Source organism: Ruditapes philippinarum, unplaced genomic scaffold, assembly GCF_026571515.1.
Source record: "Ruditapes philippinarum isolate M1 unplaced genomic scaffold, ASM2657151v2 ctg1348_1_1_1_1, whole genome shotgun sequence".
Classification (NCBI taxonomy): Eukaryota; Metazoa; Mollusca; class Bivalvia; order Venerida; family Veneridae; genus Ruditapes; species Ruditapes philippinarum.
In genome coordinates, this window is record NW_026863537.1 from 78,019 (window position 1) to 150,107 (window position 72,089).

The 72,089-nt window shown below is 31.9% G+C and overlaps 3 protein-coding genes across 3 annotated transcripts; 2 read left to right on the top strand and 1 right to left on the bottom strand.

Annotated features, from left to right (window-relative positions):
* Window positions 1-20,066: 20,066 nt before the first annotated feature.
* On the top strand, window positions 20,067-21,596 carry LOC132722383 (uncharacterized). The gene has a single exon (XM_060706880.1). It carries the CDS (start codon window positions 20,067-20,069, stop codon window positions 21,594-21,596), a length of 1,530 nt encoding a protein of 509 aa, XP_060562863.1.
* Window positions 21,597-46,444: 24,848 nt separating this feature from the next.
* Window positions 46,445-48,426, top strand: LOC132722385 (BTB/POZ domain-containing protein KCTD16-like). Its single transcript, XM_060706882.1, has one exon. The coding sequence runs from the start codon at window positions 46,888-46,890 to the stop codon at window positions 47,683-47,685; it is 798 nt and encodes a 265-aa protein (XP_060562865.1). The 5' UTR covers window positions 46,445-46,887; the 3' UTR covers window positions 47,686-48,426.
* A 7,152-nt stretch (window positions 48,427-55,578) lies between these two features.
* LOC132722387 (uncharacterized) lies at window positions 55,579-56,657 on the bottom strand. The gene is made up of 2 exons (XM_060706883.1): window positions 56,516-56,657; window positions 55,579-56,326 (listed from the first exon to the last, which is right to left on the bottom strand). Exon 2 carries the CDS (start codon window positions 56,253-56,255, stop codon window positions 55,758-55,760), a length of 498 nt encoding a protein of 165 aa, XP_060562866.1. The 5' UTR covers window positions 56,256-56,326; window positions 56,516-56,657; the 3' UTR covers window positions 55,579-55,757.
* Window positions 56,658-72,089: the final 15,432 nt, after the last annotated feature.

A 72,089-nucleotide genomic window follows, 5' to 3' on the forward strand; every position in this document is an offset into this window, starting at 1 on the left:
ATCAACGAACATAAAAACGATATTATTAAAAATAATATCCACCACAATTCGGAAAAAAACGTAAAAGGAATGATATGCTGAACAAAAGTTGTACGAGTACCTTTTTGTTTTCCTGTAAATCAAATTTTTCATGTTTTAAATTATTATTAATTGGTGAGTTAATCTTATTACCAACTGCACTGTCTGAAAAGTAATTAAACCAATGCAATTGTGAAATAAAGTTCAACAACAGCTTAACATCTTGTTAATTTTGACACGAGCGTATGTTTAATAGTTTCAATATAACGACAATATATTTTAAGAGAAATCCTGATTTTTATAGATTGTATTTAACATTATGTACGAAACTGGAACTAATGATCTTAAATTTAATGTCTGTATTTATAATGAAATAATATAATGTTATGGTGCTTGCACTTATTTGAATTTACTTTGATCGACATGTCAGCTCTTTCAATAACTCACTTTGTAAACAATAATTATGTTATTTAAATTATTTATCAGATTATGACTTTTCACATAATTCAAACATCAGCTGAAAATCTAAACATAAATGTCTAGATCGGATTACAGGCAGTGTTCAACAGATGGTACTAAGAAAGTAGATCCTATATCAATAATGTAAGGTTGTTTAACTGCTATATATTTGTGGTTTTGTCTATAACTTTATCAAATATGAACTGGACCATAATCTCAACGAATTATATAAGACCTTGACAAAGCTGCCTCGGTATTGATTGAAAGAGTATTCAAAGATAATTCTTTTTATTGCATCTTCAGCTGAATCCGTTAAACATAAAAGCCAATTTGAAAAACGGATTTTTGCTAGTTGAATATTATCTTCGGCATTATTGACAGGCTGTTTACATTGATTCAAACATTATACTAGGTTTATGGTCTCTATTGTTCTTATACTATAAAATATTTTGATTTTATGTGCATAACTCTAGAGAACTTGTTTTAGTATTCATTGATACACGATAATGAATAAACACACACTAAACAATCACAAAAGGGTTTGGGTAACAATTGTAAAAACATAATCGAAAGACCTGAATGAATGAAGTTTTGTTCATGTGCATATTTTTCCTTTTCCATTGCATTTTTATATTGAAATACCTTTGTATGAACCGGCTCTATGACAGTTGAACGATCGATTGCTTGCAACACCACGGCAATATCCTTTAGATGCCTTATGAATCAAAGCTGTTTAATCCCACCAGCAGTATAAAATGATGACGGTGCTCTATCTAAAATGTCACATCAATCCTTCTTTATTGGCAATACCATTAACATGTTGTTACATTGTACTAAGCAATAAGCAATTAAAGCTCAAAGATAATTAATACGATTAAAAATCATAAAGTACTTCCTTGCCATTTTGTTCAATTTGTATATGTTTTAATATTTATCGAATGTGAATGAGAATATGAAATGCAAAAATGTATATTTTAGATTCTTAAATATAATAGGGAAAATTTCTTAAAAATATATAGTTTTTGAATAATTTTTCTTCATGCTGTAAAGGTATTTAATATAAAAAAGCAGTTATCTATTCTTGCTAGACGAAGTTATCATAATTAATATATTTGATTTCTGTATTAAGTTACAGAAAACCACAAAACAAGTTTCATTTTAATAGCCGCAAAATATTCACGACAGATGCTCCCATTCAAACAAAAACAAATGTGTTAAAATGTGATTTTCAGAACATCAAATAGTACGATGGCGTTGACATAAGAAATGAGTCCTGTCACAACACTAATCAAAAATGCAAGCAAATAATGCAATTTGTTTTAGTTCTTCAAATACCGTTTGCATGAAAAAGTTTTTCTATAACACATGCAGTTCGCGTCTTCTTTACAATATCTACATAATATATTATTTGCATAAATGACTTGTTCATGGTAAGATAAATCATATGAGTTATTGACCTGTTTGAAAAAAATCTTTCCAAAATTGATATTTAATAGTTGAAGTTGAGTCAGCGTTAGAAGTAGTTGTTGTGTTTTGTATAGAGTAACTAATATTAAACTTTTTTTTCAATCACCGTCTTGAGCAGACACCATTCTAAAGGTCGTGATCATTTGTTGTAAACCTTCTAATTGGCAACAATGATGTCACTGATAGAAGTGTATTTCGTAATGTTTTAAAACAGGAATGTCATGAACACATCTCCACACATTCGGGCCATTCACAAACATGGCATACGCAAATTGGTGACTTTTGGTGACTATTGTCGAGTAGTCAGGATAAAATAGCATCAGTTAAAAAAACTCCAGTACCAGTTCCTAATTAGGTGCATATTATGTTTTCTTCATAATCTTGACATCTTCTGCAATATATCAGATTACATATTTGCTCTATTGTCTTAGAGTTTAGAAAAAAAATTGAGACAAGAATGGATAAAATGTATCTTTTTTTTGGTCTCTGATATCATTTGTGAGCTTCTTGTAAAATATATTAATCAGGCAAAACAAATTTGTTTCTCTCCTTTGATGTCTTGATACCGAAATTCTGTCAGAGACACTTTGACCCTCAGAGACAGTATCTATCACACGTCCATGGTACGAAATCACATTATTGACCCAAAATATTTCTTTTTCATGGTAAATTCAGTATTACCCTTTGGCCCGTTTCTCCCGTTAATCGGTCGCTATTTAACCTCAATAATATACACAAATGTATATACAACATGGCAACGAGTATTTTTATATTTCTGTTACAACGTGGATATTACTCACTCATAAAATTTGGATTATACATTTTTTTAATGAATGATTAAAAATACCCATATTTAAAAAAAAGTAACTACAAAACTTACCAGGTTATCATTTTAATGTTACGTCATGTAGTACTCATCTATTTGAGACATTATGTGACAGAACATGTCACTTGATTTTCGACTTGAAAATTCTACAGTTTCAATAAAGAACAATAAATGAAGGTAGTTTATTTTGTGACAAACATGCTAACATTTCAATTGTGTAAATTAAAGAAATCTTGGCCTTTATCTTATATTGGTGTCGTTTTTAATATAATATTTAGAATATCCTTGAACTTCAAACATAATGTGTAAAAATATCCTGGCGCGCGTATCACGTTTTCTTACAATCATGCTCATCTGAAAGCACACGAATGTTAAAATGAGTAAAGGAAGGGTTTGACAAGTTGCAAAGAGTATATTATTCTCCCATAAACCTTTTTTAATTTTAATTTGTTTTAACCAATATGGCTAAAACAACAGCTATCATATTTCACTTGTAAGAGACTAGGAACGTATGCATGACGAAAATTCATTTTTAGACTGTATATTTGTGCGACAGAACCATCATAGATGGCATATTGCTGGTATGTTTGCTGTTATTATTTTTAGCTGCGGCGAGAAAAAACACATATTCATTACACTAGTCTGCTGGAATATTTACCGCAATATCGCTGCTTATACCACATATCACTCCTACGTGATATGCTAATTAAGCATGCTATTGCAATAACTACAAAGACGTGGGATTTATATTAGAATAGAGACAACATTAATGTGATACGGTGATTAATTCATTGGTCCACTGAAAAGGCTTGCGCGACAAAAACAAATGTTGACAGAAAACGAGTTTGTTTGAAGTGGAACTTCATGGTGACAATGATATATCTTGGATATAGAGCAGCCAATTGCATTAACACCGACAACCCTTACTTTAAGATGCTCATCTGTAATGTACAGAGTGCTCGGCATTTATAAGTTTCTTATCAAAGCTTAGTTATCTTCTATGACAGTTGTTAAACTTCTTTTGGCTCCATTCAATTTCAATATTTAATCATTTAACCATATCATAAATTAAAAAAAAAATATTTAACAAACTCAATAAGCAATATTATAGTTAACGTTGGCGTAATAATATAAATTATCTAATATCTAGTTACATGATATTCAGATTGCATTATCCTACACAGGCATTTATTAACATTTTGCCAGTCCCAAGATTCCAATAATTGGCTTTATTAAATTAACGATGTAAATTCATTCCATTGAGTGTGTTAATTTCAGATTGGCTTAAAGCCTATGTGAATAATTAGTAAGTAATATAGCTTGATATTTGCATTCATTTCTTTAATTGTTTATCCAGTAGCAATTTCAACACTTGTAATGAATGACAAATCAAATACTTACTTCGTTATCAAGGGAATGGCAACAAAATTAATACGTAAATAAATAAATCAATCAATCAATGAAAAGGTTTCTTTCTTTTTTCCGTGTCTGTACATATATGCAACAAACAAAAGGCACATTTATTACAAAAAGAATAATTATGCTCATAATTTCAAAAAGGAGTTATAGAATCTTTATCAAATCTAAAATGTTTATGTCAAATATTAATACGTGCTTCGTGTCATATTGAAAAAGCAAGGTTACATGCATTCGGTCGTCAAACCTTTTTTGAGGCGAAACGTTCTTCCAGTTTATTCAAAATTGCACATCTATAAATTGTATGTTTAACATCTCTACCTTTCAAGACTATTTTTATCTCAAGGCTGATATGGAAGTGCGAATTTTTGTATCATATATATATTGTCATTGTACTTTTAAAAAAATGAACAGTTAAATTTTGTTATCAAATATGTAACCTGAGCTTCCTTTGGCACAGACACTTAAGGGGTGAAACTTCAAACGGCTTTAAATCCAAATCAAATTAAATTTTAAATTTATCAATCCCAGCATTTAAACTAAACATATACATGTATATCAATAAAACTTATACACGGTTTTGTAAATAATAATTTACAAGATAAAACTGTTCGCTGGAAACAATCCGCACACGTACCCACAAAATCAACTTATATTTTGTTCGATGCATTTTCACATAATTGTTTCATCCATCGACGCAGTACATATTTATCCTCCACGATCGTGGTCAATTTTAAACTTCATTTTCAATATAAACAATATGATATGCGAACTAAACATAAAAACTATCGCCGTTTTACTCAATTCACAAAATATTTCGACAAATTCAACCCTAGCTCTGGGCTTTATCGGGTATCACTACATGTCTATGAAATGAATGTCCTTAAACATCAAAACTATCTCCGTTTTACTCCACTCACAAAATCTTTCGACAAATTCAACCCTAAATCTGGGCTTTATCGCGTGTTATTATATGAAATGAATGTCCTCGAGCTGAAGCCTCGGGGTCATTATTTATTTTGCGAGCCGATTATCACTTTCCGTGAATTAATCGCCTGCAAGTCAAAAAAAAAACAGTACATCGTTTTTTTCTGGGGCAAATACCTTGTTTACTATGTTAGTTAGTGAAACATGTATGTATTTAGAGCCTATATTGAAGAAAGTATCGTTGTACGCGAAAAAATCAGTTTTTGATTCTAATCATTTTACTTCATGTAAAAAATTGAAATATGTTTTAAAATCTACTTGTATCCTTTGTTCAATTAAAAAACCCACAAAATTTGATAATATACTAGTCACTTTACTATTATCTAAGGTTATACTGCATGTATGTTCATCTTTGGTTAAACGCTTTTTATAGCAGAAAGGCATAAGTTGACATTGAAAACAATTATGTAATTCATCACGTATAGCTTCAAGCGATATATTCAAAGTATGAACGTAACAGATACAGCGTTGCACAAGAAAGCACCATCTGTTACGTGCCCACGCACTCGCGCGATACCCATATTTGCGCTTGCGATAGCTACGTACGTTTGGGATAGCTGTCTGTTGACCATATCGACAAGAACTTGCCATTCCTATTATGGAAACGAAAATGCTAATTTGTGATTTGTTTTAAAATTTGTTGAATTATCCGGACATTCAGCTTCAGTTACGACTTAAGATTAGTATTTTCTTGTTAGATAGAATTTTGAGAAAAAATACTAGGATTGAATAGATTCAGGAAACATTTAAGACAAAGACATATAAAACGTAGTTATAATTACACAGAGTATGCTTCGTAAATCCTGTCGACTGAATGGTGTCTTAGTTTACATAGCCGGTAGCTGCTATAATATGAATGAATGTTTTTTTCACATTACATCGGTTCAATTCGCTGCCGTTATTGTTTAATGTTTCAAATTTTTATTTATGTCAATTCTCCCGAAAGAAATTGGCATGGCAGTTATTTTACTACCTTATTTATTTTTCAATCTGTAATAGAGAGAAAGTTGGTAAATGATAAAATAAAATTCAGCAAATGATTTTTTCCATTACGAATATATGAACTTTTAATGAAACTTAAGCTCCCGGCTTTTATTAATGAGTTTCCATTCATTTGATGTCATTACAGCATTAAAGGTTCCTGAGTAGTACTAATAACATAGTGTTGTGAAATGATCAGGCACAGTATCAAATTGAATGTTATCATGAGTTTTGACTACCTTATTATTACAGAATGCTTATAGCACTGTTACCAGTCTGAATTGACTATTTTGTTATTAAATTTTATTTTATAGGACACATACTTGTTAAATTAATTACCAGAAATATTGTGTTACTATCGACATGACCAGTAATAACTCAAAGTTGAACAATCTCAGCACTTACATGTAATTAAAACATGGAACGGAAACAATTTTATAGCATACAAGTAATGCTGTTGCCATAAAAGTGAATCAATGGCTATCAATATCGATAATGTTGTAACAAAAATATAATGAAATTTTGTTTCCGATGTAAAATGTTTTACTTTTTTATTGCTTTTCATACCTTTGTTCATTTAATTGTCAAAGCAATTGTGCGTGATTAATTGTGTAAAGCATGACTACCAGTTTGAAAGTTGAAATATGATTTTATAAGAAGTTTGAATTGTTCATTTATAATATGATATATCATTGTGTTTATAAGAAAATTGATATCTCCGTTGCGCTATTTTATCTGGGAATTGAAATAAATGATTTATTTGGATATTCTATTTCAACACATTTTAGGATATGTTGATATATTTTCCACATAAAGTAGGAATTTAGTTGATGATTCTTTTTCGTCACTGTGATTTATGATCCTTGGCACCAGTAGATTTTATGAATTGTATTTCTCGAGCTGAGTGTTGCAGTATATGTTATTACTGTAATATTATATCATTCTCTAGACACTGGCATTTACGTGAATATACTTAAGAGGTTTCAAATTAGACTTGGATATGCTTTAATTAAGAAATCTATATACTTTATATCAAAATATGCACCTTCTATATCAATGTGTATTTCACAGAGTGAGTAAACATTACAAATTAGCAAATTACCTTCGTATGGTCTGAATACTTCAATGCCCCTTCATTTCCTTATATTTTCTTCCATTTCATTAAATATTCATCGATTCTTTTGTACTACTTGATTTGAATCACCAAAGCACAATTTGAAGTACTTCATTTACTTTGATATTGTAGAGATACAATCTTGTCTTTGTTTCTTGTTCAATACTCTTTCCTTGGTCACTGAAATGTTTCAATGTTAAATGAACCAATTTAGGATAAACTTTGTATTAGAATGGAACCATAAGTAATGTGTTAGATATTGGTTAAAATATAATGTTTAAAATTCTCCTTTCATATGTAGAGAAACGTCAAAAACGTTGTCACTTTTTTAACTTTACGTCATATAACATTTTATATTTGTTATTTCAATTTTCTTTCTATTTATTTTGTTATATTGTTGAAATTTGTCTTTAAAGAATTGTGAAAGGAAAGTTTTAAAATGTAATGCTAATAATTCTCACTTTTTTGAGACTATCAATCTTGACATATTTTTTTAATTTATTTTGGTCGAATCCATATACACATCATGAAATATTCAGTCATGCAACATTCAATCATACACTAGTATAGTAAGAATTATAAGAGATTATTTTCATATAACTATGCAATATAAGTAAACTATACATTAAACCCCAATCACCGGTGGGATCTACAAAGACTTTTAGGTCGAGTTCAACAGCCAGAGGCCGCAAAAGTTTTACCTCAAGTATATACCTCTATATTATACGTCTAGAACAACCCCGAGAACCAGTCGATATTTATGTATTTGTCTAGATTCTAGTAACTCAAATATTTATGTCAATGACTAAATACTAAGTTCTAATTTTCTACAATGATGAACCATGAAGTATAAACAAAAAATCACAAATGGACGAGTTTCTAAAAATAGAACTGCGCTTGTCAGATTGTCATCTCTCATTCTCTTATTCTTGTCACGCAATTTGATCGATTGAAGCAGAATAAAGAAACGGAAATATATTCTCCGCTGTTGAACAGAGACCAACGTGTAGCCACAAATGCACTATTCAATAAGCCAGAATAATTTGTTTCCAACATGAAAATATGAAAAAAAGAACGCAAACAAACAAACTTGCCCACTTGTATAAATTTTGTCAAAGGGAAATATTCTTTATTTAACAATCATATAAAGTTCTTCTATAAAACAATTGTGGTTGTGTAAATCTGAAAAAAGTATGCATAATTTTTACCTCAACAGAAAAGTATAAATTATTAAACAGTCATTTATTATAACCAAATTTGGCGTTAAAGAAATTATTTTATGAGTTATATAATATAAAAAATGTTGTTATTTTGGTAATTTAAATTTTAGATAGCCATTCTTTTATTAACTTAGTCAATGTAATAATTTTGATGAAAACTTGCGGGAGAATTTATTATCGTAATACTTCTTCTATTTTAACATAGATTATCAATCTGGTTTCGAATCCTACAGTTAATCCAAAACTTTTGAAAGCTTGTTCATCTGTCCATTCATATTTCAGAAGCGAAATCTTAGATATCGTTTTGGTCACTCAATTCCGTTATAAATGACTTCGTTTTGCAAGGGTATTTTTAAATGTTCATGCGAAAGTCAGTAATATTTTTTCATGTAAAATGCTGGCTTCAAACCCACTTGCCCACACCGCTGTGCTTTACAATCCCGTCACGATCTCGTGTCTGAAATAATGCCCGAAGGGAAACTTCACCAATAAAGCCTAAAAATTACTATGTCGGTGGGACTAAAAAACGAAAATTGTTAAATTGTACATTAAAAAAACACAAGACTCGGTTGAAATTTAATGAGTTAAAATTCGTCATTTGTGGGAACATCTTTTAAATGAAGAAAAATACGTATTTCTGTGACTGCGGCTATTCGCTATAATTCTAGTTGAAAAATTTATGATGTCTGTAGGGTAGGGTATTTCGCCTCCTTTCTCAGAGATTTTCGAAGCAAACGTTATCCTTTCCAAGGCTTCCGCATGAATGATTATAATTAGGGAATTGATTTCTTGTCAAAGTCCAGACAAAATTTACATAATTTCTAGGAGATCTGTTCCTTGTCAATTTCCATTCCTTGCATTTCTGAATGCGTACTGATTTCGCTCATGAACAGGTTTTAAGGAAAATGATATTTTCTCAACATTTCAAATAAAACATTTAACAGATAAACATATTTTTTTTATATCATATTGTGTTTTCCTCATCGCCGCTGCTTTGTTTCATGAATACAGTCATATATCAATATGGGGTGGAATAGATGAGTGTTAAATGCTGTATATTGTGCTTATTGCTATGATGTTCTGTACTATACAGTTTTGTCAAGAAAATTGAAACCTTGTTTGTTTGTCTTGCAACCATGCAACCTTCTATTGTTGTATTTATTGCAAATTCGGATAAATCATGTTCTGATTGGTTTATGCAATAAATTCCGTCAAACACCGCCAAGAATGTATACAATTCTGAATAAAAAATAAGTCCATTTTAAGAAATACTTATTCGACATGACATTGATGCGTAGGTACTGAAGGAAATAAGGAAATAATCAAGTCCTTTTTTAGTTTGATGTAGACGCGGCTATATATTAATATATACCACATCTGAAATTCACAGAGTTGTCTTTGAGACGCAAGTCAATACTGTCTTTGATATATTAAATACGTAACAAAAAAGAGACATTGACAGTATTCAAGATAGATTTTATTAATTACATGCTGCACAGTAAAACACATTTTTTCATTGCGTTCTTTGATGTTTTATCCAATGTTCTTTTTCTTGTGTCCTTTATGTTGAATAGAAATTTAGATAAAAAGTAAAAAAAAATCAATAGCAGATTGTTATATATGTCGACAAAAACCTTTCTCCAAAGGCATATCACACTTTAAAATGTTGTGTCATTTGGTGAAGTAATATTGTCAGAGTGAGTGATTGAGAAAAACAGATTAGGAAACAATTTAACTTCTTTTTGTAGATAATGGAAAACATGATTACAAATTCAAGGTAATAATTTTTATGACATATCATGTTCCCCTAATGTCCAGTATTGACCTCATATATAACTTTATCCCATGTATTCGCACTGATCTTTGACCGGCAATTATTTCCAAAATAACTCGTTCGCAAAGAGCAATTGATGTCATCTCCAGAGATGTCCTCGTCTAGGTGGCTGATTGATTGCCTCTGCTTAAAGAAACGGAAAACGTTATCTAAATTGATGGCGGTTAGTCAAATCAACTTGGCAAAATACTCAAATTAGGGCCAATATTTTCTTAAAATAGCTATCTTGGACTAAGACAATTGAATTTCTCAAAGTAAAGAAATGATAGATTATATTGATGTCATCGTAGAAAAAAACACGTCTTTTGGTGAATAAATAAAAAAACAACAAATAAGCACATGAAAATGAAAAGAAAAAAAAAGAACGAAAGTAATAGGGTAACAAACAAATTATAAATAAAACGTTACCCCCATCCAAAATAGAAAGGTTTTCAAGTATAAAGGATCCAACAATTCCATATTTAAATTTATTAAATTTTTTTAAAATTTGAATATATCCGATTTGAATCAATTCAAGTAAACAATAAAGGTATTGTTTTGTTCGCTTTTTGATACACTTTTATACATTATTTATTATTTATTTACTAGTATACGTGAAATATCAGATACATTTAAATAGTTTACTGTTTGGTTCGTTTCATTACGATTGCTAATATAAGTAATCATATTGTTTAATTGGCTATCGAGCTTTGGGGAGATTGAGTTATTTGTACGAAAACGAAAATCACCATGCTTATAATTTGCAGATATTGCAAAACTTTGTAGTTAATTTAAAAAAAAGGTATTTCGAAAAATACTTATCTATATTCCGATACAATCGTATGATTTCTTTCTATGGGGTACTTTCAATCTGTAAAAAGCTCTTTTTCTTCTGATTTGATTTGCATTTTCTTCTTAAATTTGTACTTTGAACTATCAATAACATCAGAACAAAAGGCCATGAATCTTTTTTGAGAATTTAAAAAAACAATTGTTTTCATAATATATGCAATATATTTATTCAATTTGATACTTTTTTTTCTTCAAGAACGCGTGATATCGTTTTCATTTCCACTCACGTGTGTTTCGATGCAGTCATAAATATCGACTCGAAAACATCGTTCTTCAAAGAAAGCAATGTTTTGATATTTTCCACGGTAGTTTATGTTCATGTGAATGTAATGTGCTAGTATTATATTTACATAAAGTTCCATTAGATAGATTCATCAAGGATACAAAATATCTATTTTTAGACAGTAAATCTGAAACAAAACAACAAATATGATTTGACAGCAGAAGCAATTACTGACATAAAAATACAATAGTAATTCATAAATATGTCAAAGTCTTAATGACGACACAGAAACATTATATGTCTACAATGATATCATGAAATAATGAGTTACCATTGATTCTCTCTAATTTGACATGTTATCAATAAAAATAACATTAATTAATCATATCAGAAAACATATTCTTCATGAATATTATTTCTTTAAAGCTTCATTTTTGTTTGTTAAATAGCTAATAGAAGTTCAGTATATTGATATTGAGTATCGTTTTGTCTAAGAACTTGTATGTATAAATAATAATCGGAAAATATATAATATATATATCTTGTACTAGCTTTTTGAGGCAATATAGTTTGCTACTTGCATCGTGTGAAAATTTATATTTAGCACGACTGCACCCAGCAAAACATTTATGTATATTAATTTTGAACTAATTATGTGTGCTCTATAAATAGTATGTGCCTGTTTTAAAGCGTCATTCGATGCCTGTAATTGACAGAATAAACATTGATAATGACAGAATTAAGCAATATTCAAGCCTTTCTATCAACCCTTTTCTGTCCTTTTATAGTTTTCTTTCTTAGATCCAGATATTTCCAGTCGATTAAGTAAATGATCTTAAGTTCGAGACATCCCTGATTTCAAAGCAGTTTTCTTAAAAGTAGTGTAATGAACTATAATAATTTTGTCAAGTACAACTACCTAAAGCTATATATTGTTTATTGCTATTCGTAAAGCAATTTGAATTAGAAAATAATTGATAAACTCATGTCATTATTTGGTAAAAACAATATATTAATGTTGAGATGCAAAATATGTTTATATCAACTTTTTGTTTATCTGGAAATAATGAGTATGTGGTTGCACAAGCATTAGGAACATAATTTATTATTTTTGTTTCACATTTACAGACTATTCAGCGTGTAGCTGATTTAGTGTAAAAAAGTCTATTATATATCATTAACGAAGCTAACCACTCGTTAAACATCTGTTTCGATGGAATCTGACAAAATTATTAAGAAGTCTAACTAATGCATTTCCGTCTTGACTAGATGTCAGGACAAAAAAGCACACAGTTTATAAGATGACAAAATGCATCTGTTAAATGAGTATGCTCTCCAAGAAGCCACATAAAATATCCGTGTCAGTCCTGCTTGTCGTAGCAGATCATATAACAGATCATTCTTAATGATGTTTTAATTAAAGATAACTTTCAAATGGCAAGTGTCATACCTCTAAAACGCTAAACACAAATAGCTTAATGCTTTCTGTGATTAACATCCAACTTTAAGAACTGATAATTGATATCACATTGAACAAGTGCATGTATAAAGCATGTTTTCGTAATATATATGTCAGAAGATTTGGTCTTGGAAAATGCTTTTCATTTTTGAAACCAGTATGTTGTTATGCAAATTGATAACTTTCAATGACCAATGTTAAAAAGGAAATATATTCCTGGATTATTCAGGGATATCAGACAAATTGACAACAGCAACGACACTTTTTTTACAGTAATTTAAGTTGACATGACAATGCAAACATTTTACAAATTACCTATAGATTCAACTAATTTTGGTACATAGTTATTCAGAAAGTGCTCAGTTAAACGATCTTATCTTCAGATATGATATAAACGAATAAACTCAAAATAAAAAAAAAGTCATGAGAAACGATTTTATAATCTTTTCAATGCCTCTTAATCTACTTGAAAGGGCCATCCATACTCTTGGAAAGAAGCCTATGCTACAGCCATTTTCAACAAAGGTGATGCATCTCTTGCCAGCAATTATAGGCCTATTTGTTTATTAAACAATTTAGAGAAAGTCTTTGAACGATTGAACTTTATGGGCGTTTTTTAATCACTTGAACATCAATAGAATGTTTACCAAATTGCAGTTTGTTAATAGACCTGTATATATATTATGTGGCGGCGTGGCTGAGTTCTTAAAGCGTCGGACTAGTAATTTATGGATTGCTGATCGCGTGGGTTTAAACCCTGTCAGGAGCAAGCCGTTATTATCTTGAGTCAGAACATTACATTCGTTGCTTAATTAGTTATAGTTTGTTCCAGGAACGAATTTTAGAGTGTTTCAATAAGCCAACACAATCCAACTAAAATAATTGTGTATAAACTAACTTGTATAAATCTATGATAATTTTTGTAAAGCACTGGATAATGGCAATATTTTTTTAGATATGCAAGGCGTTCGATAAAGTAACAAAGGCATTATTTGTAAACTAAATTGCTATAGTATCTGGCACAAGTTTTGTCTGATTAGCTGTACACATCAGCGTGTTGTTTTAACGAATTGCAAATCTTCTTTGGATTCATATTAGTAAGTGTTTCTAAAGGCTCGATCCTGGGTCCTCGTTTTTCTTATATTTATATAAATGAGGAATTCCAAGATCTTCAATCTAATGTCAAGCTTTTTTGTTGATGATACAAGTCTCTACCTCGTTATTGAAACCACAATTTGCAGCCTAACAATTTAATCAGATATCAAAGTAACATAAAGGCAGACAAAAGACTCGTAACGTTGAATCCATCTAAAATAATTTAATATTGTTTATAGAAAATCTCCGTCAGTGATAATGCTATTATATTCAAGCACGGCGTCCTACATATATCCTAGAAACAAAACGGTTTCTTTGACAAGTGTTCAGACACTATATATTTTTTTCTTTTTGCTAATATTTCCCTTTTCCTACTGCCTGGTTTGCTTACCTTTTCTTTGCCCTTTGGCTAGTCTTTATTGATTGTTATTTTGTTTCTTCTTTTTTCCTTATTTCATATTAATATTTTCGTCTCTTCAAAATATTGAAAACTTGACACAAAAAATAGATAAACTAAAGAAGAAGATTTTTTATAAGACTATTCTTCCGTTCAGATATATGATTTGGCTTATGTTATAGTTGTTTTATGTTGGTTTATATATCTCCGGGAAATGAATAAGTTTAAACTCAATCACTTTTCACTATATTTTTAGTAATTTCTAAAGTAAATTAAATGATTTTTTTGAAATACATTATGATTTCTATATAATATATCTTTTTCTAGGAAACAACAAGATCTGCCCTGCTGATTTTTGAACATACTTGTCTATAGACTTGATGCGGTAGCCGCTCAGCAATGCTAAAATATTTAAAGAACACATTACCGATTACGTCAAGCGTGTCAGTAAAAACTTCTAACGATTTTGTTTAAAGGGATCGGCTGTTATGACTGCTATGATTTTGACATTAAAGGATTGATTTCCTGTCAGCACAAAAGGTTAACAAATTAAGATACATATTTGCATTTGCCATCGAGAAACATGTAAGCAGATCATATGAAGTCATATAAAATCCGTATTTAGACAAGATTGATTGATGTTAGAGGGATGAAGAAACAACTCCAGCCTCAAATTACATTATATACATGACTTTGGTTTTCTAAATTGTACATATATGATCGATCCAATGATACCACGGGAACGTAAATCAATTATGTTGTAGGCAAATGTTATCAAAAGGATCAGAAAGCAAAATCTGTTGACAGTTGCCAAACATTATTTGTCTGACAATGTTTTATTCTAGTTCCCTAGTACCCTGAAAGATTATGATCATTTGATACAATAGCAAAGCTACATTTCAGTAGCTAAATGTTATTTATTTAAGAAACACACGAAACCAAGGAAGCGGAGACCGGCGGATAAACTTCCTTTTGGTTAACTTGTCAGGACGTTATTTATCTATATCTTGTTTTCAATTGCTACGCCTAACAACTTAATTAATACGAAATTCAATAATTTGTACTTATTCAAATTATGTCTGCATACAAGAAATGTAGATGGTATTTGCATATTTTATTAAATCGTATGACGACAATATAAACAAAATATATGACATAAACATTTCATCAAAGTATTTTACCAGATATACATGTAAATATATATATATATATATATATTTATATAATTTCACTTTGAATCATCGTTGTGGCGGTTGGCCTAAAGATTAACCTGCAGTCTAGTATTCTTAGGATCGCAAGCCACATCAGGAACAGGTCGTTGTTTCATTTAGCAAGAAATAATACAGCCAATGCTCAGTACTGGTTGGTTCCAGAAAGGGATTCGAGAGTGTTTGTTTATTTGTTTGTTTCATTTTACGCCTTTTTCCAACAGTACAGTCATATAGGCGGGTAATTTCCTAACTATCCTTCCTAAAGAGTTACACCAGTACAAAATACCTTCCTCGGCGCTAAGCTACCAACGCATCTTCTGGGGATCAAATCCACACCAGAGGTAACTGGATTAGAAGTCATCGACTCTAATCCCTCGACCACGGGGGCGGTGATTCGAGAGTGTGTTCTAAAAGCTTATAACTTACTACACAATCGAACTAAAATTAAAACTGTATAAAGTAATCATCATTATCTTTATTTTCAATCTATTTTGTATTTGATAATAAACATTACGCTTTTTACAAATATAACTCGTAATATCATATGTTCAGACTGTTCAAGTCCGAGTCATTATTATCATTTCTCTATAAATAATAAAATAACAAGAAAGACATGACATTTACGGTAACATATTATTAAGATAGAGATAAAGTGGTGTATAAATGTAGATACGCAGAACTTAGTGGTCATACATTGTTTCTCTGACTTGAATATTCTCCTCTAAGCAACTTAAACTGACTTAAGATAAACCCTTGTCTGAGTGACTGATTGAATGAAGCAGAAAAAGAAACAAGATATTTAAGCTTGATAGATTATTGACAACAAATGCTGATTACAAAGTCCCTTACACAGGGTAAAAAAATATTTCTCTAAAGAAAGTACATACTTGATGTCTATGTGAACCTTGTCATCAAGATTTGAATTGGCAATCTCAGTATTTGAGGGTATTTTCAAATACGTGAAGTATAAATTCTTGACATGATAAAAGAGCGATAGAGTCAATACATGTATTTGCAGAAAACACGATGATGATTTGATAGACATACATATACATTATGCATATAAGATACATTATTATCTTAGTGCTTGACTATTAAAATAAAAATGAAATAAAATCTTAAAAGATGCGGAAGGAGTGCAACAGTTAGCAATTTAGGTTGTGTAAAACCTAGCTTTATTTAGTGAAACATATAAAGATGTTTATATTTGTAAACTTATTATCATTGCTTACTCTAAGAGATTGGAGGAGGAAGGGCCAGGATTTTCGGTTATATGAACTTTCCGGAAATTGTTAACCATTTCGGTTTTCAAGATGAGCCTCGCTTTGAAAAGCGTCACTTTCGGACCACAGACTTTGTCATTTCAGAGAAGTTTCATAATTTGTATTTTTGTCTCGCATTTCATAGGTTTTAGCAACCAGTTTTATGCTAATGTTGTTCTGTTCTTTTATAGTATCTGTTATTTTGCTATATTCGCTTCAATTTTGGCATAATTTCTATGTCTTTTGTAAATCAATTTGCGGACATGATTTGACCTACTTTTTGCGCGTGGGTTTCAGAACAAAGAAACACATAATTTACAATTGTTTATTATCCAAACGTGCTATTATTGTGAAGTTTGCCCTTGAGAAGTCACTGTATAGAAAATGGTTCTTAACTTTCTAATTTTGGGGCATTCATTTGCGAAAAGATTGTCGAGGTGGTGTTGCCATAATAGCTTATATAACCTTAATTTAGATAATAAAATGATTCAAATTTTCTGGCATGGTGTTGGTGGTGCTACTGTGTCCAATCCTCACCACCACAAGTCATTGTGGTCCGAAATCCACCTTGTGTCTGATTTGAATGTGAAAGTTACTGTCTTAGACATTGGCTCTAATAATTTATGTAATCATGATGCCAGTGCAGTTTCTGTTGCCAGTCATATACTTTCTTTCGCAGAGGCGATCCTTTTAAAAGGCTGTGATATGGTTGTTATTTTTTAGATATTGCAAAGACAGTTCCAACCTGCATTAAATGCTAAAGTACAAGAAACTAATCAGATTCTTAGTGACAAATGCTCCAATCACCAAAATTTGATATTTTGGTCTCATTCGAGAAATAATTTCAACATCCGTTTCCTTAGGGACTATGTGGACAAAGATGGAATACATGTTGATTATGTGAGAGGCATGCCACGCTATTATAGATCAGTAAGGGGTGCTTACTATGTCTTATTATGTTAGTCAGAAATGCAGTTTCATTGTATATACTTTTCTTCTCTTTACAGGTTTGCTGTCACTTTCAATTGTTGAACAAAAATCAGTGCATAGAGTGACATATTTTGAATTGTATGTGTTGAGTGATATTTTCTACATTGCCGGACGAGCTTCCACTATTTACGTGGGTTTATTTTTGTTTTATATTTTCACAAACTTCATAGCATTTTTGCTATATTTTCTCTATGTTTGTAATACAGTTGCTCAGTTGGAATATACAGTATCTTTTAGCAAACTGTTGTCTGTTATACAGCATAGTCTATATTATAGTCTATATTGCACTTGCAAGATTTACATATGGCTTTGTCTTGGTTCGATTCAAACATTCTTCGATCAACGCATGGGAATACCTTTCCTTTTGCAACGACTTCTGATTAATACTATGTTACATAGGAATTCTGTCCTTTGAATGTGACATTTTTTTATTTTATTTTATTAAAAACTTTTCCTATCAACGCTTAACACAAACTTAAACGATTTTACACAATCGTATATGATTATATCATTATGTATATTTCACTTTTCATCTGTTTATTTGAACAAATTTACTAACTTTTATCATTTGATTTCATTTCCATCTGTGCCAAATACTTTTCCATTGGAATTATAGAAAATACACATGTATGCTTGTTGTTAATCTGTTCTATGATTTTAAAGAGTACAACAGGGAATGTATTTGGTTACTGTGGCAAAGTCTCATATTTTATGGACTTTTCCAGGCCTTTTCCCTGAGTGACGCATAGGAAAACCTTTCCTATTGCAATGTCATAGGGCGTTCTGACTGAGACATCAATAATAGTGGCACATAGGAATTAAAATTTCTCCTTTTGCATTGTCACAATTTTAATTACTTTTCATTTATACTTAAATTTTATCCTAGTGAGGCCCATGGGACATCTGTTCCCTTTTGCACAGTCCCAAAAATTGTTTATCATCTTCATGATGCTATACTCTCAATGTGGCGCATAGGAATAAATTCTATTTGCAATGTCATTTATCTTTAATATATTATTGACCCAAAGGGTTATTTTACCCTTTTGCAATGTCAGTTTTTACGAAGTATCTTGTACTTTTCGGTGTTTGGCATTCACATATGCAAGGAAACTATTTACTATTATGTTTATTCCTTTATCTAATACTTAATTACATGTTTCAGAATGCCAAAAAGAAAACCCTCCGCGTCTACCAGTGGTAAAGGCAAGGCAACAACATCATCCACTAGCGACGACCACAGGTTGGCGAGCATCATCGCCAATGCTTTAGTGCAGAATAAGTCTGCACTGAAGGAAGTAGCCGCCTTATTACCACCAATTACTATAGAACCAGGCATCCGTCCCGACGGTACAGAGGGGGAAATAACAGAACCGGATCATGCCGTTCAAAAGCAGCCGCGGCTGGGTAATACTTGTACTGATAATAGTGACTCTGACATTGATGAAGACAATTTGTCACTTTGTTCACATGGATCTGATCGTCTTTCAAGCTGTCAAGACAGTCCAGACACAGTTAATGAAATTGATTTGGGGACCTTTTCCTCAGTACACCCTGTCGTCAGTAAAAAATTGCGCTCCAAAATCCTTAATTTGTTTGTTTGTTTGTTTGTTTGTTGATCTCGGGGAGATATACTTTTCAGACAACTTACTGTCTGAAACAACTACCATTAAAAAAACACCTGGGGCAACTATAAAATCAGTGCACAAATCAGCGCCAAAACAGATTTCAAATATCATGACTTGGAATCGTGCATTCCAAGTTTATGCTGATATTTATGCCAGCAAATATCAGTCTGAAGGTTACCAAATGTTCAGATACATGACCCTTATCCAGAACTTAGCCAATCATGGCATTGCTTGGTTAACCTACGATCAGAAGTTTAGACAATTGAGAACTTCAGCCAATCTAGCCTGGGGTTCTATACATACAGAAACGTACCTTCATTGCATGATCTTGAAACCTTCCTTTCGTCTCAGTTCACCACAGTCAGGAAGTTCCTACACCCCTAAAGTACCCTTGCACATCCTACAGCGCCGAGGATATTGCTGGGAATACCAGAAATTCTCCTTGTGTTCAAAGCAAATATGTGACAGATCACATAAATGTTCCAATTGTGAAGGCTTCAATCATGGAGCCAGTAAGTGCACCAAACCTTTTAGACGCACACAAACTGCTGATACCTTCTCCAAACCAAAGTCAAACGGCCCTCAAAACCCTCACCCAAGACAGGCTCCCTCTAGCAAATAGATTTAATTTGCCCACACCTATCAAAGTAGATGTTCTTTCCAAGTACTTTATTAGATGGTTTTCGTAATGGGTTTCCCCTTGGTTCAATTGGTTCTATTTCTGTTAAAATACCACCAAACCACCCTTCAGTTGCTAATCACACAAACTTTGTATCTGTTAAAATTTCTTCGGAAATTAGTAAGAACAGAATTAAGGGCCCATACTCCTATCCACCGCTCGATAATTTCATATGCAGCCCTTTAGGTGTGGTACCTAAACGTTCACCTAATTCCTTTCGTCTTATCCATGATCTATCTTACCCTAAATTTGGTACTTCTGTCAATTCATGCATTCCGGAAGAAAAATCCACTGTTCAATTAGAGACATTTGATCATGTTGCAAGTTTGGTTCTACAATCAGGCCAACATTCCCTTATTGCCAAAGCTGATATTGAAGACGCTTTCAGAATCATTCCAATTTCGCCTCTAGATTATCATAAACTAGGTTTTACATTTCAAGGGCATTATTACTTTGACACAGTGTTGCCAATGGGAGCCTCCTCTTCTGTGTATTTCTTTGAATCTTTCTCAAAAGCCATCCAGTGGATCATGCAACATTCACTAAAAGTACGGAGAGTTTCACATATAATAGATGATTTTATATTTGTTGGTTCTCCGGCTTCTAGAGAATGTCATGAGGCACTTACAAAATTTTTTACATTAGCTGCAGACATAGGAATTCCAATTAAAACAGATAAAACAGTGTTTCCTTCAACGTCCGTTGAAGTCCACGGCATAACGATGAACACGGCAACCATGACTGCGTCCCTACCTACTGATAAAATTATTAACCTAAAATCGCTTTTACTTCAGAATATGCACAAAAAGAAAGTGTCCCTTAAAACCTTGCAATCTATTTTGGGTCATCTTAACTTTGCTTGTAAAGTTATCAAACCAGGCAGGTGTTTCCTAAGGCGTCTATATGATCTTACTAAAGGACACACTAAAAGCTGGCATTTCATTAAGATAAGTAAAGACTGTCGAGCAGATCTAAAGCTTTGGTACTCCTTTTTATCAGATTACAATGGAGTCACTCTTCTTACTAATGATAGGTTTATTTCTTCAAAAACCCTCCATTTATATTCAGACGCTGCGGGTTCTAAAGGTTTTGCATGCACCCATCAGTCTTCTTGGACTTATGGAGTTTTTCCTGATAAAATAAAAACATGCCACATTAATATTCTAGAGCTTTACCCAATTGCCCTTGCAGTTTCTCTTTTTGGTAATTGTTGGGAAAACAAAAACATACTATTCATTTGTGACAACCTTGCAGCAGTACATTGCCTGAATAAGCAGACTTCAAAAGACCCCCTTATGATGAAGCTTATTCGCATAATTGTATTAAAAGCTCTTCGTTACAACTTCTGTTTTAATGCCACCCACATTCCTTCAGTAGACAACACTATTTGTGATAAACTGTCTCGATTACAGGTAACAGAGGCTTTGGAACTGGCTCCTCACCTAAACAGGGACCCTGTACCAATTCCACGAGAAATGTCACCATGGATATTGCTCACGTGAAGAAGTCCTTGTTGCATTCTTCTCTGGCTCCGGGAACTCATAAAGAGTACGATCGGTGTTTTAAATAATTATACCATTCTTTGTTTATATCATTAGGCTTATTATACATTATGTTTTGAAACAGATTGAGATAATTGAAGTTATCAAATGAAGGCAACTGAACATTTATATTTCTACTTTCATTACGATATGAATGATTCGATTCTTACAGTACATAAGTTTAATCTTACATATAATGTATATTTAATTATAGAAATAATGATTACATGTATAATGCTATTTTGATAAAATTGTATTGACCCAAACCATTAAATAAATGCAGAAGCATCGAGCACAGTTGAGGTGACGTTTTGCAAATACTAAGTACTTAAATCTCATAATGTTCATTAAATTATAGTTTATTATCATAAAGTAATTTTAAAAAACTTGTATGGAATCAAACTAATTACGCAGAAGCATTGTACACAGTTGATATGTCGCTTTGGAACTTATGCAATGTAAGAAACAACTTCACGTCAGAAATTTACCTGAAGATAGATAATAGTTAAGAAGGCTATTTATTGCCCGTTGGTCGATCACGTTTTGTTTTTCTAAGACTTTTCTAACCAATTATTGTTTACACGATGTCAAACTTATTGTTTATTTTGACCCTTAACAGATTAAACAATTGATGTATCAGATTCTTATTTATTTAAATTTTAGATATTTATTATACTCCTTTTTATCAATATTTACCTTTGTCGAATTGTATTTATCACAATTGTGTACAGTAAAGATTGTATTCATCAAAATTGTTTACAGTAAAGATTGTAATTATCAAAATTGTGTACAGTAAAGAATGAGTTTATCAAAATTGTGTAGAGTTAATATTGTATTTATCAAAATTGTGTACAGTAAAGATTTTATTTATCAAAAGTGTTATCAGTAAAAAATCTCTTTTATCGTTCAAGATATGGCTAACTGACGTTTACATATATTTGTGACACCATATTTAAGTTAGTAAAGGCGTATTCATTTAATTGGACGGTAGTCATCACAATGTTAAACGAATTAGAATGTTACATGAAGTTAATGTCATTAGCAAAAAGTGTAAACGTGTCTCTAGTAATATATTAACATGTTGACACACCGACTTGAATCGGATTGAATTTCTTAAAATGGGTATGTTGATAAGAAAGAAAGGCGAACATATTTCTATTTACTAATAACTTTGAAACTGAAACACTTTCTATCATAGGCACCGTATTACTCTTGTTATATAAAGTTTTTACAATGTTTTCAAGTGTTAAAAGTACAAGAAATGTGATATTCAGTATTGATCATAACCACATCGAAAATGTTTAATTTTCATTGACTTCTTTTATTATTTTTGTTTCAATAAAACGTTGTATTATTGTCATCATGGCAAATGTATTCTTAATTGTTGTTCTCTAGCAAATAAATGTCTTCATTGTCTTATTCCAAATATTTATTCTGCATTGTTATCAATTGTAATTGCTCTTATCGAATTGAATCATTTTTAAAGCTATTTTGTAGTACACGTATCTGACATCCCGCTTCTATCAGTTACAAACATGACAAATCGAACTTGACATGAAGAGTTTGTTAGATGAAGTAATAGAAGTAAATAATGAGAGAAGATAGATTATACTGTTAGTCAGCGAAAGTTGCAAGAGACTATAGGAAATACTGATATAAAGCAGATTCAATTTGTTCGCGCAAGGGCCTCGCGGGGGGGGGGGATTAGTCTGGCCTGTTACATTTGAAAACATTTAGCATATAAGTTCTTATAAGTAAAACTAATTTCGCAGAGAGGAGACCGTTTCAAATGAAAAGGTTCATCACTGCAGAGCATTTTTATTGTTCGTAAATGGTTTTAATTAAACGTGCGTAGACTTATGCCGTCACTCATTGGCAAGGTTGGTTCAGTAGTATCATATTTTATTGCTGTAACAAATTGTTATTCAAATAAAGCAAAGTAAAACATACTGTGCTGTCAGTTACAATTAAGCCTACGATTTGATTTTAAGTTTAAGTTTGGATGCTTGTTTAAAGGCCTATAGTCCAGCATCAAACGGTTTTATGTTTGCGATTTTCAAAAATAAATAAATAAACTAACGAAGATAAAAATAATTTTATTAAAAGAAATATCGGCCACCATTTGGAAAAAAACGTAAAAGGAATTATACGGATTTTCGGTGGCTGAACAACGTTGTACGAGTACCTTTTTTGTTTTCCTGTAAATCAAATAAATTTTTCATGTTTTAAATCATCATTAATTGGTTAGTTAATCTTATTACTGAAAAGTAATTGGACACATGCAATTTTGAATTAAATTTCAACAACAACTTAACTTCTTGTTTATTTTAAAAAGCCATTCTGAAAAACGGATTCTTGCTAGTTGAATATTATCCTCGGCATTATTGACAGGCTTGTTGTTGTTTACATTGAATCAAACATTACATGTTTATAGTCTCTATTGTTCTAATATTAAAAGACTTTTAAAGTTTATGTACATTACGTTTTTTTGCAGTATTTGTTTTAGTATTCAATGATACACAGTTACTGTAATAAATAAAATAACAATTGTAATAACATTATCTAGAGCTCTCAATAAATAAAAAATTGCTTATATGTGATTCTGATAAAAACTTTTCTTGATTATCTCTAACAACAAAATAAAGTCGAGTCTACTGTTAGTTTATATAGTTTATATATGACAGCATATTGTCATTTCATTTTGTACTTGATATTTAAAGCCTACAATCATGGGGAATTATAAAAAATAGCCTCTATGTTATCCAACTTGCGATAAAAAGTAATGTTTAACGGTTACATAACATATTGTAATTAACGTCACCAAATGATCAAAATGGTCATATACAACGTGAATAAAAGAAAAAAAGAAAACCATTGATCCATAACATATTTGACTTTTCCATTGTATTTTTATACATTTGAATGACCCGAATGCTCGCTCTATGACAGTTTGAGGATTGATTGCTTTTAGCACCACGGCAATTACCTTTATATGCTTTGTGAATCAAAGCTGTTTAATCCCACTGGCATCATAAAATGATGACGGTTCTCTATCTATAATGTCACATCAATCACTTTTATTGGCAATACCATTTACATGTTGTTAAATTGCACAAAGCAATAAGCTCCAAGATAATTAATACGAATAAAGAACATAGTGTGCGTCTTGCCAATCTGTGACTACATGTATATGTTGTGATATTTATCGGATGTTTATAACGATATGAAATGCAGTTATGTATATTCCAGTTTCTAAAATAAAACATTATTTTAAAATCTTGATATCTTTAAAGAAAAAAAATTGCTAAATAATTTTACTTCATGCTGCAAAGGTATTTTGATATAAACAACATTTATCTTATTTTCTAGAATTAAAATTATATATTTAAGTTCTGTATCAAGTTACAGAAAACCACAAAACAAGTCGCATTTCAATAGCCGCAAATTATTTACTTCATACGCTCACATTAAAACAAAAACAAATAAGTTAGTCTAAGAACAGGATTTGAAATGTCTAATTAGCAAAAATCTATGGTGGACATAAAAGCATTTAAACGAATTAAACAATATGTATCTTGCGATGTTACACAAATGTACTTGTTTCTTTAATTACTTGATATTTATTCTAACACGACCCACATTTTTTCCCTATTGAACATAGAAGAACCGAAAGTGTGTATTATTATGCAACAAAATCACTGTTGACGTTCTTTTTTTAGACTTGTGACGTAATCATTATATACATGTGACGTAACCATTAAAAATGCGACGCGCTGAAAATAAGTACGGAAACAAATCAGTAGCAATTTAGCTTATTATAAGGTACGACAAGATTTATTGTTAATGTCGTGTTAATATCGAAATAATATATCCAAATCGGTGATTTTATCGATTGATAACATCTCTGTTTGTCGTTCGGATGCGCATCATTATATCACTCGGGCTACGCCCTCGTGATATACTTCCTCGCATCCGAACTCCAAACAGTGATGTTATTGAGCGATAAAATCACTGTTTGGGATATATTATTTCTTAATTAATATACATTATTCTGATCATTTTTCATTCATATTCGTTGTTATCTTAAACGTAAATGATTTCAAAAATGTCACAAGTGTATTGTACTGAACACATCGGACATAAATATATCTTCAAAAACTAATGTCGACCAATGAAATGTAAGTCTTCTGTTCTAATATATATATAAAGGTAATATATATGTTTAAAGGTATCCAAAATATTGACATTTGAAGTCGTCGACCGAAACGTCATGGAATTGTCAGAATAATGATCAATGTATCAGAATTTAAATCAATCCACTGATTAAATCTGATATCGATGTACAGCATTGTCACAGAAACATGTCATAACACACGCTTTTAGCATCTTTATTTGTAAAACAGCATCCGATACATGCTGTACGCTACTTTTACAGTGAAACGGAAGTGGTTTTATTATTATCTGCAACTACATGTATTACGCGTCTGTGATGTCACCCATTTATTATAGTTAAACTGTATGGATATACTATTATCTTAACTGGACAAAGATATGGGGAATAAGACTAAAACAACGTTCTTGTCAAATTGAAATTGCATTTTTTTATAAAATTAAATGCTTTTAAAGGGTATATAGGCTCAGGTTAGGTTCATTTACTCTGCATACTTCTACGTCTGATAATTTTACCATGTATTTTTTCTTTTGAAATAAATCAATAAATTGTTAACCGTATTTGTACGAAACATGTTAAAACAAAGGATTACAAATTTGAGATTATCTTTAATTCCCACTCAGTAGTTTAAGCTGCATTTATTAAATAACTCAGCTGTATTTGCTAAAAAATCTTATTGTAAATAGGCACAATGATCGATGAAAAGATTCTCTGAATCATATTATTGAAAAACAACAACCACAAATAAACATTAAAATACACTAACAACACATACAACAACAAAGGAATAAAACAATCAGACTTAAAGCAGATGCCATCAGTCAAAAGAAATGAACATTTAGTTAATTAGTCCATCATTAGTCAATTTATGCAAAATATAGTGAAGACATAAATATTACCATTTTAAAAGAAAACGGTATATTACCATAGTAATTCGTTGAAACAAGCTAACCGCATTGAAATATTTCTGTATAATTGCCTCCTTTATCGAAATTATAAGAAGACTTTATCTCTTAACAATGGAAACAAGAAGTATCTTTAAAAAGATACTCGGCCGAAGTCAAACTTATTAACTTGCATAGGACAAGCTAGTACTAACCATGCTAACCGCAAACAGAACATTTTATTCGTCCTCAATAGTTTTATTTCAGTTCAATTTTACCCGCAATGATTTTTCCCCATTAATTGTCTTTTTAGATTTAAACAATATTACTAACATTATTTGATTTTAATCTAAATAGAATTTGATTTGAATAGGAATTTATAATAAAACAAACATTTAGTAGATACCGTACACTAATTCCTAATTGCAATTGTAAATTAGTCGAAAGTTCGTTTCAATCGTCTTATGCCCGGTTCGAGAAGAGAATTAAATGACTAGAACAGCTTCGAAGAGAAACCCAATCGAACGCAAAAGTATCAAAAAGGCGATCTGTCATATTTAATTTCATATTTTCATTGAAAAGCTGTTAGAAACATCTAGAAAATATCATTATTATAATTAATATGTTTTTATATTTATTCTGACATATCTTTTTCCAACACTTCTTGCCATCGCGAAATCGAACATACCTCTACCTATAACGAAAGCGCTTCTAAAATATCAATCAAACATACTATAAGTGTTAAAATGACCAATGAAAATTCTGCCTATATTCATTTCTTTAGTGTTAATTTTAGCGGAAGTCAAGGTGAAATCAGACGGCATTCGGCCGAAATATATCTGGGCTAATATTAATCAGCATCAAGTAAATGGAAAGACAACAACGTCAAAGTTTATCTAAAAAAGGAAAGGTAGTCATGTATTTTTGTATTGACGTGTTTTTGTGTTTCTATGACGCATGTATTTCAGGAGAAATCATAAATACGAGCTGTATGTGGAAGGTTTTTTATGCTTTGCACGACAAGATAACCATAAATGACGTTTTAAAATTAATCTGAAAGGAAAGAATGGTGTTATTAATTTGAAGGTGTATATTTCTGTAAAATGAAATATTTGAAAATATCACGTAGGTCTAACATTTCAAGCAGATGGATATAACTTTTTTTATATTTTTACTTTGTACTATAATTGTATATTTGAAAAACATTATTTCAAAAACTGTTGAACTTCTAATGAATACTAAAGAACAATGTATAAACCGCAAACAATCACACTGTTTTCTTTGTTCCCTTTTCGTTTATTTGTCGCTTGATTTATTACTGGTGTTATTTAACAAGATCACCGTATTGTCAATTAATAATGGTTGATATGACATTTGAAACCTTGTCACCACTTCATACTGGAATAAAATACTTTGATTTACTTACATGTAGAATGTAATTGAAACTGCTTTTGTGTTGAAAGCTATTGATAATTCAATTGATTCTGGAAAAGAATATGAAATATATATTAGATAAAGAGGTCAACTTAAAGGGTAAAAACAGAGGTAAATATTTTTAATTATTAAATTGTTGTGTTTATATGTGCATTGTAGGTCCGAGTTACTATAGTCTATGCATCTTTTAGTTCCAGCAGGTGACGTGGTTTTATCTCCTGGTGTTGCTTTTTTTGTTTGTAATACCCGAGTTAAGCCAAGAACATCTTTCCCTCTCGGTGCCATATGACATTAATTGTGTTGGTGCGCCGTAAAATAGAACAAAACAAAAGAAATAAAACTCCTTTAAATTATATTTAATGACACATAAATTGCATCTATAAAATACAAAACGAGGTATGGATCTAAATGCTTCTGACTAACAAACAAACAAACAAATACTATGCGCATATTGATTTTGTATTTCTGTATATGAACAAAACTTGAAAATATTGAAATGATCCTTTTTTTTATTGATAAGCTATGCAATTTACATTATGTAATTGTATCATATATTTGCCTGAAACAAATTCAAACGAAATTATTCATTTAACTAGACGTACGCATTTAAACAGCGTGACTTTATACAATGAAACTTCAATTTAATTTCGGATGCTGTTCAACAAATATAGATGCTAAAATCTATTGAAATGACGGACATGTTTCCGTGACAAGATATATGATATTTACAGAAATCAAAATTGTGACATATGAAGTCGCCGACCATGGAAATGTAAGAAAAATATATAGTGATTATCCTATCAGAATTTCAATCAATCTAATGATTAAATCTGTATATCGATATCAGATTTAATCATTACATTACTAGTAATTGAAATTCTGACAGGATAGTCACTATATATTATTCTGACATTTCCATGGTCGACGACTTCAAATGTCACACTTTTTATTTCTGTAAATATCATATATATTAGAATAATGGAAAAACTCGAATTTTCACATTTAGATCCATACCTCAGCTACAATAGGTGTGTTGATTTTTGCGGCGTTGAATATAATTTAAACTTTGCTAAGAATTTTGATATTTAAAACCTGCTGACTAACATACCTTTTTGGGTTGGGTATAACGTCGCACAAACACTGTACATGTCTTTTGGCGACTTCCAACTTTTCTGGTGAAGGAAGACTTTAGGTGCTCTTCCGGTTTATTTCAGGCACAGACCTGCACCTGAGTAGAACCAGCTTGCTGAATAGCTTTCCTATCAAAATAGTTATTAAAATTGCTAACCTGATTCTCTGTAGTATCAAAATATCAACATATTGAACTATCATTGATTGGGTTTTTTGTAGAGCTATACTACATCAAGACTACTTTCTTAATTGCACGAATATCATTATTTTTAACATCGTCAACAAATTTGCGACGGGATACCCATCACAAAAAACTCAGATGCACAAATATTATATAATACATTTTCTGAACTTCATGAATCAAAGCCTCGCTGTTGCTTTGATCTTTCAATTAATAAAATATTAAATAGATCTTTTGCCGATAAAAGAACACGAACATAAAGTATTAATTTAGCACTTTTAGCTTGAAACCTTATAAAATATACCCTTGAACCAACGCGTGTCACAGAATTCAATATGTATTTATTATTCAAAGTAAAGAAAATTATGTTCGCCCTATCTCTCTCTCTTATTATTTTATTTATTCTATTTTATTCAATCTGATTGATACCAATGTTCATATGATTGCGATAACTATACATTTAACATTTGAGACAATGCATTTCTTGTGTATATGTATATGTGCACCTTCTGTTGTATGCTCAATTGTATGAAAATATCTATTACTTCAACATTCCGCAAACCCATTAAAACATCATTAGTCTTGAATAGCGTTTAAACACGAACTATTGCAACATCTGTATATGTTTCAGATTCAATAAATTCGATTGAATTGTTTATAACGTTTTGTGTAAATATATACTCTCATTGTATTTTGACACCGGTGTTCATAATTATTGTCATGATCGCATGGTTTCAAGAGAGAACCATTTATCTCCTTGGAGATTCTCACTTTGGTGTCAGAAAATTGAAACATCATTTTAACTTCAATTATTTTCAATATGTGCAAAATTGAAGCGTCATTTTATAATGCCACGCTGATTAAATGCGTATGTCTAGTTGAATTAATTATTTCGTTTCAGGCATATATTATATAGGGATTATCATCACAAAGAAACCTAAACAATGTCGGTGTTGAAAAGCCTATATTCGCGTTAACTATGTCAAATATTTACTATAAACTATAATAATAATATCATACAATGACAAAATTGCTAAGGTATTGATTGTTAGCGTGTTTTGTAGAAAGATGAAACGATCTGTTTAATTTTGCAACAGCACGTGACGCCATTCAGTCGATGACTTTTATTATTGAAGTCTTTTGGTATTATTTACAGACTTGTTTCCTGTTTCCATTGATTGAAAAAAATAACTTGATATGATTATGTCAACTGTTGATTTAATATTCAGTTTGAAGAAGTAAATTTAGGTCTTTTAGATATCCTTTTTTGGCGCTATCTGCAATGATTGCTTCAATATGACCTTAATGCGGTTTAATACTTCTAAATGTTTGTCTAAGTGATGTCATCCTTAAAGTCACGATAATTTAGTTGAAATATTTTTGTTTAATTTTACACAGTAATAATACTTAATTGTAGTCCAACATCAATTTTGTATTGAAGAAAGTCATTTGACAGGTAATGAGCATGGCAATACAAAAAACTTGAATTACAATTGCATTTTGTTTCGTATATCAACAAATCAATAGAAGATCTTGATCACTAATACAGTCTATACTATATCATTGAAAGAATTGGCAGTAATACATATTTTAGAAGCATGTCGGTTTGAAAAAGAGCTATCTCATGTAACAAGTCTGATAATAAACTTGATTACAGAACATAAGACTGTGTCACTTTTTTTCTTAGTTTAAAGAAATCTACATTGATTCCCTTAATAGCAGCAATATGAAAAAAGTAATGTAAAATGTGCCCTCAACTTGTCTGCTCATTATTGCCAGAATCATATATATTCTTTCTGAGATCGTTAACCTAAAATAAACTTTATAATTTTCCTTTTCAAGAAATAAGCCAACTATATACATGACATTGTGTAAAAGGGAAAAAGAGAGAAAGAATAAGAAGAAGAACACACAAGTGCACACACGCGCGCACGCACGCACGCTTACACAATTGCTGAAAAGTGAGTTCTCGGCTTATATCTTGGTCTGACAGAAGATCTCTCGAGAACAGAGTGAGTCTAGTGATTAACTTGTATATTTCATGTCAGTGTCACGGAACACCGTCTGTCATTAGATCATCTAATTACATCGAAACGTGAGAAGTTATTACATTTGTTAAACAACATCCGATCAGTGGTGTATACAGCTTATCGGAAGTGGTGTATTTCCTGTTATTATATAGATTTAGTTAATTGGACGTCAAGAATTTGTGTTTAGTATTTATGCGTTATTTGACATATGCTTGCTAGTGTCTCAGACGCTGAAATAAATAAATGATATGAAGGGAAAGTGCCCCTTATATATCTGGCAAAATCAAGAAACAAATATGCATGCAAACATTAAATTTAAACCATTACGGTTCTAAATTAAAAAGTTTTAGGACGTATATTAATACATTTATATGCATGCAAAAATTGTAAGATGTGTATGTAACATCTAACTACCTGACAGGATGCTACTGATACTATCATACAAATATATTTAGAAATGAATTATAGTAGCCAAAACAATCCACTTTTTAATTACAAAAGATACAAAGACGATATCTTACTATCCTGTTCCATCGCTCACATAAATGTTTGAAATGTACACGAACTGTTTATTCAAGTTCGGCATATTAATTTCGCGAAGCGGTCACAAGACAATCAATATAAAGCATTGGCCTCAATTCTAGGTGATGTTCATCTCAACAAATATATGCCATAAAGCATGTTGCTTTATTTAACCGACTTTAATTCGAAACCATTTAGCGACCAATAAAAAAACGTTAAGTAAAATAAACATCTAGGATATCTGCGCTTTTTCGTAACAATTCATGAATAGAAAGGTAAACATTTGCACATTTGCCGAAAAAATAATTCTAAACTGTTTTTTCAATATCATTCTTTTCCAATGCTTCCAAATATATTTAATAAATTGTCGACAGACACATTGTGCACTTTATTCCTATTCATTTGTTCGAAGCTCTTAGTGCCTTGGGCTTTTCACCATGTAAAATTGTATTGCCAATAAATAAGGATTGAAATGACATTTGAAATAAAGCATGTGTTATCACTTTATGCTGGGATAAAATGGCTTTGATTCACCGGGCATCAATAGGAAATTGCTGCCGTGTTAAAAACTATGGATCATTTAACTGATATCGGTCAATAACTAACATCTAAACATGTTAAATATAACATAAAAAGGGCAAAGAAGATACGACAGCAGAATAAACTATTCATAAATGAAACGGTCGTAATATATGTGTGAATATATTTGCATGTTTAACTTGTTGAAAAAACTGTTGTATCAGTTGTTTTGATTTGACGACTCGGAAATAAATAATACTTAAAACTCTAAAATACGAGGTATAATATCAGTTAAACAAGTCTCTGACGGGATAAACAGGAGATATAAGTACTTGTATAACGAACTTATAATATTTTTTACAGACGACATGTTCATAAGAAAACCCAGCAACACGCCGTTAAAAATACGTCCATAATCAACGGCTAAGCTAACGTTGCGAATTCAAAAGTACTAGTTCAAGTATAGGGGCTCTCATAACGGTATAACTTTAACTGTTTTTTGTCATAATGATGATTGAATCGAGAAATATGCCATAAAGAACAAAACGAAAAAAAAAAGAAAAGAAATGAAGATATTGACACACGTTATTCACAGTTTGCAAAATGTTTAAGCCAATCAGGATTCGATAATTTGTTTGCATATTTAAAAATATCTAAATGCTGTAATAGTAAAAATATGTTTTAATAAAATATAGACAATAGTAATATTAATCTGGGCCAACTATCACATTGGAGCTAATTTCATTTCATATCAAATATCATGATTGGAAACATATTAAACATTAATACAAAGTACAACTGAAATAAAAGCTAAATATAAAGTCTATTAATAGTATAGCAATGAACTGAATGTCACCTGCCATTCCAATAAATGCCTGTTAATAATGCAAAAATAAACTCTTCACCTGTAGAAGGATTTTAATAATTCAGAAAATCAACTGATTGGCGCCCAGGGAATAGCAGGGACTATATATATATTCAGAGTAATTATGCGATAAAGATATGATCAAAAGAATATAAAAACATAATGATTACTCACCTGTTGACAAGTTGAAAAAATGGGCAACCGGATCAGAATCATTAGGAACATTCAAGGGGCACCGTCATTAGCAATCCTACAAAGCAATCCTTATGCATCATAGTTTTGCAGGACTTCAGTCATATCATCTTAATAACATAACGAAATAAGCATAGATAGTTCAACTCTTACATTAATATTTCATCATACCAAGCATTGAACCCACGTGTACTATCAGACTTTGTACCTATATTTACTCGTATATATTAATTTTTCAAGATACAAGGTAGGGCATCACTAAATCAATATAAAGTATAGTTTATCATATTATAAATCTTTCTGTGGAGCCTATATATTTCAATTGTCCATTTCTTGTGTGAACAGACAGTATATTTGTTTAATATACACTGTAAATATGTAGACGGTTTCGTTTCCCGCCGTGATTATCTATTATAAAGACCATAGTATAACTCACAAAATGCCAGACAATATATTTTCCTATCTTATTACAGATTATCGAATCTTTTGTTTAAATAGCGCATACTATTTCTTGTACATAAGCATTTATTACATCATGTTTATCTGTGTTTAAAACTGAACATTTAAAGGGCAATAAGATACCTAATGTAATTAGGAAACTTTTTTCAGTACAAACAACTATGTTTAAATGCAAGAATTCTATATTATTGTATTATTGTGATAGATATAGGTATTTAAGCATTTAAGTGTATTAATTAAGTCATATTAATATTGTTTTGTTGGTAGCATCTGTTGTCCATCTGACGTTATCCTATCCCAGTTTCGTGATTTGAAATTCACCTGATGTTTCCAAACGATAAAAGCACGCGATGATCACATCCGTATCGCTGTTAAATGTTCAACACATTTACTTTGTTATCTTATCTTTGCTTTCCAAATGGTAAAATGTTAAAATAATATTTAAAAAATGTGCCCTAGAAAGAAGAAGTTCCGACCAAAGTTTAAAAGTATGAGAAACGATCAAACACACAGATGCACATACATTATCATTATTTGTTAAAGGAGGAGTGTTACACCTCCTGCTTTCCGATCCCTCACTTTACAATGTACACAAAAGTGCTGAACTCAATATACTTCATAAACAATACATTCAGAATTCTCTCAACTCACTAAAAATATCAAACTAAAGGTGTAAAAATGCAACTTAAAGTAAAACCTTTAAGTAGTCACAAATAAGAAACATCTTCAAAAGACACTTGAACACGATAAACCTATTTTAGATACTTGGCATCATTTCGCTTGAGCTTCTAAATGTTGATTTCAAACTAATTGTATGAATGCATTGTTAGACCTACTTTCCATGAAACATTAGACTTTGGATATTGGTGTCTTCATCTACTAACAATAATTAATATTTTGTAAATTAGGCAAAAGGAATACCACTAATATTAAGTTCTTACATGTAAATTTAAACGGAAGAACAATCTGCGACAGATGATCTTCGGCAAAACAGTTTAAACATTTAAACTGAATACTTTACCAACAGATATAGGATAAAAAGTGATTTATTTATGTTTTTATCTATTTGACGTGGATAATAACACGAACTGTTGATATAGATAGCGTCTGTAACTGACGAAATGTCAGAAAATCACGTTGATCTTGTAGCAGATAATCGAATCTATGAAACATATATATCATAGGCATAGAAATGCAATGTTTGTTCAGTAAAGTTGTTATCTGTTTGATACATGTAACCATTATATTTGCTTAAGTTATGACCGACGACCTAATGGTCATAATAAGGATCTGAATAAAATATTACAACATAGGTCAATTATATGCCTTTAAACACACTTGTATGCAAAATTAAAACATTACTTACCGTACGAATAACGAGTAAAGGACACTTTTCTAAAATATGAAGGGCTCTTTTTCAGAAATAAATATCTATAATATCATCCTAACGCTTATGAAAAACGTTTTCCAATTTATAATTGTTACGAAACAAGTAACACTCCAAACGAGTGTTTCTTCTATTGAGTATGTATTATTTCTTGACGTAAATGTCTTATTCAAATGCAAAACGACGATTTTTATTACAGCAAGTGTTGTAATAAAATGATATTAGCATAAATATGCGACGATGAAGTTAATACACGTGCATATTTTATGTATGTTTAATGAAGGAAACAAAAGCTATGAACTACATTCATTATGGAGGTAAATACAAATACATTCGATATAAAGCTATAAACACTAGTTAATGCAACAGCTGCATACACTTCAGGTTCAATTGGTTTAGTTTTTCCTTTCTGGTATAATAATAGACATTAACTCCTACTGTTTGTCTTTTTTATTTATAGTCAAACTAGCGACAAATCGATATTTTAATTATGACAAGACTTATTTCAAATATTACATTTTGTCTAAAAAGAAGAATCCCCTTACATATTTTCAAATTTTCGATATCTTTAAACTGATTTTTCAAACTATTTACTTTCTCAAAAATTTCAAACTGCTTTAAATGATGCTACACACATTAAAAATGAATTCGTTAGAACTATTTTTGTCAGCATTTAGTTTTTAGCGAATACTGAAACTTTGGCTTTAATACCCCAAGAGCAAATCTTTATTTATTACGTCACAGTCGGAATATTTTCTAAAACAGATAAGTCAAAATTACACAAACACTAGATAAGATTACAACCGAACACTAGCTCAAATTAATTGAAATGATTAACAGATGCCGCCAAACATAGTTAGTAAAATCTATATAAAATAAGTTGGTGTTTAGGAGAAATACTCGCATTTCCTCAACAATCATATCAAATATCAACTATAAGATGTAATTTCAACCATGATTTGACAAAGCCGCTCTGATATAGATTAAACAAAGATCAAAAGAAATGTATACTTTTATAGCACTTAATGACGCCGTCAGCTGAAACGTTCATCATTACTTAAAGGACTCCAGCTAGATATTAGAAACCTTTGATTTATTAACATGTCTTTGTTAACAGTTTAGTGCTATATATTTATAATATATGTTTTATTGTACACATTTGTAATAAACGTTGTGATACAATTCTGATCTTGTGTTAGGTTATCCGTGTAGTCACGACAGAACAGTATAGTTGCAAGGTGGTAGAGCACAAAGTGTGTGATGTTATCGATGCAATCACGAAAGAGCAGTAAACTTTCAATCTGATGGTAGACTTAGTTACAGAAAAAATGCAATGTACAATTAAATATTCTTACAATTTAAAGTTAATGAACAGGACAGACAGATAAACTTATGTACAACAAATAATTACATTCTTTTTCTAATGATTGCTACACAACATCGACAACTTAATCCCGATTTGTCATTAATTATAAACAATTAATTATTTATTAAGCTTTCAGTTTTCGTTTTGTGGTGTTTTGTGGTGATTTATGATTTGATTATAAAAGTAGTGATAATGACATATTATTTCTTCAGAAATCAGATGCGATTGGGAAATAATAATAATAATAATATAATAATAATAGTAATAATCCATCTGGATGATAATAATAATAATAATAATAACAATAGTAATAATAACTATATTAATAATATTATTTTTAATTTTATTATTATTATTATTAATGATGCAGGTAATAAACAAAATAACAAATTGGAAAAAGTATGTAGGAATATATATTATATACTGTTCTATCTTGATATCTATCCGGCAATGTTCGTCATGTTTTTGCTGTAATATTTGGGTTGTTGATATTCCGAAGGATGACTGGCTGCTGTTTATTCTTGCCAATTGATAACTTGATTGCAACACGACAACATATTCCTTTTGATGTTTGGTGATGCTTGGTGAATCAAAGCAATTCTCTCAGAGTATGACGTGATGACGGAGCTTAATATCAAATGTCATATCCATTCTTATTTGTTGACAATACAATTTACTTGTGTGTTTTTCGACCTTTTTTTAGATGTGCATTTCATTTTTATTAGTTAATGATATTGAAAAATGCTGCTCAGTCGACATAACAAACAAAACACAAAAATCGTGAAAATGTATAATGATTTTAATGAGTACCTGCTTAAAGTGACAATTTCTTCGTTTTATGCGAAGATATTGTCAACAAGATATACTAGAACAAGATACAGAGGTGTTGTCCTGTAAATGTTTGAAATGAAATTATTAAGAATTGATTGTTACATTGAATTAAAAGTGATCCGAACTAAACGTATATTATCTGAAAGTTAAAAAAGTCTGTCAAAGACGTACTATGTATGTTCTTAACCGGTTGGAATCTACGGAACGTCGGTGTTTCTTTTTCGTGCCTGGAATAAAACACGGAGAGGTACCTGAGGTCTTCCTCTAACAATTAAACAGGAAATTTAAGTGGCCATATGACCTGTAGATTGTTGTAGATTGTTGGTAAAACCCAATCTAAAGATGATTCGAGTTGATGTTGTATTTTTACGTGTTTTGGCAGTTTCGATAGAAAATGGAAAAATGATAACATCTTGTTACTATTCTATATTTTTAGATTCTTGTATTATCGTAATTTAACATTATTTGTCTGTAATAAATCTACCTCAACTATATGTAATAGTATCGCATGCCTTAAGTTCAAGTTTCTTTTTTTTGGCATTTTTTGACACTTGCATTTTATCGATATTGTTATTATTGTTACATAAGTGATTTATTTCAAATAACATGTGATGTCTTAGTAAGGATATTCAATCCTTACAGGGCTTCTCTGCAATATCACGTAATTAATATGTTTTAAAATACAAACCTTTTTTGTGTTTTAACAAAAGAAAAAAATAACCCATTTTGAAGTTTACCAATTTTGCAAAAATACAGAACTACGAGTAGTGTTAATATATTGGTAAAATACAGAATTATGTTTTTTGGAAAATCATATAAACATATCTAAATTGTGACAAGTTGTCGAAGAAGGAATTTTGAGATATAAATTTTTCTCGGTCTTTACATCTCGTGAGGATTGAAACCAGTCTGGTGATTAACTTTTATATCGATGATGTGTCAGTGTCACGGAACACCGCCAGTAATTTGATTTAACAATTACACAAAATGTAAGAAGTAATTACATTTGTTACACAACATCCGATATGTGTTGTACGCTACTTATACAGCTAAACGGAAGTGACATTATATCCTGCTATTATATAGATTAAGTTAATTGACTACGTTGTCTGAAATGTTCAATATTATGATGGAGATGCCGAGGATGTGTGGTTCTTTAATGAAGAATCTGCAAAGATGTCCTTTGTTTATTTATGTTTATATGCAAAATTAACAAGAATGTTCGCAAATTTTAATACCTTTACCATTTTGTTGAAATCTAAAGGGTTTTAAGCAGCAAGCTGATTTTTTTCAATTAAAAAAAAAGTTTTTTAATTGTAAATATTACCATCCAAAAACGACTATAAATCAGGAACGCGGGATATTTTACTTAATTAAATATAAATATAACCATACAGATTTTCTGTATACTGAACATTTTCAAACGAAACATATTTTGCAAGATTTAAAGACAGCATACATATTGTTAATCTTATCAATAAAGCCCTAGTTTGAATTGTTTTCTCACACAAAAAATACACTCGGATCTGATGAATACCAATTTGAAAGCATATTTAATAAATTGTCGGGAAGCACCTTGTCGTCTTTTCTCCTATTCATTACTTTGAAGATTTTATTGCTTTGTCCTATTCAACAACTTATAAGTTGTATTGCCAATAAATAAAGATCGATGTGACATTTGAAATAGAGCGCTGTCATCACTTTGTGTTGAGATAAAATAGCTTTGATTTACCGGGCATCAAAAGGAAATTGCTGTCGTGTTGAAAACGATCGACCATTCAGCTGATATTGGAAAGGCATTCCGTTCAGTAAACAGTAACTAAACATATAAGATATCACTATAAGAAAATTATTTACAAGGACGAAACTCTATGAAATGAAAAGAAATCAGGTTTTAGGTTTTATGTTTATAACATAAATGTGTTTCCCTATGAAAATTACAAGGACGAATAAAAACAATGAAATTTATAGCTATTCAGTGAAAACGAGGTTAAGATGTATGTAACTATATTTATAGTTTACTTACCAACACAAACTTTAACATAAATAAAGTTATTATTTCATTATGACTGAATTCTTCATAGCATATTAACTTAACCGACAGGAGCTCAAAAAATCTAATGGCTTTAAAAAGTCTAAAATGTCTTAAAATCTACCAATTTGAAAGAAATATTTTTAGTAAAAAATAGATAAATACAGAATCCCTAAAGAAAGCCCAACACGGCAAAATTGAAAATGTTGCAGGCTCGGTTTGATTGAGCCTGTACATGGACGGTACTGGAAAGTGCAAGTTACCGTCCACGCCCCCTAGCACCGGCTTAAGCAGAATTCAACATTTAAACTTGAAATAGTAAAATTTTGAATTTAGAAACATCCGCAGATGTGTTCATACGGCGGTTATCATGGAACCTTCAATGTGACACTTCCGTGCCATTCCATGAAAAGCGGCGTATGGTCCCCAAGTAATAAAAAGCGTGTGCCCTAAACGAGAAAACAATGGGCGGAACTAAATAAAATGGAATTTTGAAAGGGGATCAGAGGTTATGAAGCCTGCGTATCACAGATAAGACGTCAAAAGACAAATTTAAAAAGCAGGCAACATATCCTAAGGGTGATTCAACAGTATTCAAGTAGGAATATTGGAACCACCCAACTAGAAAATGCCGAAAAGTAGAAACTAAAAATACCACAAGCACATAATGTCGCGCTGAACGATCTTCAAGGATCGAAAATATAACATCATTGATTAAATGTACGGGGAGACTTTTTACAGCCGCCACACGGCACAAATAACACGGATGTGATCATAAAATAGATAAATACAGAATCCCTAAAGAAAGCCCAACACGGCAAAATTGAAAATGTTGCAGGCTCGGTTTGATTGAGCCTGTACATGGACGGTACTGGAAAGTGCAAGTTACCGTCCACGCCCCCTAGCACCGGCTTAAGCAGAATTCAACATTTAAACTTGAAATAGTAAAATTTTGAATTTAGAAACATCCGCAGATGTGTTCATACGGCGGTTATCATGGAACCTTCAATGTGACACTTCCGTGCCATTCCATGAAAAGCGGCGTATGGTCCCCAAGTAATAAAAAGCGTGTGCCCTAAACGAGAAAACAATGGGCGGAACTAAATAAAATGGAATTTTGAAAGGGGATCAGAGGTTATGAAGCCTGCGTATCACAGATAAGACGTCAAAAGACAAATTTAAAAAGCAGGCAACATATCCTAAGGGTGATTCAACAGTATTCAAGTAGGAATATTGGAACCACCCAACTAGAAAATGCCGAAAAGTAGAAACTAAAAATACCACAAGCACAACAATAATGTCGTGCTGAACGATCTTCAAGGATCGAAAATATAGCATCATTGATTAAATGTACGGGGAGACTTTTTACAGCCGCCACACGGCACAAATAACACGGATGTGATCATAAAATAGATAAATACAGAATCCCTAAAGAAAGCCCAACACGGCAAAATTGAAAATGTTGCAGGCTCGGTTTGATTGAGCCTGTACATGGACGGTACTGGAAAGTGCAAGTTACCGTCCACGCCCCCTAGCACCGGCTTAAGCAGAATTCAACATTTAAACGTGAAATAGTAAAATTTTGAATTTAGAAACATCCGCAGATGTGTTCATACGGCGGTTATCATGGAACCTTCAATGTGACACTTCCGTGCCATTCCATGAAAAGCGGCGTATGGTCCCCAAGTAATAAAAAGCGTGTGCCCTAAACGAGAAAACAATGGGCGGAACTAAATAAAATGGAATTTTGAAACGGGATCAGAGGTTATGAAGCCTGCGTATCACAGATAAGACGTCAAAAGACAAATTTAAAAAGCAGGCAACATATCCTAAGGGTGATTCAACAGTATTCAAGTAGGAATATTGGAACCACCCAACTAGAAAATGCCGAAAAGTAGAAACTAAAAATACCACAAGCACAACAATAATGTCGTGCTGAACGATCTTCAAGGATCGAAAATATAACATCATTGATTAAATGTACGGGGAGACTTTTTACAGCCGCCACACGGCACAAATAACACGGATGTGATCATAAAATAGATAAGTACAGAATTCCTAAAGAAAGCCCATCACGGTTAAATTGAAAATGTTGCAGGCTCGGTTTGATTGAGCCTGTTCATGGACGGTACTGGAAAGTGCAAGTTACCGTCCACGCCCCCTAGCACCGGCTTAAGCAGAATTCAACATTTAAACGTGAAATAGTAAAATTTTGAATTTAGAAACATCCGCAGATGTGTTCATACGGCGGTTATCATGGAACCTTCAATGTGACACTTCCGTGCCATTCCATGAAAAGCGGCGTATGGTCCCCAAGTAATAAAAAGCGTGTGCCCTGAACGAGAAAACAATGGGCGGAACTAAATAAAATGGAATTTTGAAAGGGGATCAGAGGTTATGAAGCCTGCGTATCACAGATAAGACGTCAAAAGACAAATTTAAAAAGCAGGCAACATATCCTAAGGGTGATTCAACAGTATTCAAGTAGGAATATTGGAACCACCCAACTAGAAAATGCCGAAAAGTAGAAACTAAAAATACCACAAGCACAACAATAATGTCGTGCTGAACGATCTTCAAGGATCGAAAATATAACATCATTGATTAAATGTACGGCGAGACTTTTTACAGCCGCCACACGGCACAAATAACACGGATGTGATCATAAAATAGATAAATACAGAATCCCTAAAGAAAGCCCAACACGGCAAAATTGAAAATGTTGCAGGCTCGGTTTGATTGAGCCTGTACATGGACGGTACTGGAAAGTGCAAGTTACCGTCCACGCCCCCTAGCACCGGCTTAAGCAGAATTCAACATTTAAACTTGAAATAGTAAAATTTTGAATTTAGAAACATCCGCAGATGTGTTCATACGGCGGTTATCATGGAACCTTCAATGTGACACTTCCGTGCCATTCCACGAAAAGCGGCGTATGGTCCCCAAGTAATAAAAAGCGTGTGCCCTAAACGAGAAAACAATGGGCGGAACTAAATAAAATGGAATTTTGAAAGGGGATCAGAGGTTATGAAGCCTGCGTATCACAGATAAGACGTCAAAAGACAAATTTAAAAAGCAGGCAACATATCCTAAGGGTGATTCAACAGTATTCAAGTAGGAATATTGGAACCACCCAACTAGAAAATGCCGAAAAGTAGAAACTAAAAATACCACAAGCACATAATGTCGTGCTGAACGATCTTCAAGGATCGAAAATATAACATCATTGATTAAATGTACGGGGAGACTTTTTACAGCCGCCACACGGCACAAATAACACGGATGTGATCATAAAATAGATAAATACAGAATCCCTAAAGAAAGCAGTCATGATTATAGTTAGCTTAAATTACCATACTTTTAACTGATTTCAATGTTAAGTAAAAGATATCCCCTCCCCACCTCCCCCGCAAAAAAAAATCAGATACATGAAATACACTAGGAAATATGTTTAATAACACGTTTTCTGACTCTTTTATTTCTAGTTATAAATCAGCGGAATTGCATGTAATTAGAATAATCTTCCTCAGTATATCGATCAGTGCGGTTAGTAGCGATTTTATCATCAATTGCGACATGTTTCTATACTTTGTTCAAATGTCCGGACATGTTTATGTTTTAGCACCGATATTAATTTTATGCCGCATTCTTTTCCACTTTTCCCAATGTAGATTTTCATTAAAACTGATTTTTAATCAAAATAATGGATTAATTCATTTAATTGATAGTGTGAAATATTTCAGCCACCAGATAGCCACTTAGTTTAACTTATGATTAATGTGTGCAACTAATAAAATGTTTAAAGTAAATACTTTTTTTAATTATTTTAATTTTGTGGTGTCACTGAAAAGTCAAATTTTTAACTTGTAATCCATCTCGTTTGGCGAGATATTGTTTTTACAAAAAGTTATAAACAAATTGATAATACGATCCAAATAATATATCCACACGAGAAATATTTTTAATGAGAGCGTGATCATAGTACTTCTGTACTACGTTACATTGATTTTTAATAGTGATCAAACAAAGTTTTATGGCTAGTCTATGCTTTCAAAGCTTCTGTAGGACTTTAATCTATTTATCAAATCATTTAACATTTTTCTTAGACATGAAATGCACATTAAAAATAAATAAATCCACTTTTATATTTAAATATCTTATCTCGCAATGAACAAAAATGTATGGAACTCAAAATATATACATACTTATTAATACTTCAAAGGAAAAAAGGGAAATATCAAATAAAATAATTATTTGATTTATATAATCTTAACATCTTAAAAACCTAAATCATCATATTGCATGTCATTAACAGAGAGTGATAATTAGATTTACAATTCTAGCGCAGCATGAAACTGACAAGATGTCAGAAAAAAGCTTACTGTTTCTACAAGTTGTGTATCGATCCATTGCTGTATATAGAATATACCAATACGACAATATTTATATTATTATGTTATAATATCGTGTCAATCCCGTTAAATATAAAAACGTTTGAAATTAATAATTTTTTAGAAAGCGATTTAAAATACTGTTAAACTCATGAAGAAATTGTTGGGTTCTTGTGAAAAATGGCTAAGCTTTAACGTTAATTACTCAATTACCTTAAGCAAAATTGTGCATTCTTGTAAGTCAAGACATAGAACTTATACATAAATAGTATTGTGTTTGCTTGATATACTGATTATGTGGTTAATCGTGTTGAATTCCCCATCGTTAGTTTTGATTCGTAACAGAATATTTGAGAAACACGTTTTCCCTATCATCCTAGCCTACCTTAAATAAACAAACAGCGCGGATGAACATAGGGTTTTTGTTTACGTAAGTTATTATTTCGTACTCACCTGGTTAAACATAAAATGCTTCGAAAATTGAGGATAAAGATAAATACCGGTAAATGATTTTTTAGGTCCCTAATTAATTAACTTCACTATTTTGATCAGTTATGTAGCATATTTGTTAGTATGTTAAGTATTAAAAGGTAATTATAAATGCATAAATAATTGTACGTATTTAAATTAATTTGAAACTGTATGATTTGCCTGTCCAATGCATGCATATGATGTTGTCATACTAGTAAACATGTTAACATAAACCTTAAAAGTGCGAGGCCTGATTTACAAAAACACACTCAAAATCCGAGTCTGTAATGTTTATATATTATTCTTTCATTATGGCCGTTACTCTCCCCACTTTTTCAGTCGTCTGCAAGTGCTATGTTATAGATTTTCTATTTATTGTCGGGAATGAATACAAACTACTCATTTCCTTTCCTTTGTTAGCTCGAACATGTAACTGAAATGCAATTTATTAAAATATCCAGACACTTACTTCACGAAATGTATAATGAAATTTTTAAATTTACTCCAGCTGCTTTTATTGTTTGAAGTGTTGCCTTCAGAAATAAATATAAAAGTAAGTTAAAAGGAAACCTGCAGAAATGAACTGCCATACATAATCAAATTTTGTCAATTGTACCATTAATCCAAATGAATTATATTTATGTCATAAAAATTTCACATATATCACATTTAAAAAATGTGAAAGCAAGGTATATAAACTCAGTACATGTTCTTAGAAAGGACTGTACTTTTTATCAAATATTTCAATCACAAATACATTAAGCAAGGAAACTTTATTAATTTATATACTTAGTCCATGCAGTAAAGCACGATTTCCTTTAAATAAGTGATTCATTAAGGCCTACGTTTAAATGTGTTGTTATATTAACGGAAAATGAGTTTTTTTCGAAATCTGCTTACCCCAATAATATATTAAAACATGGCATGAGCAATGTTAGCGATCTATCTATCAACAAATTTTTAAAAAAATCAGACTTGAGATTACTTTCAACAGGTGCCCTTTAACATTTCTTGTTCGAATATATCTAATATCTAATAAAAATTGACCAATGCAAAAAATGAAGTAAACACATTGAAATAAGGAAAATAAATAAATAAAACTTGCAACATTTAGTCACTACTGTAATGATGCTAAACAAAACAACATAGATAAAAGCTATCTAAAGTTATTGGAGATTCCTGAGACAGTCGATACCTCCAAGAGATTTCTGTTTCCCCTCAACATTGTAACATGTCTTTCTCCTGACATTTACACAGAGTTTGAAAGACTTAATTGCGGTTTGGAAATGAGATAATTCACTTTTATCGCATCCGTTACATTAGTTCGTTTCTAAGTGCCTTTTTATAGTAAAATTGATTTATCATTGATCTGAAATGCTTCAGTTATTTACAAAGTCATTACAGCTTAAATGTATAATAGCTCTATCACAGATCAGTCAATACCAGGCATTTCTCTTGTTTACATTCAACAGATGAAATATAGGTTTTAAATAATAGTATTTTATTTCAAAATAAAACCCAGCACTATGTTCGTGGCTCATTGTTTTTTCTGCGGGTATGATAAATCTGGCTGGGTTCGTTGAGATGACTGTCGCATCAGACTTTTACACATACCCATAAATTAGTCAGTTTGATTAGAAAGAAAATCAAACGCAAATAGACATCCCCCTGAGAGCGGCTTATATGTATTAGATTATAGTTTGTCATGCAATACGAAAAGAGAAGGAAATACAATACGTATACATATAGCATTATTATAACACATTATGATGACAAACGGGCTTCATTTTCCTACAAATCACACAATACGCGTACAGTTTTCTCCCCGTGTTATTGAAAAAGGAAATACGATACAAAACAAATAAGAATCTTTTAAGAATAGCTCATACATGTCTGGCAATGTTTTATGATTTTGCAAGCGCTTGTGAATAGAAAATTCAATATTGATTCGCTCTCCCCGATGTTTATTCGGAGGATACATCACAATGGTTTTCAGATCGTATTGTATTGATAAAACCGAGCGTACTCACTGGCTAGTGTTAGTTGTGCGATATCGCATTTTCTGGCACAGTCGTTATTCAAATCGCTAAATCAGAACTGCTAGAAGGCTTGAATGCTATGATTCAGACGGAGCTAAGGAATAGTCGAATTAAATGGAAATGTAAGGTTTAATATGTTGATGTATGCATAGACTAGTGCCAAGGGAAATCAAATTGGACTTAGAAAGTTTAAAGAAGCCGTGCTAATTATAATAAACATTGGCCGAACGTTGTAAAACAAGAATCCAATTCCGGAGTTCTGAATTATTGAGCAGCAATGTTAACGGTGGATAGATCATAGGATTTTGTTTTAAACCGTGGAATAAACTCGTTTAAAAGTCGAAAACATGTCAGAGGTAACAGCTCGCAAAGCTGATTTTCCTGAAATAGTGGAATTAAATGTCGGTGGAGTATTCTATACAACATCTTTAACAACCTTGATAAAGGAGCCTTCCTCACTCCTAGGACAAATATTCGGAGGTGAATGTAGCATAAAGCTCGTAAAAGACTCCAAAGGAAAATATTTTATTGACCGTGATGGGGTATTATTTCGCTACATTCTGGACTTTTTAAGAAATCAGAAAATAGTTTTACCGGAAAATTTCCATGAAAAAGATAGATTAAGAAATGAGGCTGAACATTTTAAACTACCTGAAATGGTGAAAGGTATCACAGCCACGTACCTTAGTGGTCGATTGAGTCCAGTACCTCCTCATAAAGTGTTGCCGAGTGCCGTTCAAAACTCCGTTCATTCAACCATTAGCGAAGGACGAACTTGCGGAGTGATAACACTTGGCTATCGTGGTACCTTTGCTTTCGGACGAGACGGATTAGCTGATGTGAAATTCCGCAAGCTGAGCCGAATAATTGTTTGCGGCAGAGTGTCCTTGTGCCGGGAGGTATTTAAGGATACTCTTAACGAAAGCAGAGATCCAGATCGGGGTTGCTCGGATAGATACACAAGTAGATTTTTTCTTAAACACAGCTTCCTTGAGCAAGCTTTTGATATGTTACAGGAAGAAGGTTTCCGTTTAATTGGATCTTGTGGGTCTGGCACAAATAATGCAGGGGAAGTAAAGCCTGGAATGGATACAGAAGAGGCCAAGTGGCAGCACTACAATGAATTTATTTTTGAAAGGAGATAAACACTTCGTTATATACGATATTTCCACTAAAAACAGGACCACTCTTGTGCATATATTTCCTTCACAGTAGGCTTAAAGAAGTCCATGGATGTTAAGTTGAGCGTAATGTTTTGTCCTTGTGCGCGCTTGATTATTTGGAACGTCAGTATGTTTGATTAATGGAATTGCTAGAAGGCTTAACAATAGTTTATTGGATGGTCACATGTGTTAAAAATGACATATTTCATTTAGATAAAAGGATTTAATAAAAATGTCCATTTATTCAGGATTGTTGCAATAGATTATATTTCACATTTTTTTTAAAAAATGGAGTAACATATTTGTTGAGTAGGATTACAGACTGTTAAATGGATAAGTATGAAAGGGTATATAGTTTTACATGATTTCAGTGTTTAAATAGTGCACATTTTAAGTCTTGCTCTGTAGTAGTACATAATATATTTGTGTTTTTCCTTTCATAAAAGAGCGTTACATGCAGTACAATAAGTAAAATTAGTAAGTAAGAAAAAGAGCAGTTTAAGTTTATACTGCAGAAAAACAAATGGAAAAAAAGGATCTGTGTAAATGAATTGATGTTAACGATGTGTTGTTAGATATTTTAGGAAATAAAAGTTGGACAATAATTTTGTAGATGGATTCTAAACTTAAAGTTTTAGAAAATTATTATGCAACTGTAGGGTATTTTTCTGTGAATATAACATGATATGTGTAGTTGTCAAAATAAAAGTAGACATGAAAGAAGCTTTGTTTCTGACTCCCACAACGTAATTTAATAATCGCAAAAACATTGCTAGTGCGTTTGTCTATACGTATTTTTTTCAAACATGTTTTTCATATTGTTAAATCAGAAATGTTTATGGTCATTGTCTTATTTTTAAAGAAGTTAGAATAATCAATGTATTCAAGTGAAAAATACTTATATTCTTTCAAACAAATATTTATTAAATATTTTAACTAATACATACATTGCTTAAACATTTGGTTGAAATAATCTGTGTATCGAATAAAATGGATGTCTCGTAGGTATGTATAAGATACATGTATCTCCGATTATATTAACATTGTATATTTCCCATTTGAATTTAATTTATATCTTTTATTCTTATTATGATTACTTTTATTATTATAACAGGATATGTTAGCTTGTTAAAAGCATTATGATAAAGAAAAGGCATGAAATTACATTGAAATGAAAGTTGTATAAAAACACATATTCAGTCACGTACTGCTTTTTCTATTTCATCGCATGTCTATTTCTGTACAATATTTAACCTATACAAATCTTTCAAACAATAATGCATTTAAAAAAAAGTTCTGACAAACACACTGATGGCTTACATATAATTTGTTTGATATACATTGTAATATTTATGATATCGCTCGTGTGCCACTTTCACGGTTATTTTTCAGTGAAGTTATCGTTATAGATCGACTTCGTAATGTTTCTATAACAACCTGCTAGTGTTGTGCGTACATAGATGTTTTATAGGTAATGTTAACATTAAACATAAATATCATAGTTATATGATGTTAAAACATAGGAATTTGTCTTTATTCATCCTGATGAAATAAAAAGTGTGCACTCTTGAGGTAGTAAATTAACTTTTCTTCTGTTCACGAAGAAAAAAAAATATTAGGAAAGAATATTGCTTTTAGACGATGGAAAATTGCATTAAATGTGTGGCTAAAAGCAATGTGGAATGAGAAAAAGTTCTACAATTTTTATTTCAAGCTCTTCTCTTACACTGGCACTGACAGGTTCATTTGTTATGATTGTCTCATATTTAGATCGGATAAATATATTTTTCAAGACGTGAAATAAATCATTTTATTGATTTGTGATATATATTATGATGTAAATCTTATATGATGTTTACCTTTGCTGGTTTGGAAAATTGTTATAGCAACGAACCACTTGAAAAGAAACTTGAAGCCCTTGCGAAAATATATTTCATATACTGTCTTTTGTTTTGTTGGCTAGTGATATTAATAAGGCAAATTCGTTTTTTTCCGGCTACTTTTTAAGCAACAATGTATGCTATGAATATAAGTCACTCTTCAAAAAGAGGATAATGAAAGTTGTTACTAACGAAACATGCTTATAAAGTGTACCTAAGAATTTGTTCTACGTGACTTAAATCCTGTAAAAAGCTACTACCAAATTAGTCACAAACAAAGCACCAGACATACATAACGTGGATTAATATTTTCTTTAACGATTACAAATACATCAGTGAATACATTGTCAATAGACACTTTGAATATCTATTGGAACGTCTTGGAGCATTTCACGTAATGTTTAATGCACTGTAAATATGTATGCACTTAAGGGACCAGATTTACCGTTTAAACATTTATATTTTGTCTGCCAACATTTTCATTGCCTGAATTTCTATTCTGTGATTTTTTATGTCTTATAACCGAAAGAAATCAGATTTTTGTAACATTATTTGATAAAATATCAGAGAATCCAAAGTAAAAGGCCGCTGTTTATTTATTATTTCATCAATGTTTCTTTTCGAATCTATTCAATGATAAACGTTGATTCTCATGTCAAATGAAATGAATAAATTCAAACATAAATTGAATAACCTGCCAGCATTGTACAATTGTATATTTAAAAATTAAATGTAAAAATATGTTTGTAAAATATTCGTTAATTCATCGCGAGAATCTGTGGACTGGTCAAAGTATATACTATCCACAGGGCATATACTTATTCTAATCACCTCTATGTACAATAAGACACTATACTGCATGATTGATATTACCTCCTAACACAGATTGACATATGTTTATTGGAGAGTGCTCTGTTTAAATGCCAATTAACGCATGACATGTTACAAGATCTAAAAGAAAGTACTCCATTACGAATTCTACAGGGATCGATCAATGTTCCTGAAGTCCTGGGCTAATGTAATTAGTGTTTCTTAGGCACTTACCTCAAACTATAAAAAGCACATAAATATTGTCATTAATCCTGTATTACTCAATTAAGTTCCACCATAAAAGTGCTGCTTATTTCCTATTTAATTAAGAGTAACGGTGCTTAAGGTTAGAATATAAAAAAGTTCATAGCACAAATCCGGTTTTCCCCTTTGTAACTGGACACTTTAAAAGGTCATACTTTTCACTGAACCGCTTACTTTGTATGATACTAAAAACTAATTGTTTAAATCACGCATACGATTAACAACAATGCTTGTGCTATTTTGATTTTAAAAGCCACCCATTCATTTTCTTACAATTCTTGTAAACTTTTAGAGAAACTGTATGAAAAAGTACATAACAATTGATATAATATACACATATAATAGAGATTAATCAAACTTTGGCGAGATTGTAGACTGCATTCATCTCGGATGCCTTATGCGAGGTTTAATGATCATTGTTTATATAAGAGGAAAACCTTTAAGTGTTAACTTTTAAGGGAAATTATAGCTATAAATCCCCGGATAATAATATTGTCTCGTAGATGGTTTTTCTCAGAAAGTCAAATCGATTTAAAATATCAGCACATTTATATGTGTGATGAAACAATAAACGCATTCAATTTGTAATAGAAAATGAGCAAGTAGAACCGAGTCTTCCACGATATATGATTGACTTCCAAACCGAAGGGTTTTTGTTAGATTTATTGAGCCGAAATTTCATTTTCTTTGTAGATCTAACAAGTAAAGGATGTTTCAGTTTTGTGTATGCATGCCATGATATTTAATCAAAATATGTTAGAATATACTTCTGGTATACACATTGTTTATAATCTCTCCTCTCTTTTGGAATAAAATTTCTTCAGTCAACAATAATATAATCTGCATAGATTAGACATTTCGTATCGATTGAAAAGACAAAGTTATGATCAACCGCACAGAACAGATAAGCAAGTATTATATATGTGTCTGGTAATTTAATATTGATAAATATGGTTATAAAATCTATTGAGCAGAAGACGGATTGATATATACAGCCGACACTGAACGAAAACACGTCTTTTTAATATTGATGATAAGCTGTATGATTAATGCGTTCAGCATACGAAAATATTACATGAATCGACTTGTGTTAATGTATGACTCTGAAAAAGTTTCAGACGCGCTAAAACAAACTTCAATCAATTTACCACTACTTATTTAAGAAAGTGCATAAAAAGGATAGAATGGAACTCATTGAAAACAGTTATGAATTGTCGGAAAATTCATTGTTTAAAATTTGATTTAACATATATATTTAATATGTGATATAAGCTGGTTTAAGCTGGTAAAATAACTAGAACACATGAGCCTATTTTTCAATAGTCTGACGAGGAGAAGTTTCAAGAAAATAATCAGTTTATATCGAGCTGTTCAGGAAAAAAAAGACAACTTACTTAATTTCTTGTCTCAGGCGTCTTAATATTTAACTTAATAACTGGAATCTACCGATTTAATTGCCGTGGATAAATTCAGTTCTTTTTAACCGTCGGTTTCCCATCTCCTTTTGTCAACTGTTTGTAATGCAACAGATACATATCTATAAATATATTTACAAAGAAACCAATTTATATTTCAATTGACTCAAAAGTAGTGTCACCAGTAAAGATTAACTTTTCCCTGTTTGTTTCTATTTATCAATCAAATGACCTAAGCCCGTGTTTTGAACATCGTGTGTGGCCAACAACATTCAATATAGCATCCGATAAATTAACCGGTCAATAAGAACTTGTTCTATTTGTGTTTTTTATTATTCACAATGAACACAGTCTGAAAATAAACAATACAGAAAACCTTTAAATGTGACTAGATATACATCACAAGACTTGACAATACGACTTCCATGTCATAACCAAGGGAATGATTAAATTGACAATGAAATACATATAGCATGAACCATGATAAAGTGCAATACATGAAGGAGTAAAATAATCTTATACATTTTGGGTTTGTAATTACCTATCAATTAAAGTTTATTGTGCCACTTCACTTGTGATGTTGTGTCTTGTAAAAATATGTTACAAATGGCGATTTTCCCATCAGGGGAAGTAACTCTACCATGTGAAGTCCTGACCTCATGTACCGTGCACTGTATATATTCGTATATCTCCCCCCAAGTCTTTTGACACATAATTTGTAAAAGAAAAAAAGACTGAAACACACATATATATCACTAAATAATCAGTCACGGTACAAAATAACACCATGTCATGTCACTACACAATAATAACAGTTTACATGTTCTGACGTAGTAAAAATAATTCACTATTATGAACACACCCTGTGGATTGGAACATCATTAGGGTTAATTTAGTGGGTGAAATTCAAATTCAATTAGTTGTACAAGGGTATGCAGATTATTATCACTGGCTGTGGCAGTTCTGACCCTGTCCCAAGTCACTGATTTTAAATCAAGGGAGTCTAGTGAATTAATGGCTGATAAAACTACAGTGCTCTCAATGGAGGAATCGGAGGTAGAATACCGGGGTTCTCTCAATGGTGCAAGGTCAATGTTTGAGATACGAGTTAGGCTGCTGATACTAGCAATATCGTCTGTGAGCACAAGCCGTTCTGGGTCCCCAGTAGGGTTCCGAGACAGGCTGTCTGTGGCCTTATGTTTAGCACCTGGGATGTAAACCATACTAAACTTGTACCTGAGGGTTTTTTCCTTTAGGTTCCTGAGCCTAGCATTAGATATATTCTCTAATGATCGGTCGCCAAAGAGCTTAAGGAGTGGTTTGTGGTCGACAGCAATGATAAGGTTAGAGCAACCCAGGACAAAATACCTGGCCCTGTCCAGTGCGTCAGCTACCGCTAAGGCCTCTCCTTCTACTGGAGCATAGCGTGATTCTGCTGCATGAGTAAAGCGGCTACCTACTAATGTGACCCTCCAGCCATTGCTACAACAAAATGGCTCAGTTTTTAGACAACTGCAATGTTTCTGGAGGAGCCAAAAGCCAATGCCATCCTTGGACCAATCTGTGGTAAGACATGTGGGTCTAGTCGGGTCAAAAATCTTAACCCCTTCTTCGATTTCCCTCGTGATGACCTGTTTGGATTCTTCAAACAAAGTGTCTAGTTCTTTGGTCCAGAGAAATGGGGTGTTAGGTTGGAGGAGGTGGCGAAATGGGGCCATCTTCCCTGTCATGCTAAAAGCATATGCAACCTGGTTGACAAGGCCGAAAAAAGATCTGACATCAGTGATATTCTTAGGTTTCGGAAAATCAGATATGGCTTGTAGGTATCTCTGGCAAGGTCTGACAGAATTGGGACCAATTTCAAAACCTGCAAATTCGACTGTATCTTCTGCAAAGGTAAACTTCTCCGGGTTCAGAGTTATGCCATTTTTTCCGCATAGATCTAGCCAATGCACGGTTTGGTTAAAACTGTCTTCTATTGTGTCTGACCATAGAAGGACATCATCAATGCATTTAGTTTTGTTGGGTATGTGAGCTACAAGTTCATCGTACCTTCTAGTGTAGCCATCGCCCGAGGCTATGTAGCCCTGAGGGGCGGTTCGATACCTGTATCTACCCCAAGGTGTGATGAATGTGGTAAAGTGACGATCCTCTTCCCGGATAGGTACACTATGGTAGCCATTCCAGGCGTCCAGTACAGTTTTGATTTTACCATGTGGTACGGAACGCGCTTGATGGAAGGGGGAAGGGGTATGATGGGTCTGTCTCTTTGCATGTGCATTTAGGGGTTGTAGGTCAACAGTGCGGCGTGGCTCGCCATTCTTTTTGGCGCATACAACCATTCTGTGGCACCATGTTACCGGCTCACCAATAGGGACGGGTTCGATCACTCCTAGGCTTACATCTTGGTCTAATCCAGCTTTAACGGCTTCACGCCAATGAATTGGTACTGGGATGGGGGTATGGTGGGCCACAGGCTCTGCTTGTGGGTCGATCATCAGCTTCATTGGTGGGCCATTAATCATGGGTAAAGGTTGGTGAGGGCAGGTGTTAAAGGTGCTAGACCTATAGTGGTTGAGAAGGTATTCCTTTAGGAGGGGAAGATTATCTTTGGTGCCTGGAAATGGTATTTTGTCTGGGGGTGGTGGAGGTAATTGGCGTTTAGGGCATGAGCATGTTTGCTGCTGGATGGCAGCGGTCTGGGTGGGGGTAGGAGCCGTGAAAGGGAAAGAGGCGGGAAGGATCCCTAACTCAGTGCAGGCCTCACGACTAAGGAATAGTTTGTCGCATGAATCAGTGACATACGTCATTTGTCTACTCTCAGCAGCCCTTTCCCCCTCTGTAGCACAAATGCGGAGCACAGTGGCGCCTATGATTTTTACCAGTATTGGTTGTGGTGTGCATTTGCATTGTAACTGGAATAAGGTCCGACTCCCGAAGTCCAAGGCGTTTTATCACATTTGTGCCAGCTAAGCAGCTCTGGCAGCCTGTGTCAGCCAAGGCAGGAAGGATTGCTGAGAGAGGTCGGTTTGCATTTAGTTCGAAACCGAGGGCAGTATAGTCTTCTCTCACTACACGCGCACTAACATTCATGGTAGGTTGAGGTTTTTGATTTACGTTTGATCCATGTGTCAGATAGTTTGTCATAGGCATGATGTTCTAGGCGTAGGGATCTTTCAATGCCCTCTTCACTTATCGAACAAGAGTCTGTGATAGTACACAACGCGTCAAATGTAGCAGCTGTCTCACTGAAAGTGTTTTGTTGTCTGGCATCTAGCTTAGCACCCCTGCAGACCTGAGGAAAGTGATTTTGTTTAAGACAGCGGTCGCACATCTTACCATACGCTGGGCATACATTCTTCCTTATCCTTGCAGGTGCATTTGTACCATGACCTTTTGTTCCACAGTAGCCACAAGGATCTTTAGTTTCTTTTTTTTCATTCTTGTTTTTTGATCATTTTTTTGTAGGAGCTGGAGGCTGCATCCACCGGCTGGCTCTCAAGTAAGGAGGAAGCTGACCTTTACCGGCTTCCTTGACCTCCACAAATTGGAATATCTCCTCAAGTGTCATTTTCTGGTTTTTATCACCAAGCAACTCCAACTGAATCTCAGGGTCTGCGATGCCCCTTGTCACAATATCGCGCATAACCTCATCGGAGAAGTCCACATTGGCACTGCAGTTAGGTCATTTAAGTGATAAACAGCAAATGTTTGCTTGGCCCTTCACACGAGCTCCAAAATTGCGTATTGTCTCCTCACGATCTTGTTTCATTGCATGTAACTTATGTCTAGCGACCATAGCATTCTCTTCCCTGACTGCGAGTTTCCTAATAGCAGATAACACTTCATTTTCAGGTTTGCCAGTCAGGTTTCCACCAGTAGCCCTTGTGAGGTCTTTCCTAAGCGTTTCTTCACAACATTCTAGAAGCTGTAGTATTAAGTCACTGCCTTTAACTTGAGTGGCTTTTTTGTAATCGTCCCATCGTTTTTCGAAGTACAACCAGTCCTCGTTTGTGCCAGCTGCTTTGATAGTTGGACGTTTCACCTTTTCCACTTTAGCTGATGCCGCCACTGCGGGCGTGTGTGTCATCGAGTGTGTGTTGAGTAAGGCAGCAACTATCACAGCGTCCAGCTCAGCGGTTTTGTAATCGCATCCAGGAAATGGGCATTCAACGACAGGCATCTTGACTGGACTGTGTTCATCAATAAGAACTTGTTCTATTTGTGTTTTTTATTATTCACAATGAACACAGTCTGAAAATAAACAATACAGAAAACCTTTAAATGTGACTAGATATACATCACAAGACTTGACAATACGACTTCCATGTCATAACCAAGGGAATGATTAAATTGACAATGAAATACATATAGCATGAACCATGATAAAGTGCAATACATGAAGGAGTAAAATAATCTTATACATTTTGGGTTTGTAATTACCTATCAATTAAAGTTTATTGTGCCACTTCACTTGTGATGTTGTGTCTTGTAAAAATATGTTACAAATGGCGATTTTCCCATCAGGGGAAGTAACTCTACCATGTGAAGTCCTGACCTCATGTACCGTGCACTGTATATATTCGTATAACCGGCATAATAAACAAGTATTGCTAGGAATGTAATCGACTCTAAAATACAAATAAAGATTACAGCAAGATAAAACTTGATCATGCTCTCAACAAGTTTTTCCTCGCTAACTACATTAGTGCTTAAATGATCGGCAGATTGAATCTTCTGTCCTCTCCTTTACTCGTACTTCTGATTTATTGTAATAATATCTTCTATGTGATTAACAAATGTGTGGGTGATGTTATTTTTAACGAGCCGACAAGTTCAGGACATAACATATGGATCCCTATTTTTCGATTTATAAATGAACAGAAACTACACTCTTCACGCTTTGTTTTCTATGCTATGGGATAAAATACATTCCAGCATACAGTGTAAGTGTTGCAGCAAGGCAACTATTAACTGCTGATCCAGAAATAACTTTTTTTATTTCAGTTCGTCTTAAATAACCATGGTAACGCAATACCGGCTTAAAAGTTAGAAATTCAGATCGTCATCTGCCAATATGACTTAATATGTAAATTTAACATCATGTGAACTTCTAATTCAAACAAGTTTTAACTCTCTGTCAACTTTTTGTTTATTACAAAATTTCATCATTTGCGACTTTAACATCAATTTTGAGCAGTTATAAAACTTCAAACAGAAGGGGTCATATCGCGACTTTACAGTTTTAACTGTTGGAGGAAGACCCCAGGTGCCCATCGTGCATTATTATAGCGGCGCAAAAGGGTATCTTTTTAGTTCCACCAAAGGTCCCTCAGCTAGCTGAATAACTTCCTTACATGAAAGAAGGAAGTTCCTTGCGGGATCCGAACCCACAGCGGTGAGGTACATAAAAAATTAACATGTTTAAAATGATAAAAATAATTTAAATAATTCCTTTTGTTATATCATTTCTGTTTAGGGAAACTGGTTTGAAGTTAAATCTTTAACTTCTTATTATGTTACTAACTACCTAAAACGAACTGGGGTAATGAACCGAAAAAGCAATTATCAGTTAGTTTAAACAATTTTAACTGGTTCACACAGCTATACAAATTTAAGTACTATAATAATATACAAACGTAAGTACACATTTCTCCACTATGAAATTCTTTGCTTTGTACAATGACACTTTAATATGTAGCGTCATCCTTTGAAATTGAACACGATCAATACAAAGACTGTATATTTCACTGTCAATCTATCATATCTACAAGTTCAGCTGATATCTAGAACTCCCAAATCGAGACTGTTATTGACGGCAAGGAGTTTGGTTTGCACAAAAAGTCAGTATATGATCATTTTGCGATAAAATTATTGACTTTTGCATTGGAATCTCTGATTCCTAATCAAATATGTTTCCAAGGCGGTTTCTACATATTCAATTGGTTTAATTTAAAGGTTTAGACAATAATGCGACACATACACACACTACAATTATGTCCTTTTCAGTCCTTCACAGAATGTTTACGGTTGGAAATGTATGAAACCAGTTATTAAATAATATGTCTTTTGACTCATTCCTGCTGTCGCACTCTTTGAATATTCATACAATTGTTTGCGGGCATGTCACGCAATGCGATGGGGAAAATATATCCATGTATTATTACTGTCGCCACTCTTTATGCCCCTTAGAGACTAGCTCTATCATTTGACATCCGAACACAATCCTGCCATAAATCTTACTTAACTTTCTTGTTAAACTTTTTGTGTCGCCTTGAAAAGGCGACATATAGGGGTTACTTTTGTCGGCGGTGTCGGCGTTGGCGTCCCCTAAAGTTTGTCCGGAGCATAACTCAGTCACTATAAGTCGGATTGACTCCAAACTTGGTATGCATGCTTCTTTCAATGACCCGAAGTGCAGTGCACAAGAATCATTACTCTGCGTTTCTTAATTTTTTAGATATTGCCTTTTGTTAATTTTCATACTTTATTTTTTGTCCAGGCCATTCCTCCAAAGCTATAGACTTGAAACTTCATAGGATAATAGATCTCGTTAAGAAAATGTGCAGTGAACAAAAACCAGTACTCTGCACTTCCTATTTTTTGCGTTATTGCTCTTTAATAATTTTCATACTTTTGTCCAGGCCATTTCTCTTAAACTATGAAAGCTATTGACTTGAAACTTCATAGGATAATAGATCTCATTAAGAAAAAATCCAGTGCACAAAAACAGTACTCTGCACTTCTTATTTTTTAGTTATTGCCCTTTGTTAATTTTCATATTTCATTCGTGTCAAGGCCATTTCTCCTAAAGTATAAGCTATGGACATTAAACTTCATAGGATGATAGATCTCATTAAGAAGAAGTACAGTGCACAAAAACAGCACTCTGTACACTATGGTTTTAGAGTTATTTCCTTTTGTTGATTGTAATTCTTTATTTTTGTTGCAGCCATTTCGTCTAAACTATAAAAGCTATGGACTTCAAACTTCATAGGATGATAGATCTTATTGAGAAGAAGAGCAGTACACAAGAACCGGTACTCTGTACTTAATGATTTTAGAGTTATTGCCCTTTGTTAATTATATTATACTTTTTGTCCACCACAATAAAAGCTATTCAAGCTACATCAATCCTGATGTTACATTGTTACAAGCAGTTCAAATGCTACTAAAGTTAAAGGTACATGTAAATTATAAGAGTGGTATTTATAAATAACCTATAATTAAGAAAAACATGCCTAAGTGACACAAGGCGACACATCCGACTCGCAAAGTTCTAGTTTGTTTAACACGTTCTCATCAGGATAATCAGGATATTTTTCTTTTTTTTAGCTTTACTGAGTTTCAGCTTGATCTCGTTTAAGTTTTAAGCATTTTCAATAAAGCACGGCACTATTTTAAGGTTCAGCGCCAAGTACAAACGTGAAATCATTGTTTTGTGCGTTTAACATGTTAAGGAACATTTATACGAGAGACATAACAAAACGTATACTTTTTTGCAAGGATAGCACCTTTGCACCATAAGCATCTGCAGAAACCGTCGGACTTCTGAAATTCCTCACAGTGTGGGTTGCGATTCAGGCTTTTAAAAAGACATTGTGCCCATCTTAGGGTATATAGTGAGTAAACAGGTGTATAGTGAGTAAACAGGTGAAGGTTACAGTAAGTTTACATTTTGCCATACCTCCTTTCAATCTCATATTAATTGACACTCCATAAACGATAAATAACTCACAATGTCCATAGAAATTTTGGTAAATATCCATTGGGATTTGCCTGTCACGTTCAATTTATAAAACAGAGTGGGCAATCTTTTTATATTTAAGACACATACTTTATTTTATCCAAAGTATTTTCCAATATCAATTGTTTTTTCAAATACCATTATAACAATTAATGTTTTTAAAATATATAGTCCATTCAGCTGTACTTAAACCAGCTGTAATGTACTTCAGCAGATGTTATTGCTATAGAAAGGTACATTTACCCTCTGCCTAGAATGTGTGGCCAAGTACATACAGAGAGAAGTTATAGTTGTCCATGAAATCACTTATTGAAACGAGAATGCTTGATCACTTTCCATTTACAGAGGTTTTAAAATCAATACAAAACTATTTCTTCCATGCCGTTTGGAGAATTTCGTGCTTCTATAAATGAAACGCTATTTGCTTTAAGGAAAATAATTAATATATATCCCTAGATCACAATTATAATGTCTAGATGAAGACGATTTTTCTCATAAGGCACAGAATCAATAGAAAGAAAGGAGAAAAACAATTTTTGTTTTATTCGCGATATGTTAACACATACGCTTGTAAAATTGAACTAGATTATATATAAACAAGACAAGCAAATAAACGTGTCTTGGTTAAGCCTCAGATTATATTATCGCTTCAACTTTAAGTATGACCTCGGTTTTAACAGTGTTCACATTGGAAAGGATAAACGCCAACAATTCAGAATTGAAATTTGATATTTGTAGCAGAAATGGCTTACAAATCATGTCAATTGAAGAATTTTTTTTTGTTGACGCATATCTTATGTCTGAAGCACCGCAAGTATCTAATTTCTATTTTCAATTTCATGTTTATTTTTAACTTCCGTTTTTAGGTAAGCTGTGACGCAAATATAATTTCTTTCATTTGCCCCCCTTTCATTCTTAAACAAAACTAAAAAAAATACAAGAGAATTTCTTCCTATAATAATAAGAAATTATCATTCCTGAAAAAGACGTCTAACTTAATTATAGCTTTCGTGAGACATAACATAAACTTCATTACTTGAATTTACTAAGACGATTGTCATAGATACACATCCAGGTCATATCTCACAGTTTTCCCGCCGATAAAATGGGGGGGGGGGGTATATTGCTTTGGCGTCGTCAGTTGTACCAAACTCCCTCTTTGCATTGTTGACCAAATTTCAATCCCCATGGCATATTTAGAACAACTTTTTTGCATATAGAAATTAGTTTTGATTTTTGTTTTCATTTCGGACCTACAAAATTAACAAAGTGATTTTAAGTAACAAGTGATTATTGCTTTTAACATTTTTTTTATCTCTAATGACACAACTAAAACCAGTCTCCATGTGTAGGTCCAATGAAAACTAAATGAAAACATCTTCAGACATGTTTACATTTTTGTATATTAATAGTAAAAATATAAGAAAAACACTTTTTACCTTGAAAACAGTTTCAATTTGATACCTATGGAATTTTGTTTGGCTTTGGCCAACTCGCCTAAAATATGAATTAAATTCAGTATGTTTACAGAAAAATATTCGTTGCCACTCTATATACAAATTAACAGTTGTTTCCGCACTATATCCCAGCCACAGATTAGCGACGTACTTTATGAGCACCATTAAAACTTGAATAATTCACAACTCTAACCTTGAAGTGACAATGACTTTCAATGCCAAACTATCAAACTATTGCTAATATTGTCATAACATTGTTATAAATTTGATTTAAATTTGGAACAAACATTACTTAGGAGAAAAAAGTGTGAACATGACATGCATAATCTTGTGTGCTCATTTTTGCGGTTATTAATTATAACCAGTATTTTACGGGGTATATTGCATGTGTTTCTGTTTGGTTGTTTGTCGCTGTTTTTTTCTTCTTCTTAACGTGATACTATATCGTACATTTTTATTGCAACAATTTAATATTTATGTTGATCAGGAAAGCCTACATAACACTAATTGTATGTCCAAATAAGCATTTTATCAAGAATCATTTTGAGACATTATACTTTTGATAATATTCTAGTAAAGAAAACATTATGAAATTCTATAATATTCTTGTATTAATGAAATTGGAAATAAAAAAAAAAAATTTACTTTCTTTAGAAGGTAGGTGTGACAGAAGATATTCACCACAAAAACAATGTTCACTTTTTAAGTTCATTTTGTGGATGAAAAAAAAACAACAACAAAAAACAGGTCATTAAAGCGAGAATAATGAAATATGGACACAAATCTATTGCTATTATCTATAAGCAATATTTGTAAATACATTCTGAAAAAGGATTAAAATTTTACACTCAAGCATGTAATACACTTAAAGCATTTTGTCTTAGTTTGAAATCAGAAACTGTGTTCGCGTATGGAATGAAGCCTGTTCAGATATTTAATAAAGCGTATAAAAGATAAGTACATTTAAAAATAGAATGAAAACGCATATCAAATCAGTAAATAACCGTAAAAAAATCGTTTTTAAGAAACCTGAACGATAGAAACATGTACCTACATATGACGATATTACACGCTTCAAACCTACCCGTTCGTGGTCAATTAGCTAAATATTAGACCTTGAAATGTTTCTTTTGTAATGTCTAATGACGGGTATTGTAGAGATGATTTTTCTTATAAGTGGATATGGAACTAAAGAGAACCATCGTCCATCGGACACGTGTCTACATCTAAGCCAAAGGATCGTAAATTCGAGCACTACGGGCTTCATGATAATGTGTCAATATACTGAATATTCAATCAAGCTGGTAAGTTTAAGAAATGACTTTCGTTACTTTCAATTGTAAAAAAAATATTTTTACACTAATTCAGTAAAAGTTATTTTGATTATTTCTACTCATATTTAAATATAGGGAAACAATAGTTATATCTTAACTAAATGTTTCCCAGTGAAATTTGCCATATTACCTTTAATATCAATCTGGAAAATAAAATTAAATATTCGACGTGTTGAATAAATGACACCAGTAAATAAATGGATATAAATTGTACTTTAGCTTCACATTCTTTTAACATTCGTTGGCTCGCCATTTTACGCACAGATATTTCCTTATTTTACAAATAAAGCAAATACTTTTACCCTTTAAGACTAGTTTGCATGTGCCATTAAAGATTATCCGATCACAAATCTTAGATGTTTTTAATTTCTTCTCATTAAATCTCTTTTTTGTTGATGTTGTTTGTTCATGTTTTGTTTATATCTGTAACATCATTCCTTCCCTTTTTATTAAATGGCACACGGAATTTTCTTTGAATGAGATTTTTCCTCTGCAGAGAGGTCAAGTCTGCGTGTCAAGTCTTTTAACTGTATATTAAGAGCATTTAAGTGACGCCGAAATGACATTTACCTTATTTATAACATTGTTTGACGTCATAAAAATATCAAAATGGAAACAAAGTGATATTTAGTTTTTTTTTATTTTGGATGTCTATCACTTAATCTAAAATCAAAAGAATAGAAATTCAAAATTATGGTTTAGCTGTATGGCTAATTACCGCAATTAGAAACAATAACATTTTACGGAAATATGAGATTTTTTAAAGAAAGGCATTAATATTGGCTCAATATGCTTTTAAGATAATCATTATTACATTAGAAGTATTAAGTATTACATTTTATATAAATGAATGACTACAGAATTCGATCATTTCTTTATTAAATAAAACTGCAAAGGACTTCTTTATTGAAAATGCTCACAAGTCGACTTTGAAAAAGAGACAAATGTATTGGAATCAGTATCATTGTATGTAAACTTGACCTAAAGACACTTTTTTTCTGTATTTAGATACAGTCACATTTAGTATTAGTTTTATTGGCGCATGAATTATATCGTAAACGTGTACATTTGCGCCATAAATCAGATTTGAAGATATGTCTTTAGCCTTAATTGGCTTTGTTACTGCTGTCATTTATGGAATACATTTCTTATATTCAAATGGCATATGAAAAGTTTTGAATACCATGGGTTAACGTGAATTTCATATTCAATTTGATATGTTTGCAAAAAGTTATGTGTTTTAATCTGACAAGATTAACGCAAACATATAAGCTTAATATGATATAAAGCGTTGATATCCTTTATTTTTTCTCTTTTATTATTAAATAAATCTTTAAAAAAACAAGATGCTTTATTTCTATAACAAGTAGCAATAATCATTCAAGAAAAAGACGTCTAACTTGATTATAGCTCTCACGAGGCATGACATAAACTTCATTACTGGAATTTACTGAGACGATTGTCGTGGAAACATCCAGGTCATATTTCTTTTTTCCTATTTTCACATGACACCATATCATATATAATTATCGCGACTATTGAATACACATGTAAAAAGTAACAGAAAGCATCTCTAAGTTAACAAGTAGTTTTCGCAAAAATATTTTTTTAATATCAAAGTATTAAAAACATACATCTTTTCATATTGGTATTATATGTTCATACGAAAATAGGTATTACATGAGAATAATCAATCTTTTTGCAAAGGAAGCCATTACCTTCTCAATAAAATAGTTCACGAGAAATTAAAGATCCTGTATGTTGTGTGATTGATATTGTTACTGTGTGTATACCACACTTGCAAAAAAATTATATATGTATATAAATATGCAAATAAAACAATTTTCAAACATCAAAGAATATGTAAAATGTGTACTGCAAATATTTGTGCACATTATATTTAATCAATAAATTACATGCATTCATTTCTTATTGGAAAATTTGACTTAGAATTTATAGAAAATAAAATTCTAATTACCTCCCTTTATTTACATGAAATGTTAAATTGGTTAATATCTTTATAAATAATGCTTATTGGAACTTACAATATTGACAAAACTTAATTTGAGCATCATATTTATGAAATAAAACCATGAAAAAATTGTGTTACAGGATCTTTAAATGACATTATCACAAATGAATAAATGCAAACTAGGAAGGCTGCGCCTAGATTATATTATCTTAATACAAGAGAGTCCAGAGGGCCCTGAACCGCTAACCTGAGAAATAGGGTGACGGTCAAAGTGGAGCCCCTTTTTACCAAAGAAGAAATAGCGAAAATTAAAACATCGTGAAAAACACCGGATTTACAGTACATATAAGAAAAATCAATGACCCCTGTTTGGACCCTAGGTGCTTAATTTCAACAAACATGGTAGATATACACTAGAACATGCTTCATGCTCTTACTCTTTTGGATTTTCACAGGAAGATTTTTTAAGTTTTTACTATATATATAGCAAGGGGCCAATTTTGATCCTAGGGCTTTCATTTAAACAAACTTGGTAGACATGCACTAGAAGATGTTTCATGTCAAATATCTGAGCTCTAGCATTTTAAGATTGTCACAAGAAGAATCGTTTTAGTTTTTACTATATACATATAAGGTAAATCAATGATCCCTCTTGCGGGGCAAATTTTGACACTAGGGCATTTATTTGAACAAACTTGGTAGGCATCCACTAAAGGATGTTTTATGCCAAACATCTAAGCTCTAGCTCTTTCGTTATTTTACAAGATTGTTTTGTAAAAATAATTTTCCCTTGCCATAGCAACCAGAGTTCTTTATGAAATTTCATTCTTTGAAAACTTCGGTAGTGCATCATGCAAGTAACATCCCTGTAAATTTCAGCAAATTTGGCCAAGTGGTTTAGTTTAAGAAATTGTTGACGCACGGACGGAAGCTCAGACGATGGACGACGGACAATGGGCCATCAGAAAAGCTCACCTTGAGGACAATGTTCTCAGGTGAGCTAACAAAACCTTACAAAGCTGCTTATCATAATCCATGATAATCCGTATCGTTTTCTTATAAAGGCAGTGCATGAGCTTTTAATTTAGAATGTCATTAAATACTTCATTTTGAATTGAAACGACATGTATTCAGGTGTATTTGACAGACGCTGAAATGAAAACAATGTACTTATAACGTTCACTGAAATAATACCTCATTAGATCGTAAATAGTGAAAGTATGGGCACATTAGAGAACGTATGAAAATACATTATGGAAAGTGGCTTACACGCAAGCATGTAATAAACTAACAGGATTTTCGCATGATCTAAAATTTTATATAGATTACGCTAATAAAATGAAGCCTTTTAAAATTGCATCATAAAGTTTATTGGAAGCAGATATTACAATCGAATAATTCTATATTAAAAGAGTAAAGAACTGTCACAGTGGAAACTCGTGTACTAAATGAACCGTTTCAGTTGTCACATACCAAGATACGATGCTCTTTGGTAAATGTGCTATACATTGGACCTTGTCATGTTGATAACAGTTATCAATAGTTTGTAAAAAAAAATTTCTTTATTTTTCATGCAATAAAGGCAGAATGGTAGCTCTAGTCTAGATGACAAGCATTTATCACTCAACTTAGAGATCAGGGATTCGAGCCCTACATGAACCATGACTATGTTTCAATATGTCATCAGTATTGGCCAGTTCAAGAAGGGAACTCGCAAGTGATAGATATATATAACTACAAGCTTTCACCAGTATCGAGCTTGAAGTTGGATAAATAGTTAAATTTGATTAAGCTTATTTTTATTATTACAAACCATCTTCAAAAAAAAAAATAAACACTGTAGCAATTTCGAAATTAAATATAAATACGTTGATTTACCATTTTACTTTCAATATCAAAATGTAAAAAGTGAAATAAATTATCATATAAATTATTATGAAATGATGATGGATCAATTTCAAAATTAATATTATTGTCATGCAGATTTTTATTAACGTAATGGAATAACTGAAAGGTGCACATTGTATACACTTATCTTTTTTTTAAGTGAAAACATAATCTTATTATATTTCACTTTCTATTTAGGTGGATTTAGACATATATTCTGTTTATGTCGATGCTTGGGGGGCATTGACGGAAACTTGCATTTTCCAGCACTGTCTATGAATAGGCTCAATCATACCGATCCTGCAACATTTTCAATTTTCTACAGGAAATCCGTTTTTCCCAGTGTTTATTTTCAAACATGTTTATTAAAGGGAAAAACACAGTTTTATAAGATACATTTCTTGAATGAACCAGTCATGCATTTTAATTGCACTTTAATTGCAGTTGCATTTCCTTTAAGTCTTAGAGCATGTCACGCAATATTATGCACGGATGTTTCCTTATTAAAGGCAGGTAAACAATACAGCCCTAAGAGACTTGTTTTCATGTGATATTTAAACACAATCCGACAATCTTATTAGATGTGTTTGATATCTTGTTCTTAAATGTTGTCTTTTCAAGTTATTACTGATATCATGAAGTATTTTATCATTTCGAAGAAAACAACGATATTGATGAATATACATTGGAATCCTTTTTTTCTTGCTTATTTTGTATGTTATCTTCTGTTATACAAACAATAAAGGTAAGGAGATTGGCTAAACGATCTTGTAAGTTTTGTACAAATTCTTGGTCTGTATGTCTGCTACACTCGTCAATGTTTTACACAGATTAACATTTTTTTTTGAGAGCTTTATATTTATGTGCCGATTTACGCATGAAATTCTTTTAGCATTCAGAAAAGTATATATTATTTATTAAATTTATGTTGAAAGGTATTTAAATAAGTCACGTGTGACTTGTTTTCCAATCCACGTATCTATCAGTTTGTTTGTACATGCTAACTGTATAAAGTTTTGTTGTACAAATGGAAATAAATAATGTTTAAACTAATATTCATGCTACAAGTACTGTATGTCTAAAACTAGAAGAACAAATATAAACTCAAATTAATGAAACAAATCAAGTTATTTGTAATAATTCCATCTACTCTGAGAAAAGAAGTACGAGCATACATTTGTATTAATAAGACATAAGCTTTTCAAACCAGATTATCAGTCTTAGAAGGAACTTAACTGAGGTTCTTGTATTTTGAAACGACGGTAATGGAAATTATTTTTTGAGATGTTTAATTTGACGTTAGTCTAGACCAATAACTTATGTGCAAAAAAATCAGATCAATCGCTCAAGAATAATTATTAAAAATGGCCTAAAATTGAAAAGCATTGCAAGGCTTTTCACTCAAATCGGGTAGAAGCACAAAATACGAATCATTCAAATGATAAAACTTAATTAATACAATGTCACTAATTATTCATTGTCTGTTACAATCCTGGAAAAAATCTCTTTTCTAGTTGTAAAATTATTAAGTCCAAATTAAGTTTCTCTTTATCAAATACAATAAATGCTTTCCTCTTAAACTTCAAAACCGTAGCGACTCGTGAGAATACTGTTTTTGAAGCTCACTCGATGAAATAAATTTTATCTTACACAGAAACAAACAAATATCCTCTATATAAACAGTAGTGGTACTTAATTTTGTCAAAAGGAATAAAAGATCACACAGGCAAGTTATTAAATTTAATGATGAAATAATCTGTTTTGCCGTTTTGTTCCCTGTGGAACTGTGGCGTTTTTCTTCGTGTGTGGCAAACATAATAAAATAAACAATATGTTGCTGTGCAAATTCTAATTCGAAACATGCGGATCACCCATTCAACAAATGAACACAACATAAAAACATTTTCATATATTTACAAAAACATGTAGATTATGAATACATTATAGGACTCATTTAAATATTCGCTCCCACTTCGGTTTGGTCCGTGTAGTTTACGAGAATTAATGTGAAGTATATTAGTCATGGATTGAAAGTCACGCCAGCGTAATGTGAAGGTTTTCGTTAATTCACAATAACACAGTCGGTTAAGAGAATGCCTGATAGGTCTGATGAGAGGTATGTGGTTTGATCCTTACTGTTGCCATTGTTTTAGTACTCTTTCTTTATTTTTGCAGTATACTTTAATGGAACAGATTTGTAGTGTGTTTTACGGCATTGAAAATACATTTATTGATTTTAATCCGTTTTAATTTTAAACATGAATTCTTAAAACATGTTATTTAAAAAGAGTATAGACATAACAAAATTAAGTAAAACATAAAAAAACCAAACAACATAAAATAAAATAATATATAACTTCAATAATGTTGAAAGTATTAATAAGAAAAACATGGACCAACGCGGTCTCGAACTTAAAACACGTGTGATACTTAGATTATAAACTCGTGCTTTACCCGATTGCGCTATAACGCTAAATACTATTAGTTTAGAGATAAAAATTAAATTAAATTCCATCATACACCGTCTATCTTACGGAACTTACCGAAAATCTACCGAAGATTAATATACTGTGTGCATCGACCGTGTAATCAGTATGTAATTGACAGGTTAATAAAACCAAACAATACTACATGAACTATTTTAAAGCTAAATGAAGGTTAAAAACACAAATAAACATAAACAAACGATTTTACCCATATATCTTGCTTTTCCTGGAACCATATGACTTATTTGTATTTCACTCGTACTATGTTTATGTCAATCTCAGCTATGATGCATGATAAATTTAAGATAATAATTTGAAATCGTTCGTAGGGTAGATATATATCCTGATCTTTAACGTCCATTCCGGTTATAAAGAGTCTAGTCATTTGAAATTCGTATCACTTCCTTTCACAAACATTTTAAACATTCTAAAACATAATATGACTCTTGAGAATGGTTAAAATGTTGAAAACGACCTGACACAAGTAGAAAACAAGTTTAGTTAATTTAGTTTTCAAATGGAAGTTAAGCTGACATGCGATAAACACAATAACAATTAAAAAAGGTCACGAACATGGAATATATTTAATAATGTTAGGTTTAAATTTATTATTAGTATATAAAATAATAAGAGGAAAACATGTTAGAGTAAAGTAAAGTTATAGTAAAGTAAAGTAATGCAATGTAATGTAAAATATAAAGTAAGTAAGTAAATCAACTAATAAATATGTGTCAATATTCTCATTTTTTAAATAATAATTCCTACAACTAAATATAGAACAATTTAATAAACTATGTTGAAATTTACACAAATATAATGCGTACAAATTATACAAACTGATGTAAAAAAGACAAATATTATGCTTGCATGATATGAATTATTATGATAATGGATTTTCTTATAAAGAAAGGGTTAATAAACATCTCAAACTGTATTGGAACAACAGGTGTCGAGACATATATTGAGCATATAAACAATTACCTTTTATACGGTATCTCTTATCATTTTCTCGTTACAGGTGAGATAAACTATGATTTAAATAATACTTAGCAGAAACATAATTATATTCTCGTAAAAATATAATATGGAATCAAACAGATGCGCTGGATTTTCAAATCTTATTTTGAAAACATATCTAAATTTCATGTTTGGTTTCTGAACCGGAAACTGTTCTCACTGATGAGACGAAGCCTTAAAAAAGTGATCGTATAAACTGTATCTTTCTGCTTTGTATTATTTAATATAATTATGGTACTTTTACAAATGTAAGACACTGTCAGAGCTAGTATGGAGTGCTTATACAAGAAGTACAACTTGTCTCTGGATGAAGTAAAAACACTCCATTTCACAAAAGGTTTAAATGACAAGTGACAGGTATTGAAAAGATATTTCATGTATCATTTTCAATGTACATTATGCATGAATGATTTGCAAATAATACTGGATTTGTTAAGTCAAAGACCAGCATATCTGTATCGAAAAATATTTTAAGAGGCTCTTCAGGTTTTTGAGAACTTTATAAAAAATCTGAGGTACCGTGGTAAAAACGAAAAAAATCATGTAAACAACCCACATACATTCCATGTATTGGAGGTACATTTATAATGCGCATTCAATATGAAAGATGATTCAATATACTTTTTCAAATTATCTGTACAGATTAGTACTAACGCAATAGTGGAAATAACGAATTTGATAATGTTCTTTACCGTCAGAAAATCAATAATGTATTTCAAATTTGTATAAAACCGTTTTATCCCCGATGATTCAGGTTGTATCCAATACACAAACGAAAAAACGATGCATATTCACATTTTAGTTGTAAATATTAAATTACTTTAGATGAAAATGATAATTTAAATAGTTTATCATATCATTTACTTATAGATAACAAGTAGCATAATCCTTAACGGTTTGCTTTAGGGAAAAAGGGAATGCAAAATAAAATAAATATTGTGTGCTTTTCCAAATTAATTACACGAATTTATAACATTCACTATTATAATAAACATATTGGATGATAGTGAATCTAAGAAAAAATAAACAGGTGCCATTCAATAAACAAATATAATCCAATAAATGTATATATGAAAGAGAAATTTGACAAAATGAAAATAAATACCGATTATAATGTTTCTATCAAGGAACGTTTTAATCGCATTTTTATGCAAAAATAAATTGGTATGCTTAGTTTATACATACACGCAGCATGGTATACATGCCTGATTACCTACGTCTAACATTAAGGAGACCCTAATGTTTAATATAAATGTCATATATTAATAAAATGATTCTGGTTAGCATCTGTATGATAAAATATGTATTATGATTTATGTAAAATTGATAACAATGTAAGGTGGTGAAGAACGCAAACTACTTTACCTACTTTTAAAACAAATAACACTGATTTCATGAAAAGGTTATAACATTTTGAAACAGATGTCGGCAAAGCAATTTGGCAAGTGATCAAAGACCTTGCTTGGCTCTCATTAGCTAACTTTATAGGTAACATATATGTTTAAGTTTAGGTATAGATATGAGTTATTGTACCGTTGCTTAAATGCTGCTTTAATATTTAATGCACCAGTAATTCGCCTTCCTTACACTTTAATAAGTTCTAACAATTGTTTCTTGTTTATGTTTATTTCTTTATGGTATATTTACACGTCATTTGTTATGAATGAATTTCTCATGAAATATTATAACGGCTTTGTTTATCAGGTGGAATATGTACATATGTGACTTTTCGATAATTGTTGTCTCTAAATTCAAGAGACTAATTTCTAGAACATCTAATTTGTTTATGTGAATCTGATCCACACCAATTCTCCTAAAAGGTACCAGCGCATTTGCTTTAATATGTTTATCACAAGAAATCAATATAGCGGTAAGTTATATCCTACCACTTGGTCTAATAAATGTTAATCTAATTGCAGTTAGAGGCCTATTCAGAATGATCAGTCAAGTACAACAAGCAAAAGACCAGTTTTTGAACTCAAATGTTTAAGCAGAGGCTGTCTTTGAATTTTGTTATTGGGCAAGGAAAAAACAATAGCCAACATGATTGTGTTAATACCGTATATTTTTAAAGTGAGTACAAAGTTTATGATTTAACAACATTTGATAACTGGTTT

Coding starts and splice junctions, on each gene's coding strand:
- LOC132722383 (XM_060706880.1), top strand. CDS start 20,067: ATGTTCTTTCCAAGTACTTTATTAGATGGTTTTCGTAATGGGTTTCCC.
- LOC132722387 (XM_060706883.1), bottom strand. CDS start 56,255: ATGCCTGTCGTTGAATGCCCATTTCCTGGATGCGATTACAAAACCGCT.
- LOC132722385 (XM_060706882.1), top strand. CDS start 46,888: ATGTCAGAGGTAACAGCTCGCAAAGCTGATTTTCCTGAAATAGTGGAA.